Genomic DNA, 72,089 nt, shown 5'->3' with positions numbered 1-72,089 from the left:
CAAAGAAGCCCACAGCACGCAGGCTTGAAAATGCAGTCCAAAGGCACAACCTGTAGGCCCGACTTGTGGGTGCCCAGGCTCGCTAGCACCCACAACCCAATGCGCACAACCCAAGGGTGGAGCGCAGTCCAGGGCACGCCCACACCAAGGCATGCGTGCATGCATGGTCCACATGTAGTCCATGGTGTGGAAACACTCCCAGGCATTTCGCATGGTCCATGGGCCATTTCACATGGTCTACACGCGATCCACATGGGGAAGGCATGATCCAATGGCTGAAAGCACTGATCGGATGTTGTTTTGCATGATCGAATAGTCAGAAATGCGAGCGGATGAGATCAGATAGTCAGAAGGGGTTTTTAAGTGCAGACAAGAGTATGGATGCAATTGGTGCTCAATTTGGACTCTTTAAAAGGGGCCTGACAGCCTGTGGAAATAGAAAGCGAGCCTTAGGATCTTGTGAGTGACAGAGGATTTTTTTTAGGATATTTTAAGAGTATTGTAAGGATCAAGAGCTTCTTATTGAGAGACAGAGATTGATGTACGAGAGTTGAGAGGGTGTGATCTCCTCTTGTATTTATTTTTTCTTTCATAGTGAAGCTTGCGTGCCCCATGAAGATAAGCTTTAAGCTGATCCACATATTTGATTGTATCTTTTTTTTTATTTTTCTTCTTTCTTTCTATTGCAGTATCACTAGTGGATTGCCCCTCAATAAGTGAAACTCTCAAATAAGTAGTCATTGATCTTTAAATCAAAACTAACTTGCAACCAAACTCTGATACCACTTATTGCCTAGTTGGACAACCTAAGACAGGGGGGTGAATTGGATTTTCAAAATCTTAGAGTAAGTATGTTTTTTTCAAAATAACTAAGTGAAATGCAATGAATGTATAGTAAATATAGTGAATAGTGACAAAAATAAATCAATAACAAGCTAAATAAGTATGTAAAGCAAGTAAACACAAGCACACCACATAAACATAAGAGATTTAAAGTGGTTCGATGTACTTCAAGCACCTACATCCACTCTCCAAATTTCACTTGGGAATTTTTACTATAATCCATGATTATAGTGCAATTGTTTTAGCTAGACTCACAATCTAACTCAGTTGATTTTTTGGGATCACCAACCATAATTTTTACAAGCCTCTCTCTAGGCTCACAATTCAATATTCAGGCTTGGATTAAGTTTTTTCCATGAGTTTCAATCTCTTGAAACTTATTACAACAGATTTCAGCAATACAAAATCTTTACAACATAAATAATCTCTTGAAGAGCAAATAAAATACTTTGAATGTTGCTTGAAGATTGCTTGGATGCTTGGCATAAGATTGAGAACTCTTCTCTTGATGATTAGTCTCTCAAACATTAAAATTTTTTCTGATGTGGAGGTGCAAAACTCTCTTGAAAGTACTCTTGACTGAAAATAGACTTCTTTTTCTTGAATATACTATTCTTAGTAGTCAATTAGGTTCTCCTTTTATTTGAAATACTCTTCAAACCATTTAAAGTAATTTGAATTTAAAAACTAGCCATTTTAAGATGTTGGAGATGGAATCTGGATGTTTGAAACCACTTTTGGATATTTCTATAATAAATTTTATGAAAACTGTTATTGCTGTCAGAACCAGTGAAGTCGATTCAAATTGAAATGAAGTCAACTCGAGCTGAAATAGAGTCAACTCGAATAGAAATGGAGTTGACTTGAGTCCTATGACTAAAAAATGATCTTTCTATTTTTTTTAAGAGAGTCGGCTCAGATTGAAATGGAGTCGACTCGTCTGTATGCTAGTGTTGTATGTCAAGTCCAAAATATATTAGAGTCGACTTGAAAATTATCGGAGTCGACTCGAACTCCTCCAATCAATCTTTTTCACTTGATTTTCATCCAAATTTAATTTTTCTTGATTTAAAAGCCTTCCAACTGTATCTAAAAGACTTCAAAGCTTATCACAAGGGTTAGCTTCCTACAAAAATATTATTAACCAAACCTGAAAGATATTAGTCCTATTTTATACTTCAATATTATGTAATCATCAAAATCATTTCTTGGGTCAACAATAGACAACAGCAAAGGCACCATCCATGGATTGTCCACGGTCATCCCCACCTCTCCGATGAGGATAGTCGGATGTTTGGCCTACATCTAATGGCAACTCATGCCTGATAGCTGACAACGAACCCTTCATTTAAGAAATAAAAAAAGGGGAGAGAACGGAGGAACTATCAAATCTTCTTCATCGATGCTTTTCCTCTCAATCATCAAGAATCTAATTGTCTCAATGCTGAGAGATAGCCAGTAGACCATCGATTGAAGGTCTCCAACAACCATCGACCTAGATTGCAGAGGAGAGAAGTGCCAGTTTGGGCCCTTTCTTCTCCATCGATTTTCCCATCATACCTCTCAGTTGCTGGTATAAAGGCATGGTGGCTCTTAAGGAGAGGACAGCAATTCGTCAACTGGAGTTTTTTGACAACTATTGGTCGGGATTTAGCCATGAGGAGTGCCAGTTTGGGTAGCCTCCTTCACCGATCTCCCATAAGATTAGCTAGTCACCAGCAAGTCGACAGTCAAAAATTTAATAATTGACTAAACCAGACCAAATTGAGCTAGTTTAATTTGGTTTAGGGGTGTTTTACAATTTAATCCCTCAAATAGCGCTTCATTTTGTAAAGATCCTTCTAAAATTATATTTTGAACCCTACGATAAAGTTTATTATATAAAGACTCCTGGATTGTATTTTAATCTCCATGATAAATTTTATTACTTAAAGGTCCTTTGATAATTATAATAAGATCCTTGTCATATGATTTTAATGCATAAAAGTCTATAAATTTGAACATCACATATTTTTATGTGCTATCTATTTTATTTATAGGTAAATAAAGTATTATAAGCCTATTATCATATTCTTGATGATATATTCATATCTTATTTAGCATGCAAAATTTATTGATATTATTTATAAGGAATTGAAAGTATTTTATTTGATTGTTTCGGTGCAATCACCAAAGTGTCCATAAACTCTTAAAATCAATTTTTTTTTACAATGAATAATTCTAGATAAATATAACTAATCCAATAAAATTTTAATAATATCATAATTACGTCTAAGCTACTAAAGTATTGATTCGCTTCCAAAGAAGTATCTTCACATTCGATATTTAAATGGATGAAATGATAGAATTGTGTGTTAGATCGAATAGCATTTTTATATCTAAAGACACAGTATTTACTTGTACCTAATATACATTTCTTGTTAGATTTACTAGTGATATGATATATCACTAAATAGGTATAGCCACTAGCATATTATGACATTCGTCCAAAAAAAGACATAATGATGTATCTAGTTGTCTGCCAAAGTTAAATATCAAAAAATTTATTTACTTTGGATAAAATTTATTTTTATAATAATTGATAATAGTATGAAAAAAAAAATTTCTTAATGGATCAAATTTTTTGAAATAGAAAAAGAAAATAATACTTACATTAGGATGTGCTGACCTTAATCTGGTGTTTCGAGTGAATGAACCTTCACCACTTAAGAATGAAAGTACATTAGAATAGAAAAGTATTTTTGAAAAATAGAAGTATTTCAATCATCTCAGTTTGTTCCTAATAAAATCTAACATGGTTGGGCATATTAGGGAATCTATCCTTTCATGTGGTAAGACATGCGATTTCTTAAATACTGTGGAGCAGCAATTTATAAGCTCTGATAAAGCAAAAGCCAGCATTTTGATGACAAGATTAATCTCCATAAAATATATACGTAAATCTGTTATATGTGAGCATATTATGGAGATGGGGGATATTACAGTGTAGTTCAATAATATTAAGATTTCTATATCAGATGTATTTCTGATCCACTTTTTTCTCACTTCTCTTCTATCAAATATGATCTCTTAAGAGTCTCCTATAATACACATAATATGGATTAGACAGTTAATAAATTACTAACCAAATATGTGAAAGAGAATGAGAGATTGAGAGGAGGGAAGATAGAGAGTGTGAACTTTACTTCACATCAAGATAGTGAAAAAATAGATAAAGAAAAAAAAATACACCTAAGGCACAAAGGAAGAAAGCATTAGCTATAGCATCAAGTGAAGCCATTAACAAAATTGTTGAATACTTTTTCTACAAGGGATACTTGAAGAAAAACTATATAAAGTATGAAAAATAGCTGCAAAAGATACGTACCCTTTATTCTTTTGTATGTTTCGAATCCAATTGAGTAAATGTTCCTAATTCTATATGATGGATTGATTCTCTTGCATCTATGCATATTGTCAATAACTTGCAAGTCTTCTTATCAAAAAAGCCTCCAACTAAAAGTGAACAATCCATTATCATCGAAAATCAAATACATTTACTTATCAAGATAATTGGATGCTACAGGATAGTTTTGAATTCTAATTCATCTTACGTTTAGATAGAGCTTTTTATATTTCTTCTTTTCTTAAAATTTTACTTTCAATTGTATCATTGGATAAAGTTGGTTTTCATATTTTTTTCGAAAACTCTAAATTTGATGTAATAAAAAATTTCATAATTATTGATTTTGGTTTATTGTGTGATGGTCTTTATAAAATATCTTTTCATCATTCATTTGAGTAATCTTTCTTTTCAAATTCTTCTTCTAATAAAAGAGATAGAATTAATGAAAATTTCTCTATGTTATGACATCGGAGATTTGAGGCATATCTCTAAAAAGATGATCAAAAGCTTAGTGAATGATAAGATCTTAAGATCATTAAACTTCACTAATTCTTAGATCTATATTGGCTGCATAAAGGTAAGCAAACATACACATCTAAAATGGATGCTAGAAAGAATGAAAGAACTTTGTAAATTATTCACACTAATGTATGCAGATCTTTTTCTCCATGTCTAATAGGTGAAAAGTATTTTATCACATTCATTGATAACTATTGATGATTTATGTATCTATACCTTCTATTTGAAAAGATCAATATCTTTGAGACCTATAAGAAATTCAAAATAAAAATAAAGAGATAATAAAAAAATAATTAAAATAATCAAATCCGATAAAAATGGCTAGTACTATGGTAGATATACGGAGATAAAACAAAGAACAGGATCATTAGTGAAAGTTCTAAAGAAATAGAAAATTATTCTCAAGATACAATGTCTAGCACACCAGATCAAAATGGTTAGTTGAAAGAAGGAATCAAATATTTAAAAAATAATTCGAACTATGATAAGTTATTCCACTCTATCTATTTACTTGTGAGGTGAGGCTGTAAAGATAGCTATACATATCTTAAATAAGATCTCTACTAAGGTAATTCAAAATATTTCTTATGACTTATGAATTGATAGAAAATCTAATTTGAGATATATGTGTATGCAGGTTTGTCCAGCTAAAGCCAAAATATTTATAATTTGCAAGAAAAGATATTTGATCTCAGAATGATCAATAATTTTTTCATTGATTATTCGAAGAGGTCAAAAAGATATAGATTCTATTATTTATCTCATACACCATAAATAGCAGAAAGTAATGAAGCTAGATTTTTAGAGAATGGCATGTTTAGTGGGAGTGGAGAACTTTGAGATATTATCTTTAAAAAAATATAAAAAATAAATTATATACGTAAAGAGCAGATCGAAGTGATAATTTTTATAATTTTTTTTTAAATAATATTCAGGAGGGACTACCACTTCATTAAGTTTCACTCTATGAGATTTTTATTATCGATGAAGCAACTACCCAACCATCATCATAAGTAGAATAAGCAATAGCTCTCTGAAGATCTACTAGAATAAGAAAATTTGCTATATCTCCAGATTATATAATATATTTGATTGATATGGATGAAAAAATATGATGACCCAGAGATATTCTTACAAGCCATGAATGGTGAGAACTCGTTACAATGGTTGGATCCCATAACACAAGAGCTGAGCTCTATGGATAAAAATCATTTCTAAAAATTAGTTGATCTATTTGAAGGGATGTGACCAATAGATTACAAATGAATCCATAAGACCAAAAGAAATCCCAAAGTCAGACTTGTGGTAAAAGGGTTTACATAAAAGAAGGATATTGACTTTAAAATGATATATTATCTTATTTCTTCAAAGGACTTTTTTAGAATTGTCATAGCTTTAGTAGCTTAATTTGACTTAAAGCTGTATCAAATGAATATAAGAACGGCCTCCTTGATGATGATCTAGAGGAAGAGGTCTATATAAAATTATCTAAGAATTTTGTTATCAATAGACAAGAGAACAAAGTTTAATTTGTAAATTTAAGAAATCTATTTATGCACTTAAACAGGCTTCTAGATAGTGGTATCTCAAATTTAATGAGATAATTACTTCCTTTGGATTTACAGAAAATACTATTGATCAATATATATACCTAAAGGTCAATGAGAGTAAGTTCATAATTTTAGTATTATATATGGATGATATTCTGCTTGCCAGTAGTGATCTTCATATATTAAAAAAATAAAATAATTTTTATCCTAAATTTTTGAGATAAAAGATATGGATGAAGTCACTTATGTTATCGACATTGAGATTTACAGAGATAGATCCTTAAGATTATTTAGATTATCTCAAAAAACTTATATATCTCTAGAGTATTAAAAAGATTTGAAATAAAAAAATATTCTCCAAATGTGCTCCTATTGTAAAAGGTGATAGACTTAATAAACTTTAATATCCAAAAAATAAGATCAAAAGAGAGGAAATAAGGTCCATACTTTATGCATCTTTTATTGAGAGTTTAAATTATGCAGAGATTTATACACATCCAGACATTATTTTTGTTGTATCGATGCTGGGGTATTATCAACATGATCTAGGAATGAGGCATTAAAAAGCTGTAAAGAAAGTCATACATTACCTGCAGAGTATAAAAAAATATATGCTCACATATAAGTAGTCTAATCATCTTAAAATTACTAGCTATTCAAATTCAAACTTTATCAGATGTATCACAGTAGGAAGTCTATCATCATATATATCTTTCTATTTGCAAGAGGTGCTATATCTTGAATGAGTGCGAAAAAGACCTTTTCACTATATCCATTATGGAAGCAGAGCATATAGACAATTATGAGACTTCCTCATAAGCCATCTAGTTATAGAATTTTATCATAAAACTTAGAGTTATGAATTCTATTAGCAGATTAATCAAGATATATTGTGATAATAATTTTACAGTAAAATTTTTCAATAATATGAAGAGTACAAGTATTTACAAGCATATTGGCATTAAATACTTTGCTCTTTGTAAAAGAATAAAGAAAAATATAGTGCCTATGGACTATATTAGTACGTAGCTGATGATTATATATCCATTGACTAAAAAATTCACTTCTAAAATTTTCAAAGATCATATGGATCATATGAGATTTATTAGCTCATTTTATGATTGATATGTATTGGACACTATATCTAAAATCATCACATTAGGTTTTATAATAAAATTTAGTTTATTTTATGCCAATCAACTATTTAGTATGTAATATAAAAATGATTAAGAAATAGACATAAAGTTTTATCCATTCATAAAGTAAAATTTCAGATAAAGAACTTGATTAAAAGGTGTTAAAAGTATTGTAATGCATGGAAGGTCATGTGTTAATTCATAATATATTTGCAACCATAATTTGCACTAATGATTATTTTCTAAATCAAGTACATAATGTTTATATATCCTATAGAAAAATTAAGTTTCAAATGTGGGCACGTCAATTTTCAATTATTAGATCCAGATAAAATTTCATTAAAGATTTTTGAAATACTTTAAATAATTAAAATGAAGATACTTGTATTAGGTTGAGCCAAGTAGGAGAATGTTAAAATTTATCTGATTAACCCTCTCCAAATATGGCCCATACTAATATGTATCAGGATTTATTTTATATATTTTAGATCGATCTAGACTCTGACTAAAGATAAATCTCCAATATATTGATAAGGATATATTTGATGGTTTGATAAAGTTGAACTCTACATAAGCATCATGGATAACATCCATCTTTCGGTCTTTGTGATTGATTCAGATAATACTTCTGATGGATGAGGCACATTATGAAAAAATACTTCTTACAGATTTAGGCCCCAACTTATCTGAGAGCTTGTGAGTTCTTTCCATCGAGAATACTCAAAGTTGGGATTGAAAAACTAAAGTGCTGCTTGTAGACAAAGAGGAGCGCATCCAGATCGATTTTTTTTATGGTTGTAGACAAGTTGAATTGAAAAATCACAGATGGCATTGATGGCTTCTTCTTCATATAAGTTCTGCTGTCCTATAAGATTTTAATATTATCATCTATTCTTACTATTTTGCTTCTATACATGGGATCTTATTTCCTAATGGCTGAATAGAAAGTAAAAACGACATTATAAATTATAAAAATTTTACATATAAAAAGAATCATCTGACACAATAAATATCTATTTGACACCATATTACAAATATAAATATCAGACCTCTATTTAACATTTTATAGATAATTACATTAGGAAACAAATATTATGTCCACAACCCAAATCACATAGTGCTATTTTACATAGAGAGCAACCATGCTTAATAAAAGATTGCAATTGTCCTGAAACAATCCACCAAAACATGAATAGTTAATGACACCAGTGGCTTCCTCTAGCTTTTGGAGAAGTAGAGCAATGAATGTGAATAGGTGGACATGTACTAACTTCTCCCATACGGATCACCAGATTCAAAAAGTAATGGCATGTGATGAATGCCTCTCACTTTATTGTTTCGCTTTTTGTAGACTGCAATAAGTTTTTGTTTGAATCTTATTTCCTTCCAACATAATAAATATGAATCAAAGTAGGGCTGCTTTTTGTAACAAAAAAAAAAGTGCAGAGTGAGCTTTTTGCTTTTTCCTTCTTATTAGAGAATGGATGAAAGTTATATCGATTATAATATTTATTAATAAAATTATTATCAATTATAATATTTATTTTTATCAAAAAATATAGCAATATATAAATTTATAAACTTATTTATAATTATATAAAAATTATACAAATATTTAATTTTAATTTTAATTTAATAAATATTTTATATATTAACTATATAAATGATTTATTAATTTATAATAAAATATAAATAATTATTAATTTTATATAAATAGTTAACTAAAAGTAGTGAATATACATTGGAAAATGGAAGATAATTTTGATTATTTATTTATAATCATAGAATTTATGTACCAAAATTAAAAAAATTAATAATAAAATTTAATAGTATAGGATTAATAATATAAATAAAATAAAATTATATATAAATAAAATAAATAAAAAGATGAAAAAAATGTTAGGTCCTGTCAACATAAAAAATAATGAAGGATAATTCTATTAATATAAAAAGTCATCCTTTACATACTTCATCCATCCTTTCTTTTAGGTAGATTAGATATTATCTATCTGAATTTATCTTCATATCCAAATCTATCTAGATATAGATGAAAATTTGAGCATCCGACTAATATGCATATCTATATTTATATCTATCAAAAAAGAATAGATATAGATATAGATAGATAATTATTTTGATCTGTATCCAAATATTCAATTTTGTTAACAATCCTATTTAATTTTATAGTACTTGTTGCTGCCAAATCCGACCTGGCTAGGACTATTTGGAGGGTGTTGTTCAATCCACTATGCTAGAATACAATCTACCTTGGAGTCACGGATCTACACATAAAAAGAAGAAAAAAGTTCTTCGAATTAGCTTCGACCAAATCCTCCAGTATCCAAGTCAAGTCAGACTTGGAATAACAATAAAAAAAAATAATAGATGATTAGAGTGGTGTTATCCTATTTTGATTGGTGTTTGACAAAACTAGAAATTGTTAGATCTAGCTAGTGTTTGGCCTGGATTAGATCTGGCCAATGCTTGGCCAATCTAATGATGGTAAGCTTAAAACAAATTTGGTCAGTGTCTAGCCAATTTAGAGATGATCATATTTGGCCAACATCTAGCCAATCTAGAACTGATTGGATCTGATCTAAAGATGGTGAAATCTAGCCAGTGTCTGATCGATCTGGAGATGATCGAATCTAATCAATGTCTGACCGATCTAGAGCTAGTCGGCTTCGAGTTCCAACCTAATCGATATTTGGCTAATGTGGAGATGGTCGGCCTCAGGTCGACTTGGTCGGATGAAGACCGACCTAATGAATATGTGAGCTCTAACTCAAATTTATTCGACTTGGTCAGACGAACACTAACCTCAAGGATATGTCCCGACTCTCGTTGGGAGCATCGATCAAACATTTGGTTAATCCGACCACAATAACTTTGAATTTGGTCAAAACTCTATCAAGATTCAAGAACAAAAATCAAAAGCTAGTTTTGCTAGATTTTCTAAGTGTCGACTTCAGATTAAATATGATATCCCAATAGTTTGACATCGACTTAATAATGGACAACTACGTTATTGACTATTGACATCGATTTAGAGGCGATCTCTGAACATAGCAAAATTTTAATCAAAATAAGTTCATCAAAGAAATAATGGTATTGGGTTATTCCGACCATGATCAGGTATCAAGCATTAAGATTCAACCTTAGATAAGCTACAAGCTCATGATTTAGACAAATTTTGATGAAAGAATATTTAATTATGAAACAAAAGGGAGTGTTTCATTAAAAAAACATTCTTACAAAAGCTTGGGATCAGGCTAAGTACAAGAAGAAAAGAAAAAGCCACACAAAGAAAAGGAAAGGAGCTTTACTACTAGGCTTGGGAGCGGCTTTGGTGGTATGCTCAAAATCAGCTTCGACGACAATGGCAATGGCTTCGGCAGCAACCACTCTCCATCAAATTCATCACTGCCACCCTCGATCAAAAGCAAACTAGTGTTGACTTTAGGAAATGGTAGTTCCACTAAAGCCTTACAGTCCTCGAACACGAGGCCATAGGCAATAGGTGATCCTTCAATGATTTCGACTTCGAAGGCCTTAGAAGCCTTTTATTCCTCCACTGCTTGGGCCCCAACTTCTCGAGCAGCCACCTCCTTTATGGCTGCCTTCTTCTCAATAACAATCTTTTCATCCTTAGCCTTCTATATGGCTGCCGTATTGAATTTAAGCTCTAGCTGGAGCTCAGTGACTGCTGACGAACACATCGGCCACCACCTTCTCCATCATCGCCTAAGCTTCAATTGCTTCAATGATCTCCCAAAAGGTGCAAAGCTTGGACTCATTTCAAGTAGACACCTCCTTGGTGGCTTACAATTTCTCCTCGATAGCCTTCACTCACTCCTCGGCAGCTTTGATTGCTTCATCGATGGCCCTGACCCAAGCCTATACTACCCGGGCCTTCTCCTCATTCAAGCAGCTAAGTCAACTGAAGTTGACTAGCCCCTCATGTAGGATGGTTATGTCATTCACCAGTTGTTAAAAAAAAAAAAAATCAGAAAGTCAATTTGAAATCATAGAAAAGAATTTATAGATAAGAAGTCTTATCCCAAGGAGAGTTGCAAAGCTGGTGCTCAAAATCTCATCCAGCAAATGAGATTTCTTCTCCAACCAGTTGGTTGGTAGGATGACCATCTTCATTAGTTCCCTCATAAGTTGATGGTTGTGGAGCCAGGGGTCATTAACTCGAACCCTAATTCTCAAAGTAAATATCTCCTCTTTGGCTCGGGATGAGGGTTTGGGGATGTTGGATGCAACAGGATTCGAGGCTGCTTCCAGCATGGCAGGCACGGCTAGTGTCAGCTCCGGTGTTGGCTGGCACTGTGGTTAGGGGGTGGACTATGTGCTTGACTTAGACCCTTCAAGGATGGTGGTGTTTCTTGCAGAGGAACCACCTCGATGATGTTTGGCTTATCATTGATCTCTATGGGCTTCAAGCTTAGAAGTAGCAAGAGGAGGAGGGGTGGTCCTCAACATCTCAATCCTCGACCTCTTGCAGGTTGAGGCCCCCCGAGAAGACTCTCCTCGGGATGATCCTGATCTCTTCCAGAAGGCATTGTGGATGGAGTGGCTGTGGGTCTCATAGCTCCATCAAGAAAGAAAAGAGTTAGTAAAAAAAAGAGGCGGCAAAGGAGCTAACTCATACCTGAAGAATTCATTGGCTTCAAACCGACGTCCTACAATATCTACTCGATTATTAATTCATGCTGAGGTGGCACCTCAATGTCGAGCAAAGTATGGTAGTCTTCCTTGTCCTCGAGTTTGATACGAGTGTTCTTATTTGGAGATAATCGAGGCTCACACCATATATGGCTGAAGTCCTGAGGGTGGTTGGTAGAAATAAAGAAGAATCTTTTTTTCCACTAGTGTACTGAAGAGGGCAACCTCTTGATGAATTGGACACTACTCTAATGAGGAAAATACCACCAGTCCCATTCTCAAAGACACCTCTTCAGCATCAAAAAGATGCAGAAAAGAAAATATCTTGAGCCAACCCTGAGAAGATCACACATTATTATCAAAGAACAAATGATATGAATGGAATTAGGAGCAAGGTGTGTAGAGACAATCTAATAATAGTCAAGAATGTTGTAAATAAAGGGATGCAAAGAGAAGCGAAGATCCATGAAGAGACTCCTCATAAATGCCAAGGTGCCCTTCGGTAGCTTGGGTCATCCAGTCATCTCAACCAAGAACCTCCAAGCAGTATCGACTTGGAATGAAGAACTAAGTCTGAACTCTCTCCAGTTCAGACTCAATGATGGTAGACATCTCAGTCCCTTGTCCGAGGAGCCTTATAAGCTCATATTCTGGGCTCTTCAATCACTAGAAGTCTTGGGGTGTAGGTTGAGATGAAGAACCCACCTCGATAGAGTCCTAATGTCTATTCTTGGGCATAGTCTGGGGCTTAGATAGTTAAGAGCTCCGATCACCCAACCGATTTCTATCCTTGACCTCACTACCATAACCTGACATTGCAAATTCAAAAAGGAGAAAGAAAAAACAAAGAAGAAGGAAAGAGACAAAGAACAGAAAGAAGGGCACTACATACAATAGGACCTGGGAAGAAGAAGATACCGGCATCGGAGAAGACGATAGTGAAGATGATGGTGGACTGCGATGGTGCTACAATAGAAGAAAGTTTGCAGAGAGAAAGAAACTGAGCAAATGAAAAAGAAATACTAAAAGAATGATGCCCTATTTATACTATTCACCAATAGCCGAGATTAGCACATCGATTATGGCGCCTACACGAGATTTTGATGTGTGGTGTGCATCCATAGCATTAGAACGCACGACTCTTCGGTGCACCCACCTTCTGATCGTGCCATGTAACCCTATCCACATAGTAATAATTAAGGGCAACAACTTGTGCCATATGGCAGTAGGGGATCAGCCAAAGCACAATCTTTTGAATCTCTATTTTCAGCCTGAGTGACATGCCGCCCTAGTTATCATACCTCCACGTTGCAATCCTATCTCTAAAGCGATACATTAAATATTAGCCAAGTCCAAAGTAATACATTAAATGGTCGATAACTTTTTATTCTCTGAAGTAACATCATTTTAAGCTATCATTTCGATTTTGTACGAACGATCGAGGTTGAAGAAGATAAAAAATCAACTACTCCCATAATCCAAAATGATAATATCTCTTTAGGCTTGAAAGTTGGGGGTAAATCTTATGAAGATAACTAAATTTTTCGACCTTACTATTTATCAACCTGACTCCTCAGACATGCATAGAAAATATCCTTCCCCAGACTCAAATGTTTACCAATCTCGTCCTCAGACACATACCAACCACACATAGAGAAATGATCCTGATACAACCTTCCAAGCCATTTCTTTTATTTGCATAGTTGTAGAGCGATAAATCTGATATCGTTGGCATAATAACTGCTTACGACGATCAATCATGAGCAAAATAACTACCAATAATTTTGATTCATAAATACCTTAACTGTGTCCCTAATATTCGTGATAATGGCTTGTGGATCCCCCTTATATCAAGAGGACCAGAGGGACTCTTGCGTAAGTCTTTTTAGACACAAGGTATCTTTCATTTTCTTTCTTTTTCTATTGTTCTCTAGATTCTGGTTAACTTAAGCATTAGCGGATCCGTCGCTTGACTAATTTCGGCTAGTAGACATTTGATTATGGATTGTAGGAGTCATTCTCCTTGGTCTTCCACCGAACTTCTAGCTCATCCTTGAGCCAATCTCGAGTTCGATCTTCTACCGACTTCTCCGGAGTTTAACAACGACCGTACACTTGAACTTTTAAGAAAAAACTGGCAACATTAATATGTTATTAACTATATTTATTATCGACACAATATCTTTAATTTTATAATCATAAAATTTAATTATCTGATTTATATTTATATTTATATTCATATTTTTGATATCTAATTTATATTCATATCTATTTAAAATAATAAATATAAATATAAATTTTTAAATCTATCCATATTCTTATCGGTATTTGCCAAACAAAACAAATCTGGATTTCAACTTTACCTTTTGTTGCACCTTTTTAATTTAAGATGATATAAATTGATGAATCTAGATGAATGGACGATCATTTCTTTGTACCGATTATTTTTAAAATTTTTTAAATCAAATGATTCATCCTCCCAACTTCGTTCTTCCATCATCCCGTGATCTCAAACAAACACGAGATAAAGGCCAAAAATCTCACGCATGAACGGCTCTTTTGCTGGCTAATAAATGACACGGACCGTGCCTTCTTCTCGACATCATGACGGATCTCAGCCGTCCAACTGATGATATCACGATTTGCGGCAGGCTCGGGAAGCCATCTACACATTTGTTCCACAGTGTAGAGGAGCTACACCTTACATTAAGGCCGAAGCATGGGAAGAACTTAAGAAGAGCAGGCACCTTTCCGGGTTGTTCCACGGTGTAGAGGAGCTACACCTTACATTGAGGCTGAAGGGTGGCAAGAAGAGGAGGCACCGTTCCGGCACGTGCCCTTCACACATGGCGGTGCCAGGCGACACGCGTTTTAAAGAAGGAAAGAAAAATTCCCAAAAGAAAGCCTTTCCTCGCGGGCCCCACCTCGCGACTCCCACGCTCTCCTCAAAAGATCCGTTACACTCCCATCCCACCGAGGTCAAAATATACTACAAATAATAATAATAATAATACCAACAATATTTGCAGCACATAAAAAACCCAATTCGCACCCCTCCAACGTGGCATAATATCATTCGTATATGGGTTTGTTTCTACGACTCTTGGGTTGCCACGTCGTCTCTACTACGGTTGCAGTACTTTCGAAAGCGAGCAAACTAAATAGAGAGATATACACGGCAGGGCAAGATATGCCCGATCTCAGTATCGTATTCCGCCAGACTATCTTAAATTCCGCTCACTCGGGCCACAGGCGCCTGCCACGATTCAGAAAGAGAGGAGGAAAGGGTTCGCGGTTTCGGCTGGTTGATTCTATGGTCCCGCCGGACCATCTTACCGCAGCAATATTCTTCATAAGTAAATCCCAACGATTCCCTGCCGCTCGCTTCTCGCTTTCTCGGTGGGTCTCTCTGGATCAGAGGAAAGGTAAAGGGAAGGGAAGGGAAAGCACTAAGGAGTGAGCGATCGCTGGCGGCAATGGAGACGGCGGCGATGGTTTGGACGGCGGCGGTGGCGGCGGTGGGGCTGATCTACTGGTTCGTCTGGGTGATGGGGGCGGCGGAGGTGAAGGGGAAGCGGGCGGTGGATCTGAAGATGGGATCCATCACGCGGGACAAGGTCGAGGACAAGTACCGGCAGTACTGGTCCTTCTTCCGGCGACCCAAGGAGACCGCCGAGGCGTCGTCGGAGAACGTCCCCGTCTTCGTCGACACCTTCTATAATCTCGTGACGGATATCTACGAGTGGGGCTGGGGCCAGAGCTTCCACTTCTCGCCCTCCATCCCCGGCCGCTCCCACCGCGACGCCACCCGCCTCCACGAGGAGCGCGTGGTCGACCTCGTCGGCGCCCGTCCTGGCCACCGCGTCCTCGACGTCGGGTGCGGCGTCGGTGGGCCCATGCGCGCCATCGCCGCCCGCTCCGGCGCCCACGTCGTCGGCATCACCATCAACGAGTACCAGGTCGGCCGCGCCCGCGCCCACAACAAGAAGTCGGGCCTGGACGCCCTCTGCGAGGTCGTCTGCGGCAACTTCCTCGAGATGCCCTTCCCGGACTCGTCCTTCGACGGCGCCTACTCCATCGAGGCTACCTGCCACGCCCCGCGCCTTGAGGACGTCTACGCCGAGATCTTCCGCGTCCTCAAGCCGGGGGCCCTCTACGTCTCCTACGAGTGGGTCACCACGGCGCTGTACCGCGCCGACGACCCCGACCACGTCGAGACCATCCACGGGATCGAGAGGGGGGACGCGCTCCCGGGGCTGCGTGCCCACGACGAGATCGCGTCGATTGCGCGGAAGGTGGGCTTCGAGGTGCTTGACGAAAGGGATCTGGCGAGGCCTCCGGCGGGGCCGTGGTGGACGCGGCTCAAGATGGGGAGGATCGCCTACTGGCGGAACCACATCCTGGTCTCGGTGCTTACCCTCCTCCGGATCGCGCCCAAAGGCGTCGTCGAGGTCCATGAGATGCTCTACGAGACGGCGCGCCACCTCACGCGCGGCGGCGAGACCGGCATCTTCACCCCTATGGACATGATCCTCTGCCGGAAGCCTCCATTCGCCGCCGGCCACCAAGAATCTTCTTCTTCTTAGTCCTACTCCACCTCACCCAGGGAGGTAGACCTTGTACCTTAGTTTCATCCTTTCTTCTTGTGTTATTCCTTTTTCTTTTTTTTTTTTTTAAAAAACTTTCTGGGTTATCTATCTTATGCTATTAGAAGAAGAAGAATGTAGTAATGGAGAAGGAAATCAAGAATTGGACTTCAATTAAGTATGTTAAATTTATTTTTGGCTGAGGTTAGAATGTCTGTTAGACTGTTAATCTCTCCTTTAGCTGGAGCCAGGCTTTTTCTTTCTTTTCTCTGCCCCCAAAAAAAATTAATTAGGGTTTCGGGTGAACTGGCCGCCACTTCAAGTGTCGTACTTTTTTTTAGTTTGGTTTGAATGAGAGAAACGTCCTATTCTTTTCTGAGTTATAATTAATTATTGCTGAGATCTTTTGTTATGATCCGATGGTGGTGGTTTATGATCTTCTTTGTTCTCCTAATCGGATGGTGGAGGATGAGGGGGATGTGTATATTATAAAATGAGAAAGATTGTGTGGGTGTCAGGGCCGGTGGGTTGGCGTGTGTGTCGAGTTGTGTTGGATTCGAGTGGGGGAGGTGGTGGTGGCACGTGAAAGGCACGACGACAAAAAGCCAAAAGTCATGGTCCCGCTCTGTCACTGTGTGCGCCATGGAGAGCTGGAGTCGCTGTCGCGGAGTCTATAAAACAAAGAAACATAGCAGCATGGTACCACTCAACGTGAGAGAATACGAAAACATTATCTTATGCATTGAAGGAGCTTGAACTTATTGCCTGATGCCCCTTCTTTTTTTTATTGGGTAAAGATCATGCCTTTGAAAGCTGTAACGTTTTCCGGCGTGGTAAATTCTTCCTTCCTGCCACAAACGACGACTTGGTTGGAGTTGCTTGTGTCAATTGTGGTATATAGTCTAGAGGTGGCAATTTGTGGTCCAATTGAATTTGCAACTGATCTGTTCTAAATAAGTTCGAATTTGATATAAAAAATAAAAAAATTTGAGGTCATATCAATTTATTTTATTAAATACATTGGATCTAGATTTAGAATTTTAATCCATTTAATCTATTTTGATTCGTTAAATAATTGGATTCGATTATAATTCAATCTATTCAACCTGGCTAAATTTTTTTTTGTTTGTTCTGTTTGATTCGATTTATTTTTAATCTATTTAAATTTATTTAATTTGATTTGATCTATTTAATAAATAAATTATTTGAATCGGATTATCTCTTCAATAACAAGTTGGATTTAGTTCTGAAATTTTTTATTTATTTAATCAATAAATTGAATTTGGGTTTATGAATTTTTGAGTAGATGGCACCGGTCTTGGTCCCTGTGATAAAGAATAATGTTGAGCGATGAGGACATATGTTGACTCGCTCATAAACAAAGGACAACTATTTAATTGTTTACCTGTATGATGTAGATGCGCTTGGTAGACAGCTGATCTTGACTGCTGTTTGATTCAAATTATTATCAGTGGTGGAACTTTGCTGTATCCATTTTCATGACTTTCATCTAGACCTGCATAAATACCTATGGATTTGGATCTAATTTTTCAACCTGGCAGATTGAATCAAGAGAGAAATTTGAGGCCACATTTTAGATGGGTGGAGCTTGAATTTTCATTGACCTAGCATAAGTCTAGGTATGTGAGTATGTATGTGATATCATTTAAATAATTTTAGGGGTGTTTGGTTGGGTGGAGTTGGGGGTTAGAATGAGAATAGGAATGGATGATTTTTATTTCAAGGGTGTTTGGTTGGAAGGACTTCAATTTCGATCCAGAATGAAAATGATCCAATCTATAAAGCCCAATCTGGCCTTTTCTCTAAAGATTCAAATCCTCATTTCGATTTTGATTTTGATTGCGAATCAAATATTTTTTTAGGATTTTATAATATTACATGGTTAATCTAATCCTTAAATTCCTAATCCTATTGCTGATTCAGCAAAGGAGGTGGCTGTGGCACGTTGCATCCTAGTCTAAAACTCACCCATCACTATGCCACCTTCTCACCTCTTGCCACATTACTCGATGGCTTCAAACCTTTCTATCTTCTCCCCCATCAAATCCCAAGTTTTTCTCCCACCCCCTCTTATTGGCTATCAATATCTTTCTGAACCCAAAAATGCAAGATCTTGACTGTTTGAGCCTTAATCGTAGCGTGGCTAATCGCGGGGGCACCTAACAAACTCATGGCTTCTATTCTCTCCAAGGTTCAGATTCTCGAGCTTGCTTGTAGCCTTGTATTATTGAAAAAAAAAAGGAGCCACTGGCACCACTGTTTACCAAAAAAAGGAAAAATGAAATTATAGTATTTGATTCTAAAATCTCAGTTGCTGGATTTTGTTTGCTAGATGCCGGACTTGTGTAAGTTGAGATCAGTTGGCATGGGTGCTTTTTTATGAATGTACGAAGGCAATGAATTTTTTCTTTTTTTTTTTGATAGGACAATCATTCATACAATACAAGTACGAATATAGTTTAAGAAGTGAGAAAAAAAAAAATATCATGAAAGAATATCGACAAAATAAATTCATCAGATCAAGTGTCCGCTCTAAAATAGTCAGCTACATAGCTCACCAATCAATCGACGGTGTTATTCACCTTTCGATAGATGTGTCTAACATCAACGAAGACACACCCTACCAATATACGCCAAATGTTACAAAAAAGCAAGTTGGAGGTTGTGCTCCCCTTCCTCCCCTCTCCTTCGAATCTGACCGACCACCGTAGCTAAGTCCCCATCCATCACCAATCGATTAGCTCGAAGATGCAACCTCATGTAAGATATGCTCTCCCAGGCGGGCCGCAACTTAGCTCCAGAAACAGTGGTCTCAAAAAGCCGACTCTTGCCAATCACTATAAATCTAGAGTCTAGGCTCCTAATCACAAAGCCAGCACCACTATATACAATGGTCATACTGTCATCAAAGTTAACCTTGAGGAAGGTCAAAGGTGGAGACTTCCAAATAATGAACATCTTGCGGAGCGCCGCAAGAGCCTGGAGGGAGTCCCAGATGTCCCGACTCCTTAGGATCGGCCCGAATGGCGACAACTCTAAAATCTCGTTAGTCTGGGATGAGGCCCTCTCAAGCACAAATCTCGCCGACAACGGTCTAGCCTCAAATTAACCAATGTTCCAAGCCAATCAAATTTGATAAGCCACATAAGCTATCTTGATGCCCTCTAACCTTATAGCCTGAACTTGAGTACTCCATCGTGCGACTTTTAGGAAGGCACGGCTGAACCGCTCTGCAAGAGTAACCGAAGAAAGAAGCCTAGCAAGCTGCCACACCCAGATCATTCATACACAACGGAAAAGGATATGATCCATCAACTCATCCTCTAGCCCATAATCCGGATAAATGGATGAGGTATCCATCCCTCGGGCCTACAACAGAGATTTAGTAGGGAGTTAACTCTACGCAAACTTCCAAATGAACAGGTGAACACCAAGCCTCCAAATCTATGCACCATCAGACCATCTGACCGACTCCCCCCTATAGATGCCATACAAGTCTCTGGTCATCACCTTAGGTATACACAACGACAGCCAAAACTTAACATTTGGATCCTTGACTAAAGGTATGCCTAGGCCATAATCCTCTCGACCAGTTAGCTGCCAAAGAGCGAGTCACCAGTTGCTCATTCCGACCCCTTCTCTTTAACTAAAGCAGATCGCAGACCATAACGTTTTCACCCACCTTTGAGCTGATGAAGGTCGACCATCGAGAAAGTGAAATGTCGGCCACCCACTAATCCCGAACCATATCAATTATCCAGTTATCGATAACAACCAAGCTAGTCTGGGCCATCATATCCGGAAAGCAAGAACATATCTCCTTCCACAAAATAGAGTTCTTCCGGCCAACGCAAGCAATTCCCTCCAAGGACACCTACCCGTATCTAGCCCGCACCATCGAGCTCCATAATCCATTTGGCTGAATCAAGGATCTCACTGAATGCGTAACAATCAAAGCCTCCTGCCAACCAACAAAGATTGTATACCAAGCCCTCTTTCACTGATAGACCACATCTCAAGCTAGAAGATGCACCCCTCCCCCTTTGCGGTGAGATCGCCACAAAAACTCTCTAAAAAGCTGCTCGAGCTTTAGGAGAAAAGATCTCAACAAGATGGTATGAGATAATATGTAAACAAGGATAGCATTGAGAACCGATCTTACCTAAATAACCCTAGCCATCATCAATAGTGCTCTAGACTACCAGCCTTCGAGGTGCTCTCTGATCGAGACCTCCATCTCTCTACATTCAGTCCTTCACAATTTTCACCCAGTAATAGGCACCTCGAGGTAGCGAAGGGCCCCAACCTACTCAGAAATACCTAGAAGTCTTCGGGTCACCTACCTATGTTGAGCCCTGATCTTCAGATTGAATAGACCATGAACTTGAGGAGATTCACCTTCCGATGTGAAGCCACAGTAATTCTCTAAGATCCTCCTAAAGACTACTGTATTTCGGATAGTAGCCTAGCCCAACAGAAGATAATTATCTGCAAAGAGCAAATCCGATGTCGGCTAGGCCCCTAGGGCTGGCACATGGAGCTCTAAGGCCCACCCAAGGGATGCCACTTACAAGGTCTGAAAAAATGCATCAACACAAATAATGAACAAATAGTATGAAAGAGGACAATCTTGACAGAGACCGACCGTCGAGTGGAAGAAATCCATCGAAGTGCTATTGATCAAGATAAAGGAGGGGGCAAGCACGCACTCTCTGATCTAGCAGCCATGGAACTCAAAGTTCTCTAGAGCTTGAAGGAAAAAGCCCCAGCGTATTCAATTATAAACTTACTCCATATCGAGCTTGATGGCTATGAGACATCGACGGGCTAAAGCTCTATGAAGATTATACATGAACTCCTGCATGATGAGCACAATGTTGAAGATGCTATAGTCCCTAATAAAAACATCCTACTCGAGACTGATTAGCCTAAGAAGAATGGGCTTCATCTTGCCGACCAGGATCTTAGGACAAATCTTATACATGATAGTGTACAAACTGATGGGCCTAAAGTGACTCGACTCCGAAGCATCCTATCTCTTCAGAAGAAGAGTGATGTAGGTCCTTTTCTAGGCCTCTAGCATGCAGCCAGTGGCAAAAAATAATTGAATGGCTCTTGTCACCTCATCACAAATAATGGCCCAATATCGTCTGAAGAGCAAGGGAGGAGATCCATCAAGATCAGGGGCTTTATCTTCCGCCATGGTCGGGAACGTCTTTTGAATCTTCTCTCTAGATATTGGACTAATCAGACCTGAGTTTTTCTCATTCAAGACCAAGCTAGCAGGGGGAGGGCAAGGAAAAGAACCTCCACCCTCGAAGTCAACAGACCATTTGGACTGAAGAAGGTGAAGATCTATTGCCTGACCTCCTCGTCACTCTCCATCCACTAACCTCCAGCACATCTCAACATCTGAATCTGACTCTTCTATTTTCTGACGACTATTACTTAATGAAAGAATTTGATGTTCTTGTCCCCCTCTCTCAACCACTAGATCCTGGACTTCTACCGCCACATCATCTCCTACTGCCTTAGTGATAAGTAGAAAGGTTAGCCTAAAGGTTATTCAAGTCATCCACAGAGGGACTCCCATCCCTATTCTCTCTCATCTGTAGATCAGCAATTGAAGTCTCAACCTCCTCCACCTTTTTGAAGATATCCCCAACCTCCACCTGATTTCACCTTAGCAACCTGCACCTCATGAGCTCGAGTCTGTGGGTGACCAATACATGGCATCATCCTGCACCAGCATCCTCCAAACCTCTCGAATGATATCCCATGAGCAAGGGTAGGATAGCTTGAATTTCTCAAATTAAAATGGGCTTTGATAAGAGAAATTTGGGTCGGTAAAAATCAACATAGGATAATGATCAGAGGTGATCCTCGGGAGATGGTATACTTGTTAGCTAAAAAATCGCTGAATCCAACTACTGATGGCAAGGGCTCTGTCGATGTACTTTCAAACCCTATCTCTGTCCTGATGAATGTTGCACCAGAATATCTAGGCCCACGAAGGCAAGATCAATCAACCATTTCCTCAAAATGAACTCTCGGAACTCTTTGGTTTCAAACATAGTCCGTAAAGATTCTACTCCCCTCTTCTCCTGAGATACTCAATACAATTGAAATCACCAATAACAAAAAAAGGCAAACCTAATCAATCAATCTAGACACTTCCTTCCATAGCACTCATCGCTATCTATAATCAGTGCTAGTATAGACAGTCGATAACATCCAAGGAGATTCATTGATTCTAGAAATGATCACTACAACTTATTGGTTACTATTATGCATCATATCCACACTAGTCATCTCAGGCCTCTAAAGGATAATAATCCTCATGGAGGGGCCGCAAGACTCAATAGCATAAAAATTCTAAGATATTGAAAAACTGTGCCATGCTCTTTCAAGACTCCTACCTACCAATCGAGTCTCAAAAAGGACTCACAAGTTAGGCTGTTGCTGAGATATTAACCTCCTAAAGGTGGAGGCAAATGAGGGCTTCCTAATCTCCCTCACATTCCAAGCAAGGATCTTCATTGGTAAGGGTTACCATAAGTAGGTCCCACCTCCTTCCCTCTATCACAGCCTCGAGGGATAGCCTTGCTTCTTGTAGGCCCATCTGCCGAAGGCCCTTCAGAAGACTCCTCCAAGACCGTCCTAATTTGAGCCACCACATCATAATGACTTCTCCTCTGAATTGGGTTCGCCCAACATCCCTTTCCTAACCCCATTACTGAGAGACAACTCCCTCTTCCCAACCAAGCCTAAAGGCATGATAGAGTGCCCCAGACCCTCCAAAAGAACCAATCCTTCGATCTCCCCACCATCGGATGCCAGCAAGGTCGCCGCCATATCCATTTCCACTGCTGAAGGAGTTGGATCATGGAGCCTAACCCTAGCTTCACTATTTCCAATGTCTCCATCAGAGTCCTTATATCGAACTGGAGCCACCTGCTTGCTCATCGTCAGGTCCTCCTCCTATCCATCGAATCCCACCACCGCCACCTTCGATCCTCCATCAGTTACCATGTCTAACTCCTTTCGGTCATGCTGTAGAGAAGGGAAGCCCGATTTCACGGGCCGCAAAGATGTGGAAGGGTCGAGACCATAATTTGGCACTGACTGGGCCGCAAGGTAGCAATTTGAGTTTAGGCCAAGCCCGCTATCACAACCAAGCTTCATTCCTTTATCTAGGCTCTGAGCCTGTTTAAGATGGGTCGAGTCGAAGCCTGCTTCCATCATTAGTAGGTCAGAACTCATTGGGCTTTCGCCTGAGCCTAAGTCCATAGCCTCCTAAGCCGACTTCAAGTCAATCAACACTACAAACGATGACCCGACTTGAGTTGGTGAGTTGTTGCTCGTCAAAGTCATTGAGTCATGCCGGTCAAACCATTAATTCGAGGACCGCCAGCGAGCCAATTTGGAGGGCTTTTGCCACCCCTCCAAATCAAGGGGGAATCAAGAGGATTCGGTTGTTGAGCCGGAGAGTCTACTTGACTCGGCCTTGAAACCAAAGCAATGTGCCATGACTCACTGTCCTTCTTCTCTTTCACATCACCAGCTAAAATCCTAGGTGGCTGGAGCCTAGATGTCTCCACCCAAGGTCCCAGCTGGGGATGACTGATGGTTGCTGGACCCTCTTCACCACCCATTGACGGCGGCAGCACAGTCTCTGGCTCAACGAAGACCTCCATCGGCAAGAGATTGACTTCAACTATGTTCTCTAGTTGGAGAGAACTGTTGGCCAATGGAAGACTGCAAGCATCATCCATGTTCTCGATCCATCCGCATGAGAAGCACACTATCGAGAGGTTCTCATAGACAAAAGGTTACCAAAATATATGACCCTCTCCCTTGATCGACACTTTAGGCTTCGGTAGCATCGAGAAGTCGATTTTCACCTTAACTCTGGCAAAACCAATTTTTTGAAGCTGGTCGGTAAAGTTGTCGATGACCACCGGCTTGCTGGCCCAAAATTAACGATGCCCAAAATCCTCTACGTGCTCCAAAATTCAATTAGGAGGGAAGAAATGTGTAGCCAGACCGTAATCACATTCACTAATCCGTCCTCAATATAAAATCCAGCACCCATCGCTCAACATTGAGGAGTTGACCGACCACAATCCACGGTCCTTCGTTCAAGATGGCATCCCGCTCCTCTTTGGATTTGAATTGGAAGAGTAAGTGATCCTCAGCCAAGGAGAATGCCTTGACATCACCCTATAGCCTCCCGTTCTCCTTAAAATCCTTATCGACCAAATCGATTGGAACCCATCAACCGAGGCTCCGAGCCAAAGCCGGCATCTTCTCCCATTTCTCTCGAGCTTCCTCCATTTCATCTTTCGAAAATTTCAAGAACTTAGTGAAGAAGCATTGAAGCTGCTCGACCTCGACCACCGAGATTTTGTGTGAAGTCCATCGAGCTTGCCGTGATGGATCAGCACAATTTTTGCCCATGAACAACCACCTTCACTGATAGCCATCGATATCCTGTGCCCCTCACTTCTGGACCACTTTTGGCTCTCCATGACCGCCCAAGCACCTAACTACCACCCTTTTGATGAAATGCCACAATGAACCTTAGAACCGGACTAAGTAATAGATACGAAGGTGGATAATGCTAACTTTTTAAGAAAATGCTGGCAATTGTATGCTCAATCCTTGGAGCATTGACTAGAAAGGGAATTGCTTCCCAACATAGGTCTAGCCATGTCTGTGGGGTGAGGTAGATGATGAGAGTGATGCCATGTGATGAGCTCAAAGGAGAGAGGTCAATGCTGATATAGAGCGGTCACCAATTCTAAGTTGGGTTTGGGTTGTATCCTTCGTGAAAGAGAATGGTTGATTTTCTTTCACAACGTTAATCATTGGATCACGTTTTATATAGTTTTTAAAGTCTTCCAACCTCTCCCTTCCATACATCAGCACAAATCATGAAACAAATATTGCACTTTGAAAACTGTGCAAAGAACGATTCGACGGTTCACACCGTGAAAAAAAATCAATCATTTTTCTAGCGAAAGATACAACCCACACCCTTCCAAGCCATGGGCAACCACCTGATCATCCCCTTCACCATCATCACATTTCCAACTTGGAGGAAGAGTAAGGGAGGTGTGTCCAGCTTGGAAGAGCAAGGGAGGTGTGAAGTGGTGGGGAAGAGGAAGTGCAGTTTTTATTTTGATCCTGGGACTCGGGCCAGAAGGTTGAAGCTCAATAAGTCATGGGCTCGGGCCTTAACAGTAAGCCCAAAAGTCTGGTCATGTTGTGTCCGATCCTAACAATGCTGTGATATCTTAGGCTGAGTCTGGCTTCTACCCAGCTTGGCATGCCCAAACAGGTCTACTTTCATCCAACTTTTTCCTCTCGATTTTTTTTTTTTAAAAAAAAAAAAAGACATTGTGGATGGTGTATCCTTTCACATGAGGAACCATGTTTAAGTTTGTGGAGTATTTGTGATTAGTGGCCAATAGCATTTCATGTCCAATTAGCAATAGGGTAGATGATAGATTAACAAATCTGTTTAGATCACCCCAGATATTTGCCTTTGAGCACAATGAGTACATGAAGGCAGGTTTCAATACAGGAGGTAAGCTTCTGAAATCTCTCTGTATTAATTTTAGAATTTCTTTTTTTATACTTATGTTTTAATCTTTAAAATCTTTCAAATATGTTGGTTATACATTGTCACGTTCATTTTACTTTGGTTCTTCTAATGGTTAATTTCATAATCTTCTAGATATTTGCTCTTAGTTCTGAAACTTAACTGATCATTATTCCTTGTCCTTCCATCGTTAATCCCCCTGATATCCAAGTCCCAGGGGTGAACAGGGTGAATATGAGAAAGAAGAGGCTAAAGCACAGAGCCTCATTTGATGTTAAGACAAGGGTATTTTTGTTCTTTTACAATCCTGGTTAATATTAACCAAGGTTTAATCAATAAAACCTGTAGAGTTACCGATTTTGTACCATATGATAACTTTATAAGAACTATGTAAATATGAAAAAGATAGGTTTAAAGCACAAATATGAAAGATTTTAGGATCCTGCCCCATCTCATTAGCCTTTGAGCACAGTATTAGCATTAGGACAGATAAAATATGATCCGATCCACCAATTCGATCCATGTTCGACCCACCATAAACAGGTTTGAATTTAGGCTAAACGGATTTGGATCATAAATGGATCGATCCGTTTAACCCATTTCATAATTGGGTCGGATTTGGATTTTAGATATCTGACCTGTTTAACCTGTTTAATCTATTTAACATTCAGATCGGCTTGAGTCAGATAACATGTTTAACCTATTTCTGACCCATTTAACCTGATCTGTTTAACTTGTTTAATCTATTAAAAATCCGTTTAACTTGTTTAAAATCTGTTTAACCTGTTTCTGACCCATTTAACCCGATCTGTTTAACTGTTTAACTCGTTTAACCTAATTTGACCTATTTAATAAACGGGTTAAATGGATTGGATCAGATTATCTGTTTAATAAATAGGTTGGGTTCATGTTTGAATTTTTGATCCGTTTAATAAATAGATCAAATTTGGGTTGATGATTTTTTGATCCGATCCATATTGATCCAATCCATTTATGATCCGATCCGATCTGATTGCCACCCCTAATTAGCATATAGAGCTGGAGGCTCCAATGGCTCTTTCAACAAGCCCAAATTAAATTTACAAAATAGCTTAATATTATATTGGCAGACTAGAAGAAAAGGAATGGATAATTAAAGGAAAAAGAAATAAGTAGATTTATATTAAAACATTCAGTGTGAGAGTAATTAAGCAAAAGATCGGTAGACTCCCATGATTGAACTTTTTTCAATTGGATTTATGACTTTGCCAAATAACAAACATTCAATGAGGGATGGCAGGCCTCTACCCTTTCCTTGATGGGTAGGATGACCCTTATAAGGTCAATGTTGAGTTCTCTTCTAATTTATCTCCTGACAAACACGATTGTGCCAATCTCTTGCCTCAGAGAGCTAGAGCATTGATTTCAAAACTTTTTTTGGAGCTCGGGTCATGATCATCATGGGATTCACCTCCTGGCCTAGGAGGTGGTTTGCCAGCCGATGAGGGATGGGATTTTTGGGATCCAATTCCTCTTAGTCAGAAGGGAGGCCTTGATCACCAGACATGCAACCAAAATTCTTATTCAGTCAGATTGCCTTTGGAATAGGGTGATGAGGGCCCGATATGGAGAATGGAGCTAGGGATCCCTGATCCAAGCAGCTCGCGATTGCTCCTTCATTTAGAAGGTGATCTGTGCTTGGGGGTCCAGTGTGATGGATGAGATCAGTTGGTTGATTGGAGATGGCCGTTCAATTGACATGACTCTCGATGCCTGGATCTCGAGATTGCCTCTTTTCCGTTGGCCAACCTTTGTGAGTAGTGAGGCAACTATCGAGGGCGAGCCTGCAACCTGATGTCTGAGGATGGCAAGAGTTGACGAGTCCAGAAGGTCAACCACTTGTTCGATGATTCACTTGCTGATCGGATTCTTGCCACTCCGATCCATGCTCATCCCTGCGGAGATGTGAGGGTTTGGGGTCAGTCTTATTGCCTGAAGATCCCATTGCATGACCTGACCCAGATTTGCAGACCGATGGCAGTTAGGAGGATTGACGTAGCCTGGATCTAGAGAGTGGCGGCCCATCCCAAAGTGAGGCTCTTCCCTTGGAAGCTTATATAAGATAGTCTACCGACGTGCACTCCTCTCAGAGGGAGGGACAGAGACATTCTGATCTTCTTTCTGGTGTGCGGGGTTGAGGAGGAGACGACCGAGTATGCCAGCCTATGCTGTTCATAGACGAGGATGATTTAGAGACAGACCGGCATCTACCTCTGGAAGTCGAGCAGGGACATGTGGCTGGAGTCCTTCCTGAGCATGATCCCTCAGAGTGTGATGGATGGAGAGCACTCCTATGGTAGACAGTGATTTATATAGCTTATCAGATATGGTTGTTCAGGAACTATCTTATCTTCAAGGATGAGGTGGCTTCTTCGCATAGGGTGCTTGAGAGAGCCTAGTGCCTCGCTACGAAGTACCTTCGGGTTCGATACTGCCATTGGTCCCCTTGATACCCCCATCCACTGAGATTCTCATGCTGCTCCCGCAGCGCCCCGGCAGGTCTTACTTATCTCCTGGGAGCCCTTTCCCTCAGGGTGTGTCAAGATGAACTTTAGTGGCAGTGTCAGGGGGAGTAGAGGTGGAGCTGATTTCGTCATCCCCGATCCTAATGCTCGACTGCTTGCAGTTGAAGTATTCCATCTCTTTGAGCCCTCAATCCTGAGAGCGGAGTTTCATGCTGCTTGGGTTGGCATCATCTTTCGATACAGGAGCTTCATACGGAGAGGATATTCATCGAGGATGACTCGGCTATTATCATTGTCTGAATTCAAGGTAGCTCGGAGCAGCAGGAGGCTCATCTATTGATCCATGACATTTGGCATTTCCTTCATCTTTCCGCTGAGTCGTTTATCCAGTACGTCTATCGGGAGGCGAACAGTGCAACAGATTGGGTTGCAGCCTTTGTGGCGGAATATTTGAGAGATTGGATTTGAAAGTCAGGGGATATCTGTCCGTCTGACCTGCGAAATATTTTGTATCTTGATCATTTGAGTCGCTCTCGTACCAGAATGGTGTGGTCGTCCGCTTGTACCAAAAAAAAAACATACACCGATTGAAAAGATCTTAAAAATCAATATAAAATCTAAAAAATATTTAAAAATTATTAAATAATTATTTTTTTTGAACATTCCCCACAAAAGTTCAAATATTGAAGCTTAGAAGACCTTGTAAAATTATCATTTTGGGCAACTTATGTTATGCAGTATGTGAGGTGTCATATAGACTCGAAAATTAGTATTGATTGTTCCATGTACATTGTATATATTCGTCGTTCGTTTATCCTTCCCTTTAGAGGGTTGATAGAGGGATGATGAGTTCCTATGGTGATCATACAGGTGTGCCACTTTCGGTGAAGGCTGTGATTCGGATAAGACCAGTTAATGCTTTTAGTGACACTGGTAGAGGTGCCTAGGTGAAAGGTGTCAGCTAGTTGGATTAGAAGCAGAGAGAGAGAGAGAGACAATGCACTTGGGAGAAGGACCCCTTCTATTTGAATTTTGAATACAGATTTGCTCAGTTCCTTTCAGTTGGGTGGGTCTTCTTAGATTGGGCCGGCGTGGGGCTTTGGTTTCCCTGCCTCCCTTCTTTCTTGTATATTTCTCTCGTCTCATTTTATTTATCCATGAACTCGGAGTGACCTGTAAAGAACAAAAATTGGACTACTCGTCCATAGGATGTGAGTAATGGAGGTGGTCATAACTAAGAATTAAAGTAGACACCCATTTTGCTTCTTCTTTAACTAGTTCAAACCCAATCTTGTATTTGGACGTAGCCCATATTGTAAAATACTTTTTAATCCAACTTCCTCACGTCATTCCCTTCTCTTTTACCTTCTATTTTATTATCTAATGTTAATCTCAAACTTATATTTAGGATTTTGATGTCCTCGTTATTACGACATATATACGTCGCCTATCAATTTAATGTATTCGATAAAATAGAACCGATCTGGCATGCTACACATCCTAATCAAAGCTGCATCACAAATCATTCCATGCTAGGATTAAATTTATTTGATTAGATATTGCAGCAATTCCCTTAAATTTGGCAACAAAAAGCCATAGCTCACCAAACTCGGCTTAGATGATATTGAGCTAAATTTGATCTAGTTCACCGACCTCGAGCCGATGTAGGCTTCTTTGTAGTAAGAAAAATTGACAAAAATCTTCTTAGATGTATTTTATAAGTCAGTGCTACCACAACTTTTTTAGTGACCTCGACTTCTGTTTGTGAATTGTGAGTTTGCTAAGAAACTAGCAAGATCAGGGATAATACTAGACAGTTTTTATCACCTAACCAGGTAGCCAGGAAAAGCAAGTAATACAAAGCTTCTTCTATTGTATATTGGATGACATGAACAAATTTTGAAGTGATATGTAGTTTTATCAGAACTTGTGGTACAAACTAGCCTTAATTTCTTTTATCCTTTTAAGTGGGATTAATCTATAGTTTTGATCACACATACTTTTCTAACTAATTAGAATCTCTGTCTCCTAATTACAATAGAAAGAACAAGGTCTCACCTTCGTATATAGTCACACATTTGCAATTCGGGTACAAGTCTTAGTGGATAATTCGCAAACATCTGAAAAACTCAAAAATCCGTAAAAATTAAGTGGGATGGATCTCAACACCTTCAAAAACTTTCAGCATAGTTAGCATCCAAGCATGCATGCATGTAAATTTTGCATCAATCATATGACCATACCCTATGGGTTCTTTATATATTGAGAGTTCTTCTCAAAGTATCCAATGGGATTAATTTGTCACCTATGATCTAGCTAAAGAGTTGGGAGTATCCAAAGTTGAAATAATTAATATATATGTCACATGTGATGCAGCCTAAAGAGTTGGAGTGCATTGCAGGAGAATTGTCCTCTTATCCCAACGTGCAAGCTAAGGCTATTTCTCCATCAGACCATCACCATCCCTCCCATTTATTGGTGAGTGAGCTCAGTACAAATAGAAACTTGGCTAGGACGCACCATCATTCAACCCAGCTCACTGCCGGTCGAATCCATTCCCCCAAGCAAAGGCAACCCTTCCTTTCTTATCTCCCTGTGCCCTTCACTACCTTTCTTTTTCCTATTTATTAGCAGCACCTCCTCAGTCTCTCTCCCAGTCTCACCTTCCAAAGCTAAGCTCAAGTTGTATAGTGACAAACTCACACAAACACACACACACACACACACAGATAGAAGAGAGAGAGAGAGAGAGAGAGAGATGAAGGAGCTGAGAGAGTTGGTTCACTTGTTTGCATGCGCCTTCCTCTTCTACTTCGCTGCTTTCATGGTGATTCCGTCGATAACCGACATAACGATGGAGGCGTTGTGCCCCGGTAGGGTTCAATGCTCGCTGGCGGTCTATCTCAGTGGCTTACAACAAGTGGTAAACTTCACTTTCTTGGCTCTCTTCTTCCTCCAGGATGAGTTTTTTTTTTTTTTTTTCTTTTTTTTTTTTTTCCTTGCATGCTTTTCTTTGATGCAATTCAAGAAGGAAAAAGGCTTGCTCCCAAGCCATTGCAGTATGGCGGGTATCACAGGTGGGGTAGCACTTTCTGAAAATACTAAAAAATTGGTTCCTCAGATTAAAATACAATAATGATGTAGCAGCTTATATATTAGGTACAGTGACAATATATAGAACAGCTTATGATGGAGATTAATTCTTATGATATATATATATATATGAGTATTTTAACTTCGTATAATACGGTTTAGTATGTAGTGATATTTAGTCTCATGGCTTTCTCTATAAACTTGATATTTGATTACCTCAGGAACTATTTTAATATTCTTTTTTTTTTTTTTGAGAAACCGATATTAAAAGTTTAAGATGAATATCTGCATGAAAATTACTATATACATACATACATACATATACATACATATATATATATATATATATAGAGAGAGAGAGAGAGAGAGAGAGAGAGAGAGAGAGAGGCCATGGTTGTCCTAAACATGGTACATGAAGTATAATTAGATTTATATGTGCATTAAATATTTAATTCAAAGCAAGCGTCGAAGTTCCTGCAAACTCAGAGGAATCTATAGACAGTAATTAATAGAAGATTAAACGCAATAAATTTTGGCTGGATTCTCTTTTTTTTTTCTAATTAAAATAAAAAAAAATAAAAATGAGAAAATAACTTTACCTTGGATGCCTGCGTTATAAACCAACGAGTAATCCATCTCTCAACCTAACGCAATAGTTGCATTAGATACTAATATATCTATATTTATATTTATTTTATTTATTAAATATAAATATAAATATAAATATCAATCAGATATAAAAATTTATATTTATTTTAAATAAATATAAATATAAATTAAATATCAAAAATATTGATAAAAATATATAAATTAATTAAATATTTAAATATTTTAATTATAAATCAGTTTGATAGTATGATAAGATAAATTTTTATTTTTTTAAAATTTATAAATATTATATAAAATTAAATAATATTATAAATAGAATCAAATATTTGAATATGTGCTGAATAATTATTTATTCATATTTATATTTTTATTTTATAAATATTAATATTAGATGATATTTAAATTTTAATATATATCTAAATAGATTTAGATATGAGATCGGACGCACGTTCTTCTCCGGATATCTCAAACCAGAGACGTCTTTTCGAAGGTGGATGTCCTTCGGATATGTCGCATTAATGGAGACTGCGAACGGAATGTTCCTGTTTGGGACCAGATCTTTCGGAAGAATGGTAGGACAGAACGGCAGCCGGCCACCTAACTTTCTTTGAGATATTTTTTTTTTTTAAAAAGTGTCCACAAGTTCAACTGCTGTTTTGGTGCACCCTTAGCTTTAGCTCCCCAGCATCAAAGTGATGACCTGCCCCCTTGAAAACGATTGTATGAATATGGCCAAGTTATGAAATTGACGTATAGTCATCAAGATCACTTTTGGTTCATCTTCAGCAACAAATTAAGGGCTCTGATGAGTCTCGATATTTTCTATTATATATTTACATAATAGAATGGTAAATAATGTCATAACAATCACCATAGAATCGGAATAAGTGGTGGGAATTTATATTTCAGATGCTGATTTTAAGAAGGTAATATATTTCAAAATCAATTTGACATGCCGGCCCATTGCAACATAAATTTCTGTCAAAAAAATAAATAGTATGAAAAAAAATATAATTTTTTTATTATCCATTATTTGCTACTATCACGACTACTAATAGCCATTCAAATTAACAATCAATATTTTTTTGTGCCGTCCACGATTGATCTAACAATTTCTGATGCATGGTGCAATAGTAATTTTTTATGCATTAAATCAGTCCCACATCATACGTAGAAAGTATGCTATCAAATATGAAGAACCTACTGTGTCATGTATTGCACGAATCACAAAGCTCATGACTTAAGATCGGACTTCTACAATCCAACCACAGAGATGAGAAGATCCTGATTTTTACACTTCATCAACACATATTGCATGGAATCTAGCCCACCACCCAAGCATATTAGAACCAAGTATATGGTGGATGATTAATTTGATCATTCAACATAGCTTTGGTTACATACACATTTGAGATGAACAAGAAGTATGGCATGCTTTGCCCAAAAAAAAAAAAAACAAGAAGTATGGCATGCACCATGATCTACTATTGCATATACATCCATGGTGAATGGCCAGTACTACATTGGACCAACAAACTTCCAACAAAAACCTAATCCTGACCCTCTCTATTCAAGTGTAATTGCTAGAGGACAAAGTGGCCTGTGCAGTGAGGATGTTAGAGGAGTATGGGCATATTCCTACCAAGTATAATAGTGCAACCGTCCAAGTTGAAAATGAAAAAAAGAAATGTTCATTGGACCAATGATACCATGGAATGGTTTGCACATGAAGTCACATGGTTAAAAGTGCACCAAGCATTTCATAGTCAAAAAGAAATTTAGACTTCTAGGAGTGCAAATATAAATATAGTTATTATTATTATTTTTAATTTATGTAGAACCTTGGCTTGATATATGCAATACATATGGTGTCGAATCAAACTACATTCAAAGCAAAGCCTGATTGAGATGTTTAGAAGTTTGATGAGTTCAATAGTAGATGGATTAAATGCCGGTCATTTATATGTTAGCATGATAGATAAACAATGAACTCATTCCTACCTAGTGGACCACTCACAATCTTTATGTCACTCTCATCTCACGTATGAAATCCTAAGTGAAAACAACTATCCATTGGGAATCTTGCATAGTATTTTCATATCTTTGTCAACTTATTTAGAATTGATAGCGTACATCCTCAAATACTCAAATTCGGTTGAATATAATGCAAATAAAATACGATAAGATATGATGTAGCATAATGTAACATAAGTCAATAAAAACACTACATGATGGATATAATTAGTGAGACTATAAGACTTTTTGATGAAGTTTTTTTTTTTTTTTCTAAAATAATATATTAAGCAGAGCATTGCTTCAACAAGTTGTGAAATAAAACCTTAACAAGAGATGCATTTAATGTAATATTAGTGAATCATCACATTAAAACCTATTTGAGAAGACTAGTTACACAAATAGTTTCATATAACTGTCTCAATATATATCTAAATTGGTATTTTTTTTAAAAAGCGAGAGATTGGCCACCATATAAAGACATGTTTTCTTGTCACAATTATTGGACATACAAAGGAATTGTTGCGAATCTACCCTTCTCCAATTTTGGTCCATCACCTTGGCAAGTGGCCCCTCATTTCTAATATTTATTTCTTGGGACCTAATAATGTTCCATGAAAATAATTCTTTAACTTGTTAGTAATTTTTATAGAACAAAACTATAAAATAACATGCCATAAGTAGTTTATGAATGATATGAAATGACTAATTTACCTAATTAACATCCAACAATCCATTTCTTGCAGATAACAGGGTTGGGAACTCTCATAGTAACTCCTTTGATTGGCAATCTATCTGACAGATATGGCAGGAAAGCCTTGCTGACCCTTCCTATGATAATTGCTATTATTCCCTTAGGTATGTATCATACTCCATATGCTTTGAATAAAGGCTGATATAACTATGAAAGAATTTTCTGAAAATACTCAAGGAATATTACTTTGGTTGGAAAATAGATTGAATAATTCAAACATTTTACTAATATAAAGTTTGACTTGGAAACCACTGAAGCACAGAGATTTGTTATACTGGTGACATGCAGTTGTTTCTAGGTTTTCTTTTATGATGAAAAAAGAAAGAACATGATGCTCTATTAAGAGGTGGCATATCTACTATATCTTTCTTTCATTAAAGTTTTAGATTATTGTTGATGGGTTACATAGTATTTGCATCCACCAAGTCTCATTCCGTATCAAGAGACTTGAACTTTAAATCTTACTTTCATCAGTGTTTGGGGATTTTGGAGCATTTTTTGAGGAAGGCTTATCCTTTATATTGTAGCCCTAAGCCCATTGACAATGAGCCTTTCCCTTAAGCAAAAAATAAAAAAAATAAAAAAGATTAAAAAAAAACTATTAGATGGATCATAGTACATTAGGAGTTAGTAAATAAATCGAAAAGAGAAAGTCTTTTTGCACCGCATACAGTGCAGCAAAAATATACCGTCCCTTCTTATTGGACCACGTAGCCACCACTTTCTAACGCACATTTAATATATACAGTTATATTTTTTTTATTTGAAATTTTAAATGATGAAAATATCTCTATATTTTAAAAAAATTATGGTATCTTGTAGTATATTATAACATCTTATGGTCAAATTATGACTTTCTGCATAACAGCAAGTTATAATTTGGCTACAGAATATCATAAGGATAGAAGGAATATTTTCGTCATTTAAAATTTTCATAAATTTTTAATGATGAAAATATTCTATTTTTTTATGATTTTAAAAAAAAATTATGATTTTATATTATACAGAAAATCATAATTTGATTGCAGAATATCATAATTTTTTCAAAAAAAAATATTTTCATCATTAAAAATTTTAAATAAAAAAAATTATATGTATTAAATTTGTGTTGAAAAATGATGACGACGTAATCCAATAAGATCGAATAATATGTTTTTACTGTATTGCATATGATGTTCAAAAAAATTATTTAATTGGAAAAGTTAAGTTAAGATTACACTAAATCCTGGACATCTCTTTTGGAATTCTCCGGAAGGATTGTACACATAGCTTTTAAATTTTAATAAACACATTGTTATAAATCTATGCAGTGCTCAATTTTTAAGTGCAAATAGAAATTGGTAATGTATATTACTTATTATTGTCACGTCCCAATGACATGAGGCACTGTACAGCAATTTTAAAATGAAAAAGATAAGATTCTTGAAGTAGTAATGAAGTAAATGTACAGAACCCGCCAACTGCACCAGGGTTCAGATAGAAGTGCTTGTACGATCATAAAATATTAAAGTATTAGATGCATCCTTCAAAAAAAAAAAAAAAAGTAAGAAAAGATGCTACAACCGCCCCATTATACTTAGTGGTTAAGATTGTAGGGGCATGACATCATCATATATTAATAATACTCTTTAGACACCTAAAACCAATTTAGATGGAAATCATTTAAAAAAAAAAAAAAAACTTTGTTAGAGATGGATAGCTTTTTTTTTTTTTTTTTTTTTTTTTTTGAGTTGGTGCAGGGAGGAGGGTTAAGAATAGATTTGTAGGCAATAAATATAAATTAATGACAATTCAAATAATTTATCTACTAAAAAAATAATGACAATCTAGAAGAATGCTATGAAGTAATGTTTTAGAAATTTCTACTTAAAGGGAGCTCACTATGTATCTCGGATAAGTGTGCTAACCCTAATTTTTTATACTATTTTTGAAATTATTAGTTTATAATTTTTAATTTTAAATGCTATGCAATGTCATGGTGATTCTGTATCTTGTTATGTGAATCTTAATCTTCATGACGACATGAAAGCTAATGAAAGAGGGCAGGTGGTGGTGGTGCCCCAAATGGACCTTTTGGTTTTTTTTTTGACTTTGCTTACACCACACAACTTGGAAAAATGGTGGTTGTACGACCTATTCTTTGTTTTGTTGTTTAATGGGGTAAGCTATGCACCACTTTTTTTGGATGCCCGTAGTGCAAAGCAACATGAGGTTTGCAAAGACTTGAGATAGGCAACAAGATGTTCCACTTGTCTCCTTCCCTTTATTTTCTTTGACCTAGTGACAAGCAAGGATGGAAACTAAAAAAATCAAAAGAAGTGAAATTGATTCCATTTATAGTTTATTCTTCTCTGCTGAGCTACGAAGATCTTCAAGATCGTATCCACAGGCGATTTGAGCCACCCTTTTCTCCCTTTATACATCTTTATCTTTATTTCCTTTAACTTTGCTTGTTCCCTCTGTCGGTGAGAATCCGATAAATATGTTATTTAGTTTGACAAAGTAAGATTCAAAGAAAAGTGACGAGAGATGTGGATAATGTGTTATGGAAGCAAGGGCTGAGCAAATAACTGGAATTCAAAAAAATCCATCCAGTCCGATCCATATGAAACTGAATCCATATGAAACCAAACTTAAATCGAATTGAATCGGATTGTGATTTGTAAAAACTTTGGTTAATTATGATTAGGTTTGGGTTCTACATTTTTAACCCTTATGAAATTGAATCCGACTGACCGATATAGTATTTTCAATATTTAGACTATTTAAAAAATTAAATATTAGTAATTATGACATATTATGTACTAACTTATGGATGTTATGAAATTATTATATTCTATTTTCTATATGAATTAAATAATATATTGATTTGTGATGTTAAAAATTAATATTGGATCAATATTAAAGTTCAAACCGACACAACCCATCCAAATCCGGTACAAATTGTTAACTTTAGTTTCAAACGATTTATATATGATAAATGGTCAGCAATGGATTAGATTTTCTTCAATTCGATTAGATTTAGTCGGATTAAATTTTTTTCTCAACCTGACTCAATCCGACCCATGCTCAGCCCAGTAGAAGTACAAAATTAAAGGCTTAATGATGTACCTATATTGTTGAGTAAAGTTCCACTAAAGCCCATATCTGCATTCCAATATTGCAACTTAATTATCATTGTAAATGAAACAATAGTCATTGTTTGTTCTGATTTCACCTAGACTAGGCATATTTAGCAAAAAAAAAATGATGACTGGTGTGACAAAAAACTAGCCTCTTTGATCCAACCTAACCCACTAGTCAAATTTTAGAACCTGCTTCCTTAATCCCTCAATCCAACTAATACATTCTCAAGTGCAATTATGGTTTAGTTTAGGGTGAATTCAAAAGAAGCTGGGACTTGTGCTATTATTGCCTCAACCAATTGATGTAGTCATGTGCATAGTAATGCCTCCATTAAAAAGCAGCTACATGCAATAGAATTTATAAATGAACAGTGTTCGATGATATCTTGGAGTCAGCTAAACAACCAACATTTTCTAGCTCCTTTGATAAGTAAATGAGATCCGAAGTTAAGATTGAATTTTTCTTTTTTTTTTTTCCCCCAAGTTTTGCATTATGATGGTAATGTATTGTTAAGGTTTGAAACCTCTACTAAGGATGAATCCTTGGGCAAATGAGGCCCACTAGTAGAGCTAGCAGCTATTGGCAGACCAAAACTTGAGATGCTTCTCAAAACTTGGCTTAGCTGAGCTTGGACATTAACTAGCTGAAGAAATTACTTGTCATCAAGCTTGCTCAAATGCCCCAGTTATAGGCCTGTTTAGTTGTTCATAATTGGGCCCGCAAGAGCCCACTTTAGGAAAAAAAAGCTCAAAGTAAAGTGGGCTCTCATTCAGCCCACTTGCACCAAACATAGACTGGGCTGAGATCTCAAGCCCAAGCAGCCACTGCCTGGCTTGGCCCATTTTTTTTTTAATTGAAACCAACCAGTGAACAGGGGTGGTCTAACTAGTTTTGCAGCCACAATTGATGCCTCCAAAGAACAATTCAACTGTATTCTCACTCATGCTAATCACCGAACCAATGGAGGCAAATACATTTTGTCGTGACATCAGGTCATAATATTAATCCCAGCAGTTGTGAATTTCACAAAATTATAATTTCTTACATAATTTTGATTTCATGGTCATGGATTCGCATTTATCTTTGCCGAATACATAAAACAGGGCCTTTCATCTTTTTAAAATATGAGTATCTTCTTTGAGAATTCATATAGTTGATAAGTAGTGGCTTTGATCAATCTCTATGGCTTTTGCTTATATTGTCACAAAGTTTTTGAAAATGTAAAAATTAAAATATGTTCTTTTTATTTTTTAAAATAAAAGGAGAGAGCTCTTATTCTATTTACCAAGTCTAGATTTTTGAAGTTGCATCATCTATGGATTGGATCCAAAATCTCGGTTGCTAAGTAGAAAGCCTAACTATAGGAGAAAACTCCAATTCACTAAAAGTTAAAATTTATATTACGAAGAATTATTGTTCACTATCTCATTATTTTTGCAGCTATATTGGCTTATGATCGTTCGAGAGCTTATTTCTATGCTTACTACGTCATCAAGATGTTTACTGGAATGTTTTGCGAAGGCAGCATGCAATGTCTTTCACTTGCATACGTGGTAACTACTCATAACACCATTCCATTACTTTGACAATATATTAATAATCGAATAAGTTAGTTTCAATATATTATTATATTTTAATAATAATGCATGTACAACAATATATTATTATTAACAATACATTTACACAAACTACAACTCAACTAATAAAGAAGCTAGTTTTAATTATATTTGCTTTATTGTCTCAAGTTTTAGAGAACTTAACATGAGAATCAAAACTAATCATTGTTGACGGCTCAAGAATGTATATCCTCGAAATCAAGAGATCATCTCTAACTCTAATGCCCACCAACCGAAGATGGCCTAGGACATTATGAGAATGTAACCATTACCTATAGTGAAAAAGAGATCAAATTGATATGCGATGATAAACGAGTTGCATTATTTAAATCATGTGTAAGTTAGCCTCCCAACTATTTCCATTCAATGTTAAAAAAGTGAAAACTAAGACTGCAAGTCTCTAACAATTTACTCTTCCAATCAAACTTTTAAAGGATTCAGAATAAGGAATTAGATCAAGAAAGCATATGAATGCCTGGTTTGGAGCAAGAATAGCGGACTTGTGTCCAAATCTCTAATGAACCGAGACACATCATGGATTATTTATTGGCTTCATGTCGTCCGCTTGGACCGCCGTAAAATTTTAAATTCGGCCGGGACCGGGCAAGGCCATGTGATATACACATCGGATTACCTGCACCAATCTCAAAGTCATTGGTTCACTGTTCTTGATTTCGAACGCGAATTCGAAAGCCATCGGTACGTTACCCTTCGTCTGTCTCTGGCGCAGGCGGACAAGGTCGGCGAGCGGCGGCGAGCGGCGGCGTTCGGCGTGTTCTCCGGCGTCTCTTGCGCCGGATTTGTCTCCGGCACCGTCGCCGCCCGCTTCCTCTCCACCTCCTCCACCTTCCAGGTCTCTCTCGTTCTCTTCTCTTCTTCCTCTCCCCGTTCTTCTCTCCCTTTTTCTTCCTTACCCTCTCTCTTTCTCCTCCTCCTCTGCCTTCAGGTTTCTGCCACCGTCGCCGTCATCGCGGCGGCCTATATGAGGCTTTTCCTGGTCGAGACGGACCGTGGAGCGGCCGGCGGCGGCGAGGAGGAGGAGGAGGCCTCCCTGCCCCTCTGTTCCTCTTCGTCTTCGGACAGCGGCTCGTCTCCAAAACTGCCGGCCCTGCGGAAGTTTCCGTCTCTGGAGGACATGATCGGCCTTCTGCGGAGCAGGTATTTGGGTTCTTCTTTTATTTGATTTCGTTTTTGCTTTGTTTGCTGTTAGTTAAGATCGATCCTCGGTCCCACATATTTTTGATTCTTGATTCCATTTGGTTTGATTGATTTTATTTTCTTGGATGGGTTGGAATTGGGAACGGCATGGAGAAAACGTTAAGCTGTTCGCTAATCTCAATTTTGACTTAAATGGTTCCGGTCAACTGCTTTCTTTTAATAGAATTGTCTCGCTCGAGTGCATGGTGATCGGTTAGCAACAGAAGGGATAGCAGAAAAAGTTCTCATTATTATGTCTGCAAGATATTTGTGTTTTTTCTTTTGATATGCTATGAGAAAGGCATCATTCTTAAATTAATAAAATGCTGTCTAGTGATATTTAGGTGCAGACAGAAAATTTATCTTCCCATCATGAGCTTTTGTCTCCATAAACTTGCTGTAGCTCATGGAAAAGTTGAAACTTCTGGTGTATATTCTTACATTTGGGATTATTTGCTTTCACTTGATCTTGTTTACAAACTCCTCTTTACCTATGTCCTGTAGGCATTACGCACATGTTGTTGTTTTCTTTTTTGGGTACCTTGCTTTCCATAATTTTGGAGGAAAAGAATTTATGGGAGATTGTCCTTGCAAATCTTATCTGTGCAGAGTTGACTTTATGCATGAAACTATGACACGTTCAAGTTTGTTTACTTGAATTATCTTACTTTCGGTCCACCATTGACTCCTGCATTAAATTTCTTACCAAGGCAATTGAGAAGCATACATGAAACAGATAAGACTGGTTGGAGGCAAGGGAACCTACCGGTTTCCTTACATGGTCTTGATGAATAGAGAAGAGGGCAAGGTTTGATATGGTGAGTGTATCAGCTTGAGGCACAAAGTATATGATAAAGAGAATTTACAACATGATCCCCATTATGGTAAGGAAAAAAATGGACAGGAAAATAGTTTTTCTTTTCTTTTTTTTTTTGAAATGTATTTTATTTTTAAATAAAAAGATCCCTTTTTAGTCTTTTTCTTAGGAAATTTAGCTTTGACTTTGACAATAATGAGACCTCAAATTGTGATGACTAAGCATACAAGATGAAGTAAAGAAAGGTGTCCTTACATACATCTTCTTTTCTTGTTGTTTTTTTTCACTCTTGTACAGTTACGAGTAAGTGATTTTTCTTATAGACTGATAGAAAGGGGAACCCTAGTATGCCAATTCTCTGTAAGCTTATTAATAGAAAGGACATGGAGCATCATTGTGTTTTAATACATAAGTCCTTCTATTGAAATACATATATTGATTCATTGTTTCACAAGCTGAAACATGTGTGCATTTCCATACCAAATTGACTCAACTTCTGACTGATGTTTTTACTGGATAATTCTCGAATTTGCTGCCTTATCATGCAGCTTGACCTTGTCAAGAGCAGCAGTTGTTGTATTTTTCAACAGTTTTGCTGAAAGCGGCGTTCAGTGTGCATTATTGGTACCTTTCACCCTCTACTAATTTGAGATTGTTTTCCTATTTGCTTTGCCTGCAATAAATTGTTGTTACCTAGAAATCTGCAATTGTCTTATTCTTTTGTTAAACTTGTCTTATTCTTTTGTTAATTAAAAGTACGTAGATGGAAAGAAATAAAATGATCAAAGTTTAAAAAAGATCCAAGGAAGCTGGAAGCAAGTATCTATAGAGCAGAGTTTGATATAAAACTCCTTTTTGTTAACTATGTTGATTTCTGAATTTACCTCTCATGCAATTAAAGTGTATATTTCATAGTTATTGAATGGCCTACACAACTTTAGCGATAGACCTAGCCTATTGCTTGGGAGGTTTCGCAGCTCACCAACATGCCTTTCCTAGGTGACCTATCCAGCTGCACAACATTTATGTGATGTTTGAAGATAATGTCTTGGTGTTCATGTGTTCCTGCCTCTTGTTAGCTAGAAACTCATATATAGGATGCTGTGCCCAACTGCATGCTTTGGTATCTCTTATGAAACTAGTTCCCACACCAGCTTCTTATTGAAAATTTATATTTGAGTGATCCGCTTGCGCTCGGTTGTGTCTAAATTTGTATTTGGCAAATGTATAATAATTTACCCTGTTGTGCTGAATAGCTATTCTGCTCGAAATTTTTTGAATTGCATAGCACAAGAACCAAGAAGTCAGCAGTTTCTGATCACTGGATATAACTCTTAGCCTCTATTAAAGCAGATGAATGTCAAACAATTTGGTTCCTCCTTGGGAGCCCGCTGAAGTCATGAGAAAATTCAGTTGCCTTTAACAATCACGTGGTTGGCATGATAACTTCACATTAAAAATGAAGACGATGGTGTGGAACTATGAAAAGTTACACTTTTTCTTGGTTAGGCTTATTACAACCAAAATCAAGCAAAACTAGTGCCTCTTAGGTCATCGAAGGTTTCTTAGATTTTAGATGTTCGATAATGAGATATTTGTGATTTGAAGCTTTAATTTAATGATGCAACTGCTTTACATACTTCCTGAATAAGGCATTTTTAATGCTTATGTCAATGAGGACTCATTTTAAGGTTAAAGGGTGTTGTTCAAACATATGCATCCCCTCCAATGTTTCTGTTCCCTCTATCTTTCCCTCCTTTCCTCTCTCTCACAAAAGTTATCTTCATCACCACCCTGTAAGCTTCAGTTGGAATACACAATATGTCCAAGGTGGTTCCATGATTTCCTTGACCATAAATTTGTCAACAGTATATCTGTGCTTATATACCCTCTTATAAATAATTGGTAACCACCTCTCCAAAAGGAAAGTAGTTGGATATTGTTGCTTCCAAGTTCAATATTCTACTGTTCTGCTAATTATTCTCCAAATCATTCACTGCACCTCTTCCCAATTATGCAAAGTTACTTTACTGTGAAAGTCTTTGGTGCTTTAGTTCCCAATCCAATTAACTTGATACCATGAGAAAATCCTTGGGTTGTTTTCTGTGGAAGAAGCTTTTTTTTTATTATTAAATAATCTCTGTTATCCGAGTAGTGTCCCAGCAGGACCTCCAACATCTTAAGGAGACCCAGAATAAAATGATAGTATGATGGCTATTTTCCTGTGATAAATTTAGTCAAATAAATCCTGTAATATGTAAGAGGACAGCTCTTCCGAATAGGCAACGTGTACCATCTAAGATTTTGCTAGTTAACAAGACCCAACTAAGAAAAATTAGATACTAGAACTTGCGAATTTATGATAAATTGAATGCCCCACCCTATCTCCTAGTGACCATTTTTTTGGCAAGCTAGCTGTTATTTGGTGGTTCGGCAAGCTTTGCTTGATAACCATAATCTAAGCCTTGAGAAGAGTTTAAGACAGCAACTTCCAGAGTTAATTCAAAATTGCACCTCAAGATAGCCATATTGCATTTATGGGCAATTTATTATAAGCAGGTTTACCATCCTTAAATGTCACCTTTTTCCTATGATATAATTGCAAGAGTAAATTGAGACTGAGCTTTGCTATACTTTCAGCTCTTTAATTTTTTTGTATGCTGATGGGGGTGAAACCAAGCTTCTCAAATGTATTTCACTAATTACTGTTTTAACTGTATGCCAACCAACTCATCAACTTGAGCAACTGAAGTGAAAGCCTAATGGACGTGCTTGTGGGCCTTCTGCAAATTAATCTTATGATCTATACACCCTACAGATAAAAAGCCAATTTCTGATATTCTAACAAAAATGTTGAACCATCACTTAAACCATATTTATGTAACTGATTTATAAAAGAATAGGTAGTCTGCTTTTCAACTTGATGGAAACTAAGTCTAAGCTTTTGGACAGCTCAATGTTCGATAATTAAAATGAATGTATATTTGTATCTGCTGTTTTTTCCCATATATTTTCAACTCTATTATGAGAAACAAATCAGGGACTTATGCATTTGCAGATTCCTTCATGTATAAACTTTAATTTCTGCGTGCCTGTCTTATGAAGGTTCTGATTACTTATCAGTTTTTACTTGATATCGACACAGTACTTCCTAAAAGCACAGTTTCAGTTCAGCAAAGATCAATTTGCTGATCTGTTGCTGATCGGCGGGATTGCAGGAGCTTTCTCACAGGTATGATTTTTCTGTGATAATGCTTGATGCAGTTTGCTTGTATCACTTTTGTAAGCTTTCACAGTTACTCATGTGCATGTGCATGTACAAGCATGTAGCTAGAAATCATCTAAGAATACTGGTCTTGCAGCTAGTCCTGATGCACTTATTAATTCCTACTTTGGATGAGGAGAAACTCCTTAACATCGGGCTCCTAGCAAGCTGTGCACATGTAACTTCCTTTTATTTTCATATTTGATTTTTTTTTACTAATCAGCCTCTTATTACTTAATTCTGACTTGCTGAAATTTTATCAAAAATCTGCAGATATTTCTTTACAGCATTGCATGGTCATATTGGGTAAGTTTTTCTCTGAGCCCGTTAATTTGCATGGGCATCTTTCTCTAAGACTGTTTGTCTAATCTTGATGGTTATCTATATTTAACTATCCATTTCTTCTAAAGTCTGTTAATGTATTGTCGGACCTGTGCATTCATTTGTGCACACACACACATAGATATGTGTATGTGTGTGGATTTAACTGTCCATATCTTCTAAAGTGTGTTAATGTATGTTCAGACCTATGTGTTCATTTGCGCATGCATGCACACACACGTGTGCAGACACACACAGACGCACATATTATATATGGATACATAAATACATAAAAATGGCCATACAAATTTGTAACTTGTGTTTTTTCTTCTAATTTTGGATGTCCATCTGTCAGTATCTTTGCTATAACTAATATTTATTTTTTCATATCATTTTTATATGATAAACTCACCCAAGAAAGTTAGTTCTCTAATATGCTGTGCTTAGAGATAATTCATCCCATCTTTACTCTGCTTCAACATATGACTTTGAAACGACTTCATTCAGAGTACATAGAGCTGATCATGGGCCTGACAGCCTGTCACCCTGCTGAGCCGAACCCAAAATTCGGAAGGCTTGGACACTAAAAGTAGGCCTGTGGGATGGGCTTGCGCAAAAAAAAAAAAAAAGGTCCAATTTGAAAATCGGGCCAGGCTAGGGAAAATTAAAAATTGGCCCAGTCTGAGATAATTATATATATTTAATATATTTTATATGTTAATTATATTAACTAATTGTAAATTATAATAATAAAATGTTATGCTATTCGTTAATGAATATATCAATATCAGGTTTGTTGGGTGGGCCTAGTATTAAAAAATAAAGACTAGATGTCCAGGCCGGGTCAGGCCTGGGCATAAACATTGGGCCTATTTTCTACTATGGAGACTGGCCTAGCTTGACATTTGATCAGCTCTAATAGTACATTTCATTTAAGGCAGTGCTGATTTTTATCTGTAATACTTGCTATGGGACACATGCAAGTGGTGCAATGCACATTTGAGGGAAAAGAGGAGAGTTAGGGCCTGGGAGGAATAGATATGTTTTTAGAGAGAGTCCAATTTTGTTTGGAAGTTTCAGGAGAGGGGCCGATCTGATTGGAAATGAGGCATACAAATTTGATCGTTAACATAGGCTAGAGAGTGAGTTGGATAATTAATGTATTACTTAAGATAAGTGGGAGTGTGATCTTTATATGAAAAAGATAGACAGAACCAGAAAGAAATGTTTCCTCATTCTAAAAGCCATCATTTTCGTATATAGTATAGATAACATTGAGTCAAATTTACCTAGGGTAAACGCTAACAAGGGCTAAGATCCATATGAACTTTTTCATCATTCAAAACTCAAGTATCAATTCTAGCATTTTTAAAATTGTGTCTTGACTGGCTAGGGTCGCTTTTATCCTAGAGTCATTCAATCTCCAATGTACACATTAGGTGAATTCCAGCAGTGAATTAGATAAACATAGACTAGTATCAGTGCTTCAAAGTTGACCAGGTATATTAAAATCTAGGAAGCATAGATACTTCAAATCATTTTCTATGTCCGTATTATATCTATATCAAATACCGATAATCATTGGATACTTCTCGGATATATGTTCAATACTTGTGCTAAATATCCCTTTTTTAAAAAATTTCAATTTGCTTCGGATACTTTTGGGATACACTTTAGATACATATATATATTTTTGTGCACGTATCTATATATTTCTTGACGTGTTGTAGTTGCACCATATCCTACATTTGTAAGATTTGCTATGTCGACATGTCTATATCCTATATTTGTGTCTATGCTTCATAGGCTAAAATGCTATGCATTTTTGTCTGGCCTTAATATCCATTCATTACTTATCCAAAATTGTCATCTTTTCATCTAAATGATCTCAAGCTTCATGTAGTTTTTTAAAATTATTTAATAATATAATGGTAAAAATAGATACATTGATCCTCCCTATCCCCCTATCTTCTTACACCCTTCTCTCTCTCTCTCTCTCTCGCCCTCCTCCCCCCTCCCCTCTCACTTCCTTTTCTATGGGGGAGTGCCTCCTCCCCCTCCGATCTTTCAAGTGATTTTTAATTGCTTAATAGATCCTTTATGAGTATGCAATGGCTTATTTTCATAATCTATCTTTAAACCTACAGTGCATGTATTGTGTTTTAGAGTAAATTACAAAAATCTCTCTGAGAATAAGTTGAAAATCTACAGCTACATCCTTAACATTTTAGTCAACCCTACAGTCTGACTCATGCCGTTAGACAGTCCGTTAATATTAACTTGGATCTATTTGGCACGTCCTTATAAATTTTTGAAATGACCAAAGTAGCCTCAGACAAAAGATAAGAAATAATTCTCTAAAATTAGGTCAGAGATGTCCATCCATAGGGAGTTGTTGTGCTTGGTAGTGGGCAAGATCGATGGAGGTGGGCTTTCATCATCATCTAGACCACTGAAGAAGGGTCCGTGAGGAGCGCGGAGTGCTTCATGGCACATGGGGGTCAATGGGGCTGGTGCTGTAGTCGAAGGAGGTGGCGGCAAAGCCCAGGAGGCTCTCATCTGTCACGACAGAGCCGATGGCGATGGTGGAGGTATGGATCCTATGGCCATCGATGTCTCACGGAGACCGTGACTCCCTGCCCTCATTGATGGGCCCATGCTGGCCTCATAGCTCTTGGAGAGAATCGCACTCCAATCAGTTTTTGGTTGGAGGACGTCGCCTTGAAGTCCTTCCCCTCCTCACACGCGCCCTTCCACCGGGCCGGCATACGGTCGAAGCCCATGTCGTTGAAGCTTTTCCTCTCTAGCCAGACGCTGGTATCGAGAACTCCCACCACGACATTGCTGGTGGTGTTGGCCTGGGGGACAAGGCCTTCGCTCTTGTCGAGGCCTAGGAACTCTAGTGTCCGAGTGGTATGGAGCTTGTACTAGACCTCTGGGAGAACAGAGAGGACACCATTAGGGGATTTCAAGTCTTGGGCCTCAGTTGGGGTGAGGTGAGCGGAGAAGTCATGGGCGACGGTGTCATAGGAGTAGAGGATCTCAGCAGAGTCAGAGGTGGAGTAGAGGGAGGCGTCGTACCCATTGCCGTGCTCGGTGAAGGTGGCTGGCATCTTGGAATTGGCCATGTGGACGATGTATGTCACCCACTTCTCTTTTGCTGTCGCCATGAGGAAGGATAAGGAGGAGCACTGCCGTGGATGTGGCCACCAATGCCATCATTAGTCTCTTTATTGCAGCAGCATTGGGGTGATATTTATATAGTTAAAGGGGGTTGGGTGGGTGAGGGAGGGTCGGAAAGGGGTTTCGTTTCATCTGAAGGAATGATTGTTTGGTGAAACGAGAACAAAGGAGAGGGTAAGGACAGCAACAGGCAAGAAAAGAGGAGAGTGGGGAGGAAGAGATCATAAGGGAGGAAGAGATAAGGAAGATAGAAGGAAAGAGTGATGGGACGGTCACATGGGTTTTGTCTTTTTTTAGTATTTGTCTTCTAGCGATTATTATTCTGTTTTGAATATACATGATGAAGAATCTCGAAAATAGTTTGTTCCATGCCACTCTCCTCTTCTCTGTCCGCTTTAATTGCCGTCACAACAAAGTTGATAGAGTACAAGAGCGAATAGGAAAAGAGTGACAATAGCTAGGAGAGAACTTGGGCGGCCTAGCGATGCTGGATGACATCATGAAGCAGCTCAAGAGCCCGAAGGCCTCCCTAGGGCCGCCCCTCCCCAAGCCCCAAGCTGACGATGCCCTCTCCCTCTTTGCCGATTGGCTCCTTAACTCCCTTCCCGTCATCTCTTGCTTTGCCCTCGTCCACCCAAGATTTTGATCTCGCCTTTTCCTCCTGAATGGCGGCAATTTTGAAGTCCCAAACCATCCACTACGTTGCGGCATGCGCATGAGCTCAAGGAGGAAGGGACTCGACTGTGAGCCCTTGTTAAAAAATATGGAGGACAATTTGGTCATTTTATAATTTATAATCTTTTAAGTAAGGCCATTATATTTTCAGGCTGTAAGTGTAGGTTTTTCAAATTATTGGATGAAAGTGTAATAAACATAAACTTCAGGGGGTTTTTGTAATTTACATTATGTTTTATGTTCCATATGTTGCAGAACATGCTCAAAATAGTCATTTAACTTATATCATTGAGCCATTTCATGGTTCGTGTTAACTAACTATTAGACCCAAAAGCTCAAGCTATCAGGAAAGGGTAAACAATGTATGATATATCAAGTAAGGTTTGCCATCTCAGTATTAAACCTTGTACTGGTACCAGCCTAATATAGTTTGGTATGCTCGGTTTGGTAATCAGTCCGGCATACTAAGCATCGGTATAGCTCTTGTATTGTATATCAACTTGGTACCAATATGATACGGTATGGTTGGCATGCAACTAAATAAAATTTGAACTCGTGACCTTTAGTTCTGATACCATGTTAACTAGCCATTAGACTAGACCCCAAATGCTTAAGCTTGTGGCAGAGGGGTCAATGATGTGTAGAAGGCCTTAACAATTAGAGAATAATATATTCCTAATATAGTTCAATGATATTTGATGTGTATGCCTGATAATGTTTTAGTAACATTACAAGGCTGTAAGAAGTGTGAATTCAAAAATTGGTAGAACAGAATGGTACCGTCAGTATTGTACCCAAGGTTTTAAATCTCTGTAAAACGGAGGACATCTTGGCCATCCCATCTTGTTTCTATGAGAAAATAGGATCAGAATAAGGTTGGGACTCTGAACTCATCCATGCGGGAGGAAAAGGAAACACAGAAAAAAAAATGAAGGCAAGTTAAAGAAAAGAAAAAAGTGAAAGGAAAGAATAAAAAGAAAAAGTAAAGAAAGGAAGGGAGAAGCAAAAGAAAGAAAGGAAGAAAAAAAGGAAAAAGGAAAGAAAAAGTAGAAGAAAGAGGAAAAAAATAAATAAAGAAAGGGATTAGAAAAAGAAAGAAAAAGAAAAGGAAAGAAAGGAAGGTAGAAGAAAAAAAAAGAATGAAAGAAAGAAGAAAAAAAAGAAGAAAAGAAAGGAGAGAGAGATGAAGGATATCTACTAGGATATAAGATCAGAACCACCATCAGGACAAGGTGGGACAGTAGGGCATCTCATTTCATGGAGAAATTGGGACACCATTATGTCCCATGAGATTTAAAATCTTAATTGTATCCTTCTAACATGAAATTGACACTTATATAGATGCTAGGGTGTTGAATCAATATAAGATTAAGATGTATTGGCCATCTAGATCTATATCAAATAATATCAAGATTGGTATGCCAATATAAAGCCTATCCCAATCAAGAAGGCAAACTTCTTTTTTTTTTTTCCAAAATCACAAGAGTGGGGGCAAAATGGCCACCTCAATATATTCCGACTAGTATGAGCCAGACAACAAATTTTTTTTAAAAAAAAAGATGGAGAGCCATGTTGGTTGATGTAGCATGAAATGTGAGACAAATTAATCGAACATTCAGCCTAGTTCAAAATCTTACTAGGAACAGAGTTGCTGACTCAATAATACAAGGAAACATGCTAAATCATTCAACCATATAAATATAAAAATTAAATGAATAGTAATGCCGACTGTAAAGAAATGAAATCTATTAGACTTTTGACCAAAAATGTTTAAACTTTGCATCCATCTATCAAAATACTTATAAGCATTGACTATGAGTGGTAGGGACTATGAAGCAAAATTTATTCGTTATGTTAAAGGCTATTTAATCATATAGTCAATTTGGCTATAAGACAACAATGTCAATTAGATCAATAAAATAGGCAGTCAATAAACTTCAATTTAATTCATATCCATATTGCTTATTGAAGAAAACAAAAGAAGTTAGACTTAGTCTCTGTATTACTTATCAAAATCTCCCACCAAAAAAAAATGAAGAGCAAAAGAAAAGCAAAACTAAGGTTTGTGGACTTGGTATGAGAACCCGTGCCAGGTAGCTGATGGTATGAATCGGTACGGATCCATACCAGACTGAACCGGCGCGAACTGCAAAGAGGAAAAGAAGCGAACCGGGAGGAGAAAAAGAGAAAGAGGAGAGGGGGAGGGAAGGAGAGGGAGAAGGGGGAGGGAGGGAGAGTGCGGCCAGAGGAGACGCCGGCGGTGGCCACAGGCGAGCCACCAGCACGCTTGGAGGGCCGCTAAGGCTCCACTTCATTCGTCGATCCTCGATCGAGAGAGATAGAGAGGGGGGAAAGAAAGAAAAGAAAGGAGGGAAAGTTGTCGGACCGGCCGTCGGAGGGCTTCCGATTGGCCGTTATGGTAGTCAGACGGTGCAATTGTGGCCTCCGGTGCCATGAGCGTGAAACAGGGGCGATTGCTCTTGTTTCACGAGATTTTTTTGAAAAATTTCGATTATAGTGAAACCAGCAAATCCATCATCAGTTTCACTATTTTTTAGTTTTTTTTAAAAAAAAATTTGCTAATATTGCCGGTTTCACTATTCATCTTCCTTTTAAAAAAAATCCAACAAGTGAATAGGGGTGGTTGCCCCTGTTCCATGGCCGCAGCTCCATCCGTGCATTTTCTGCTATTCGATGGCCACGGTGGCCACCCAGCGCCCTCCGACAGCCCCTCCGCTGGTTGCTCTTCCCTTTAATACGGTCGCTCCCCCCTTTTCTCTCTCTTTCTCTTTCAATTAAATGTCCTATCGAGCGATGCTGAGCCATAGAGGCCTCCGCGGCCCTTTGGCGGCCTCAGTAGGCCGTTGCCAGCCTCCAACAACATCGTGCTGTCTCTCCCTCCCCTCTCTCTCTTCCTCTCTTTCCCTCTCTTTTTCTCTCCCTCCTTCGATGTGCCATTTTCCTTGGTCGAGCCATTCCAGTTTGCCACCATGACGGCTCGGAACGCCTTGAACCATCCGGTTCGGGATGGTTCGGCATTCCATGAGCAAAACAAACCCTTCAAATTTGCATACAGGTGTGGTGCTAGTTTGCACCACCATCGTGAGAGTTGGTAAGGTATGGGTCAATACCATATTGATGCTGGAAAAGACTGGTATTGTCCTCATGCTGATATTTCAGTCCTTGGTAAGAATGAATGTGATTGAAATTTTTTTGTCAAAACTATTGCAGTTTTGTTGTAGCAATAATTTGCTGGCAAAATATGCCTTGTGGGCATGATGTAGGAGAAGTTGGCACTTGGCAGTTTAATCGTTATTCTATTCAAAATCTTTTCAATCACACACCAAATTTAATGGCTCTGCACTATCCTACCAAAGGCATGAATGAATAATTATAGCTTTTAGCTAACATATAAGAATCTAGGATAATGAATCATCCAAGATATATGTGTAAATTGCTATTTAAGATATGCATGCATAGTCTCAAGTACCTTGATAGACAAGATTCATGTACCTAAGATTCATATATTCAAGATCTGTATGGTATATGAACATACGATAAAATAGAAATTTGGCAGCTAAGAAAAGGGAGGGAAAAAAGTCAAAAGACAATTGAAAACTCACAAGAGGAGAACGATACAACATTCACTATAATCTCTCTCTCTCTCTCTCTCTCTATATATATATATATATATATATATATATCTGTCTATCTATCTATCTATCTATCTATCTATCTATCTCTCATGTTGGTGAGCATAAAAGAATTGCAGTTCATAGTACGAGATGGAAGCATATCGATGGGCCTGTTAATCGGAGGAATTAGCTTACTAGTAAAAGAGAAAAACAGGATCCTACCGAAAAAAGAAAAAAAAAAAAAGGAGGGCTTTACTTGGATTATGTGCTGACTGCTGACCAACGTATACAGTGTGGCATGAAGCGATTGCACTAAATTTCAGGAAAGGTTGGCAGGAAAGAGAAGGGGAGGGGGGGAGAATGTGTTGCAACATAATGTCTCCCTACTGACACTACTCATCTGAGAGTTTATTAGCATCAGTATTTCTCAATATATGAATATTGGTGTATGTTTGATTCCTGGAAGAGGTGAGGAAAACAAAAGAATTCTGACAAATCTAGTTCTCTAGGTGTTTGGATGTTGGGAAAACTAAAATAAAATAGAAATAGATTTCCACACTTGACTAGATTTTTTCTTTTTCCTGGAAAAGATTTTCCTTTTCCTTTTCCTTAGTTTTCCTGAAAACAAACATACCTTAAGGAAAAAACTAAATCTCAATGTTGCCTCGCTTCAAACTTAATATTCTTTCATTCTGTTGGAAAATTAGCAAGCGTTTGACCTAAATTTTCTATTATATTAGTAGTTATTACTTAGTTTTATTAAAGTAGCTTTTGCAACTTTTCAATCTACATTAAAGCTTCTTGTTTACCGCTTGTAGAAGACTATTGTGTCATCTATCGCAAGGATTTAACTATCGAATTAAGAACCTATAGTTGTCACCCATCAGCAGGTATGTACCTCAATATGGGGATGAAGAGGGTCGGTGAGCCTCCATACAAATAAGCAAAACGAAAAAAAAGCCTACCAAGCATTTTTTGTGTTGATATGCCTTGGTATAGTGCAGCATGGGGTTATATACATTGACGTGGTGCAATATGGGATGTTTTGAGGCTGGCTTCCTAAAATTACTTTATATCATGGTCCCCTGACCAGTCAGCTAAAAGCTATGAGCAGCATTTACTTGTTCTGCTAATACCTTGAAAAAGTTCTGCAAATATCTTCGCTAGAATTTCTTGCGGCATTTTCTTATCTACCAGTTTAGGATGGTGTCAGCAATTAATTGCCAGTATTTTTTACAAATGTGGATAAAAATCTATTTATTGATGGCATCTATAAGTGCTGTTAAAGTCTCAATTCCAGGACTTTTTTCATGTTTTTTGGTAGCACTTATGTTTGCCAATAATGAACCATTTGCGACATGTGAGGAAATGTTGGTAGTAGCTGCATTTATAGGTGCCTAAAATATATATTTCAATAGCTCTTATTTGTTGGCTTTTCAATGAAGTGCCACTAATATCATTTAAATTGCAGGTTCCTTATCTAGCTGCTATATTTATACTTCTGAGTGTTTTCATCCAACCATGTGTGAGTGCTTTCTATTGATTGCTCTAGATTTCTTTCCTTCTTTGCCTTTTTTTATTTTTTTGTGGAGCATAAATTCTTCGTCGTTGAATGCCCACTCTTTGAGCAGATAAGGAGCATTATATCCAAAAAAGTTGGACCAAGTGAGCAGGTACTAACTCGTCGTGTTGGAAGTTTGTTTTGGTTTAGACACCAATGAACTTTGTTATAATCTAAGAATGCCACATTCAGATCGCTGATTTATCTGTTTGAGACATTTTACTATTCTAGTTGCATAATTTTTTTTCACATATTTCTTGTTCTCTATTTACATTTATGGCCTGCTAATTTATGTAGTTCACCTGTCATCTTGCCTGTTTGTCTAGGCAATCTCCAACAGAAGAACTTAGGTGTTTGTTCCTTAGTCATATGTGCTTAACCCACAAGGTAGATCTCCCTATCCACCAACTATGTTTCCAGATCCCGTGGCAGGCCTTTTTTATGCTGAAATATTCTTCGGCAAGTATTTGACAAATCAAAAACTGTGCAGACGTCCATAGCCTTCTTCACTTAGATTTATACTTTATAATCGAAACCATTTTGATGGAAAAAAACTTCAATGATTATCATGGCAAATTATGAATATTTATTTTCTTAGATTTGTGTATGTTATTCTTGAAGCACTGCTAGAGAAACCAGGTTTAGAACTTCTATAAAGTACCTACATGAATTGAAACTCTGATTATCGCATTTGTTAGGGTGCAATTAATTATAAGTGAATTTACTGGTTATCACCAAATTACTAATCTTGGTTCCAATCAGACTCATACCAATATTTAACTATTTTTTTTCTGCATCGATTGCTTATCCTCACCAAAAGAGGGCTTTTTTAAGTTTCTACAGTGGTTTCAATTTTCAAAAGCTGCCTGTATCAGCCCCCTTACCAGTCTGTACATGTGTTGGGTGTGAGCCAGTATGGAAGGATAGTTGAACTAGCCCCATATAGGAACGAACCAAGCTGCTGCCTGTTACCACTGTGTATAAGTGTTTAAAGGCCTTTTCAGCAAGGTGGGTACGAGTTTACTGAGATTCCAGGAGCTACTAAGCCCATTTCTGAAATTCAAATGATGATCATCCAATTTTTTAGACTAGAAAAATTTTCTATCTTAGTAGATAATCTCTCCCCTTTCCAATTTCTTGAACAATTTGAGGATAAATTAGTGTTTAATTTGAAAAAACTTAGGCTGATATGTTATTCTTGGACTTGGTGGTCTTCATTCGCTGGATTCATGTAAATCCAAAATAATCTGAGCAAATGGTGTTTGTTTGATGCTTTTACCATATTTTGCACTAAATAAGGATTACAAAATCTTCAGCATATGTTGAAAGCCATGACTTGGGATCACATTGTTTTCCAAAAACATAGAACTAAGACAATAATGCACAAGAAAAATGCAAAAAGGAGGCCGAACAGGCCATACTAGCAAATGTTGCTGTGACATGTGACAGGTGTGAATCGTCCAAAAGAATCTGCCGTGAGGACACATTTTTATGTACATATAGATATGTACCACTGTATGCTTATAGTAAATAAAAAGCTAGATCTATGCTATTGAACTTCATAAAATCTGGTAAAATGTTTACTAATTACTCTGTTAGGCTTAAAAAACTTTAATATGGAAGTTGACAAAAAAAGATCTATCATAATTTGACAATACAAGTGTCAAGAATTATCATGAAGTGTGATCCAAATGTCCAAGTGCCAACATGTTCAAAAACCCAAAATTTGGAGCATCCAAGTAACACTATTGCCAAAGGTGTACCACCCTATCAAAGCATATTTATGTATAATATATCCATCCCCTTTTATTGACATGGCTCACATGACCTGTGGTCCATACAAGTTTAGTACATGATTTTTGAACCTCAAAACCAACCGTGACCAAAAACTAAGTTGGGTTTATGATTCTGAAAAATTCTTGAGTCTTGCATCTTGTTCCTTATGGAGAAAGAGATCTAGTTGATGGAGAGGAGATACGAAAAAAACAAAAAAGGTGATACAGGGTAGAAGAGATATTATAAAACCCACCAAAGTAAAAGTGACAACAAAAAGGAGAGGGCACTACTTAAATTTATTCATGGCAAAAAATAAAATTGTTTGTCCAACATAAGCATAGCATGGCAAAGGCACACATTCCCTATTCCTGAACATCAACTCAATTTAGCTTGAGCCTACAACTACTGAAAAATTGTTTTGTGCAACCTGTTAACCTGTTGATCAACCTAAATTTCATTACAGAAAAGGTTTGAAACCCTACCATACACATGACCCTAAATGACTTTGTATACAACTGTATATTTTTCCTAATTACATCAAAGAAATGGTGGCCCAGTTCATGAGGCTCTTGCCACTGTCGGGTTTGGGAAGGATCAAATATATGCAGCCTTACCCCCACATATGGAGAGGCTGTTTTCATGTTTTGAACCTATGACAATTAGGTCATAGTGGAGCAACCTTGATGTAGTTCCAAGACTCGCCCTCTTTTCCTGGTCACATCATACACCTTACTAATTCCTGCATGCATATTCGGAAGTTATACATCTGCATATTTATATTACTTTGCCCTAATTAATATATAACACTGCCTAAAATTGGCAAGGATGCACTTTTGCATTATTTAGTTCTAAATCTAACATAAGATCGATGGCCTCAAGACTATATGAACTGTTATAATCAGGCGGCGGTTACTTTGCATTAACATCAATCTTAGAAGACTGATTTAATTTTAGCACAACATCTTTTATGTTGTACCTGTCTTTTATGTTATACCTGTCAATATTATCTGCAGTTCTACCTTTTGGTGCCCATTCTGGAGCTTCATTGTAATTAAATATTTAACCTGGTATCCATTTTCACAAGATTCTGGTTTCTCACTGCTTGAACTACTGTTATAAATCCGAGAGATCTTTGCTCTATCTCAATGCATTCTTGGTTGGCTAGTAAATCTTGCTTGTTTCAGGGAATGGCCCAAGGATGTATAACTGGCATCGGTTCATTTGCTACAATTATGTCTCCATTACTTTTCACTCCTCTAACAGGTAGTTGATTAATTGGTTATTCTTTAAAACACTGTGGTTGTATAAAAAGTTCAAAAACTGAAGGACTGCCTTCTTTTCCCTTCAGCTTGGTTCCTGTCAGAGGATGCACCATTTAAGTTCAAAGGCTTCAGTATCATGTGTGCTGGATTTGCATCAGTAAGCACTGAGTCACAATCACATTTCTACAAATTCTTGTAGAGCTTCTGGTATCAATAATCAAATGTTTGTGCAGTTGATAGCCTTCATGCTCAGTATTATGATGAGGGCTGCACCTCCAACTACAAGCCAGAAACTTGTGAATGCCGTTTATGTACAGGCCTGATGCTCAAGAATGTGAATTAAACTCAGCATCTCGTTCAGTTTTTCATATACTCGCGATTGGTTGAATGTAAGCAAGTGGCATATGAGAAGCAGAGATTTTGCAAACTGCTTATCCTAGACACTTGCAGTATCATTCTTGTGTGGACTTCTCTGCTGCTCTTGAGCATATAATCTGACAAGTTAGAAGGCAGCTTGTCCTTGGTTTGAGGCCTCAGATGGGGAAGGCAAGATGCAGTCATTTCTTGTAATTATGTTAATCTAGATGGCTGTTTTCTTTTTTTTCTCTTTGGGTTTCTAGTCTCCCTGGTGTGCCACTGCTGCTTCTTCTTTGACATATCCCTGTGCTGTTACAGTGATTCAACAGGTATGAAGCACATCTTCTTTGTATTCTGTATAGAGTATAAACCAAGCACTAACCATCAAAAAAATTAGTTTTCTACGATGAAGCTTCTTTGTCATGGTCTGAGCAGAACGCAAGATCATAATAACTAGCAACGCCAACAAGCAAAGTTTGTTAGTAGATCATCAAATAGTCCTTGAGTCATCATTTTGCACTTGCAATATTCTACTTCTGGTTGAAAATGAATAAACACACAATTGAGAAGAATAACGTGAGAATAGATGGTTTGACTGGAAATGAGCATGACGAGTTGGTGATGGCCTCTTCTAGAAGGGAAAATGAGACATTCACATGATTGGACTGCGTAGATTGAACTGTGTAGATTGTTGAAAATTAGACCTTTGATGCTTTAGTTAATGTAGTCCTTGTGAAGTGGCTCTTCATGTTTCTAAGTGATGTCTTTTAAGAGTTCTGTATTTATTTAATGATAGTGTCTTAGTATGTGGTGGTGTATTTTTGTAAGGGCATACAAAAAGTCATATTATATCTACATAAACCACTATAATTAATCATCTTGTAATTGGTAAAGTGAGCAAATAGTGTGTTAGGTGTCCCTAAATCACTCCTATTAGAATTTGAGTGTTTGTTCCTTCTCCAAATTTGTTCTTGCTGTTTTATTTTGGTCCTACTACAATCCTGGGCGTGGAGTCTAGAGTATCTAGTTATATATTTGAGAGTGATCATAGTTTCCACATGATATCAGAACCTCATTAGAAGGCTTGGTGGTACTTGTGACTTTGCAAAGAGAAGGGTCAGAAGGTTGGTGGATTGGTTCTTGTTGCCAAGGATGAACTTCCATGGTAGTGGTTTAAACCAGCATGGAGTAGACAAGAGAAACAGCACCAACTATATGTATTGGATGCTTTGCATGGAGACATGCATACGAGGACAAGACTTTTAGGATATTATTCAGGAGCCAGAAAGTTGCTTGTCAAATATGATCCGCAAAGGAATACAATTCTTTGAGAATATTGTAAATTGCAGTGCGCTAAGAAGTTTGGAAGCATATTGAAAATATAAAGTCTCCTAAAAGATTATGAGGAAATCTTGAATTTATTTCTTTTTGTTTCAAGAATAAAATGTTTCCAATATAATATTGGATTGAAATTCTGATAAAGATAAGTTTTTGAGAAAACAACTTGCATAATGCTGAAATAAAGAAAAATGTTGACAAATTTGAAACTGGAATGATGGACGTGAAAGAAGAAAGGAGAATCAAGTTGTGGAAGAAGTTGAAATTGCTAAAGATGGAGAAGTTGAAGAGCCGAAAGGTTTACAAGTTAAAGATTTGGTTGATGTAAGTGTGTGTGTGTGTGTATATATATATGGTACAACAAGATGTGTGGATTTACGGAACATGATCAATACAAAAAAAAAAAAAAAAAAAAAAAAAAGGAAAAGAAGGGATGGCGGTGCATGTGTCTGGGCACTTACCAAGTTGACACTTTTAAGGATGTTATTTTTGATACGGTATCTTTTTGTTATATGCATCCTTCACTAACTCCTTTGCAGCCCCCTGAGTGATGAAAGTGGTGACATGCACAAAGTCAAAATAATTGAAAATATTGGAGTTCCACTGCTATATTTTTTATTAGTTGTTGCACTAATTATTCATTGGAAAATCCATAATGTAGTTATTAAACTTGGACAAAGATTCACTTGACCAAAGAGTTGATCATTAAGTCACCAGTGCAACCTCCAAGTCAATTATTGAATTGGATCAAAATTAAAATATATTCTAAGTATTATATCATAGAGGTTAGATATAATTAAAAATATATAATTATCTAAAACTGACATGCACATACCATTTACACTACTATTTAGTTGCATCATAAAACAGTCTTGAATAATCTATTTATTTTAAAAATATTATACAACAGAAAATATTGAATTTATAATTATTTTTGATATTTTAAATAATAAAGTTTAAAATATCCAAAGGACAAACAAAGTTTACATTAATATATTTTATTTTCCTATATTTTATCAAATGGCACACATATACAATTTGTAAAATTAAAATCCATAGTTGAACCTAAAAAAGTTTGATCACTTTTAATAATAAAAGATGCTACAGTAAGTATGATTGTATTATTCATTATGCATATCTATAAGTACTTTTACAATCTAATAGATTGGGTTTTGCAATGTAGAAGATGAATTAGGACACTTTAGAGCCAAGAATATATGTTTTTCAAAGGTAATTCTAACAAAATTGTTATAGAAACTTTTGGAATAAGTAAATTTTATTACATTAATTCTACAATTTAATAATTCATCTTAGTATTTTAATGACCCAATAAAAGAGAAGAAAGAATTTTTTTATTTTGCTTGATTCAAATATACTAGAATAAAATATAGTGAATATTAAAAATTTTTGATTGTGGTGTTCTAAGTTCTTTATTTTCATAAAGGATGAAAAAAATATTATATAATTTTTCTATTATATTAATGAGGTCCAATCTTGCAAAATCCGAGTCCATCATTTCCTTTTTTGGTTCAAAGAGGTTATAATCTTTCCTAAATTGTTATAACCAATTAAATAATCACAAAAAGAAACTAAAATCTTTTTTAAACTAGATCTCGACTTATATTAACTTTGTATGGGGTCATGTTACCTACTTTCTCCCTGATTGAGAAATATGATTGATTAAATTTTTAGCAAGAAGAAAATTTTTACTTTGAACGGACAGTTTTGAGGCTCAAATATTAACATAGGTTCACATTCATTATGTTCAATAAATCGCTTAAGGTGTTCGCACCCTCATGTTACTCATCGAAAGATATAATTGGCACCTCCTATGCTAAAACATGCCATGTGGGAAGGTTGTGGCATCCATTTTCAAAATTGTAACTCATATATTATTCTATAGATCATAGAACTTTGCATTATAAGCTGTTTTACTATTTAGCAAAAATCAAATTTAATGAATTTGTATGAATTTAAATCCTTAGCACGATAAGATGTTAGAATTTAAAAGAGATTCGAGTTTGTATTTAATTTTATATTGATAATATATCGAATAGATCTAAGATATTTATATAAGATCAAAAAATCTCAATAATATCTTGTGATTAATTTTTTTTGGATAAAATCCTATATTGTTACACACTTGGTGGATAGAATAGCCGGACATTCTCCGAAAGCACCCATTTGTTACAGAGGTCTACATCAATGGCTAAGTCGAAGATGTAAAAGGGTTCTTTGAGGTCGGGATTGGAGGTGATGTTTGAGATGGTGACCTCTTATTCCTCAGAAAGATCTTCAGATAAGATGGTTGCGGCTTGAATGGAGCCTAGCGCAAGGTTTGGGCATTTGTCTCAGGTAGGATATTTGATAGGAACTTTCAGAGCAAGGTTCCATCAAATTTCATCACCCCGTCTTTAACTCCCTCATCACCCAACTCCTGCATTTTTCCATCGTATTTTATCTGTATTGTATTTTCTCAATGAAGCTGACAGGTGACCATCTTTATTTAACGAATAAAAGTTAAAAAAAAAAAAGAAAACTATACAGCAATTATTTGTCCAGCATTGGTTTGTTTACTGGGCCTTGGATGCCATTCATTAGTGATGTTCTTTGCAATTTTCATCTTGGTTGATGGTTAATTAGGAAATTGAGGTATGTTTGGTCGGGAGGAGTTGCATTCTTGGAATAGAATTGAGAATGACTTTCATTCTAACTATTTAGTTGGAGAGAGTTTTATTTTTTTTTTTCAATTCTAAAAAGGAAATGAAAATGCCATATTTTTCAAAAATTCAATCTCCACTTTCACTTAATATTCAAATTTCATTCTAATTCTGATTGCAATCATAAATTAAATGTGTCAGAAACTAAGATCATTCCGATTTTCATTTCAATCAAGAACCAAATGCATCAGAAAATATAATCATTCCGTTTCTCGTTCTAACCCATTCCAATCCCGATGCTCATTTCAATTCTAGTCATAAACCAAATGCATCTTGGAGTACTGATTCCTACCTGAGTTCAATATGTTGGTGCTTTTTGATTCCAGGGGTTCTAGGAGACAGAATATATGTCCATGTATGAGAAATGATTTGAAATTGTAGTGGGTAGAGAAAGCAGCAATCTAAAGGTCAAAACTTGAGCCTTAAAACAAGTTCCTTTTTCCTGCAAACAGTATATCTCCTCTTTCCCTCAATCTGGAAACCATGAGAATACGCCCCCCCCCACCCCCCCCCCCCAAAGCATACAAGTTTTGAAGTTTTCATATAAAATTTTTATAGATATAAACTGCAGGGATTAAGGCTACATATAACAATCTTTGTCTTGACTCGAATTCTATCAGGCCCTTGGGTGGCCACACCTACAACTATAATCCTCAACCATCTCTTTTACTTGTTCTGGATCTCCAGGACACTTTCTGTAAACTGTTGCACCATGATCAAGGACCCTCTGAGCAAATTAATTTATTGATTCTTATCCTCCAAGTCCAAGAGCTCTTATATGAGCTGTAGCATGTCAAAATAACACACCAAGAGGAAAGACAATTTAACATGGTTCAGCAAAACCCTGTCAGCGTCCTCGCGGGAGGAAATTAGAGCTGGAAAAAGGAAACAACAAACTTTATAACACCAAAATCTGAGCCCAAAAACAAATTCTGTTTTCCAGATATGCCCCCTCCCACCTTCACCACCATAGATCCTGTGAAAATACCCTTCAAATCCATCTAATCTACAGGCTTTCACTATAGACTTGGACACATTCACAAGGCTCCTACACTATTTCTTCTCGAACAAAATATTCACACCCAAAAAAAAAAAAAAGAAATCTTTATAAATTCTAAAAATATTTAAACAGTATCAATTGAGGCAATATGTAACCCATCATTCACAAGAACATTTTGGATTTTGGATTTTGGGTAGGATTTTCAGCCAAGTTCAAGAACATTTGGAAGTTGGTCAGACCTAATTAGGGCCTTGCACAAAATTTTGCTTTGGGTCTGACATCGAGCAGTGATATATAATGCCAAACAGTACTGAACTTTGCTTTCTCGCATGCCAAGCTTGAACCACATGTATAGCTTTCAGACTCAACCTACGACAGTGGTGTCTTGATAACCTGGCATCACTTCTCCCTCCAAAATCAGGTCCAATAACCTGGCTTTCAGACTCGACGACCTCAAATGCATGTCCAATCCTTCAAATTTTCATAAGACCCATGTCGTCCTCCAGTCCTCTGGGAAGCAGTGAGAATCCTCTCGAGTCTCGAGCTCCAAATTGAGCTAAAGAGGTACGTAGTATGAAACATTTGCCGCTCAAAGCCTCTCATGACTTTGTTCTTGCTGCTCTCTTCTTCTAACCGCCATGGCCCCCGTCCGCTGGGTCACCGACTCTGTCGCTCACCCTTCTTGTCTTCTTTGCGACGTATGTGAGGCGGAGGCAGAAGGCGTTATCTCTTCTCCGTTCCGGCTTCTGATTTTGATGGGGACGGGAAGGCGTATTCTTTTATCCGTTCCGGCGGCTGATCGAAGAAAGCGTCATCATCCCTACTCCGGCGACTTTGATCGGAGGCGAGGATTCCATTCTTGGCCAGCCAATCCTCTAATCCCTCTTCCTTCGGAATGGAAACCGATTCTGGTAAGAGATATACGGTTTCGTTCTAGCTTATTTCTTTCTATCCTCCCAATGTTTTCTTTCATTCATCCCGATCCTGATGTGATTGGGGATTATGGTCTTCTTGATGTGAATGGGGATTGGTAAGACCCATGGCGTCCTCCAATCCCCTAGGTAGCAGTGAGAATCCTCTCGAGCTCCGGAGACAGTCCTAAGTCACATCGACGAAAATGAAACCCGGCCGTGAAGTGTGGGCCGAAGGTCCACGGAGCACTCCGCCAGGGACACATGACGTGTTGGAAAATTATTTTATAATTTTATGATATAAAATTTTATTTTTAATATTTATTTATTATTTTATTATTATTATATAGATAATCAAAATATTTATAAATTTTATAGTTATTATATTATTTATTATAATATTTAAATCAAAATAAAATATATAAATTAAATATAACAATATATGCAAACAATATTATAATATAATATCATTATGATATTATACTATAATAATTATATCACATTCATATATTATAATAATATTATAATATATAATAATATATAAAATATAATTATAATAATTATAATATAGCATACAATCGTATATTATGATAATATAAACCAAGTTAGAATCAGATCGACAAAATTTGGATTCAGATCGGATCGGATTAAAACTCTATAATAGAGATCTTACATCGATGGTCCAAATTGTTGGATGTGATCTATTATCTCAAAATTACTTGTATAAAAAAAAAAAATCATATGATTTGAAAATCTCTAACTTACACATCAAGTAGCCAAAAATTGATAGTCTAAATAAAATTAAATTAGATATATTTTTTGATCGCTTGCTGCATATAATTTTTGATGTATAAATACTTTTAAGATAGTAGAATACATCTAATGATTTAGATTATCAATATAGAACCCTCATTATTCAATTTTGATCTGACTGAATTTGAATCAAAATTCGATCGACCTTATACGAATCTATCCCATGATAATAATATAACAATACTATGCTACTATCCATTTTTATATTATAAGTCCTTTATTATCATTTTCTTATAAAGACAGTAACATTCAAAAGAAAAATTAGAAATGTACTCCCTTCGTAATTCAAAAGTTCTACTACCACAGCAATGGCAATGGGGCTCAAGCCTGATCGAATGTAGATGAGCCTCAACCAGTGAAAACCATCAGAGAAACAGAACCGACCGCGGACGATTAAAAAAACAAACGAGAAATGATAGACGGCCCATAGGATGGGAAAACGGATTCTGAAATGCGTTGTCTCTTGGGCGCTGCACTTTTCAATCGCCAACCTGAACAACTTTACTCCAGAAAACATTTGACTGAAACTGTGTAAAAACTTAGTAATGTATGTTCCAGTTGGTGTCACATCCCACATGCACCATGCAGAGGCATTAACCTGCCCTCCATTTGCTAATTAAATTGTCCTCCATAACAAAATAGATAAATGACAACCATACGAGCTGCCACCATGACAAGGTATAACTGGCCTGCGGGCCAACTCTATATCTAACAAAAAACATCATCCAACAAATATATGAGGTTAATGCCCACCATTTTCTAATTAAATTGTCCTCCATGACAAAATAGATAAATGACGACAATACGAGCCGCCACCATGATAAGATATAACTGGCCTGTGGGAATGCTAACTCTGTATCTATAGCATCATCCAACAAATAAATGAGAATAAAGATACATTAAATCAGCAAGCTATATTGTCAACTCTAAATAGAATATTAGAATTTATTCATATGTACAAGATTTTCAGGTTACATAAATTGTTAATGCATGCTTTGCTTATTGCGATGCTAACTCCAGAAGTATAGACCCATTTGATAGATGTAGGGATAGAAATAACTATTAAATAAAGAAAAGTTAAAATAGTCTCAAAGCAAAAAAGTATAAGTTATTCATATGTACAATTTTCTAGAGTTTCTGTTCATGGTAAATGCGTCATTCAGTTGACTATACAATCCCCTGGATTCCCAGACGAATCTCCATTCTCATCAGAAGAACTATTTCCATCTGTCAACTGCATTATAAGATCCACCAGGTCAGCATTACCTGGCCAGTCTTCACCACGGTGCCCCGAGTTGGAACGTCGCCGCTGCATTGCCAACACCTGCGCTATCATGTCTTCCGGGAATGAGAATCGGTAAAATCTGCTTCTTCTCTTATGCCGCTTTAACTGGTAATATCGCAGGAGCCGTATCGTCAAGGCCATCATCACAAATGTCACCAACATTTCCATCATGATGATCATCAAGATCATAATGAACAGGACCAACATCATCATCATTATCACCATGAACATAGAAATCATCATCACCATCAATGTCATAGTTGATTAGTCATCGCCATAGTAATAGTCATAGTCATCAAGTTTAGAGCAATCAATTTGAACAGCCATCGGTACCTTCATTACTCATGGAGCAGCAGAGAAATTAGCACTTTCTCTGCTGTCCACTCTATGTAAAGCCTTGAAAACTCAAATCAATTTTTCCAGTTGGCAGGGGGAGAATTTCAGCTAGAAAATCTAGTGTAGGGCTCAAAATGCTTACGTTTTATTTTGACAAAAGTAGGATACGAGATGCACTAAATAGTACATGGTCACGGATGGCTAGTCAGATGAAGATGCGGAAAAACAAGTTTGCTCATTAATAGACATTGCCAAATCCAGAAACAGAGATTGCAAAATGAAAATATAAACCATCGGACATGATCTACAAGATCTGAAATTTCTACAAACAGAAAAGCACATTTTCTGGAGACAATATGAAAAGCACCTAAATAGAGTGATTATATACAATTAATTATTCTAAAAACACAATCGGTTTTTAGCCATGTATATCCTTTAAAAAGTGTTCATTTGATCATTTACCTCTCAAAGGAGCAACACAAATACACCCCTTCAAAAAGTCAAACTTGTATACGTGCTGCTCCAAAAATATGAAACTTGCATGTGCCCGTCTAAAAGTTTACAACTCACATGACCCTTCTAAAAATTTGAAACTTGCATACAAGGTCCTGCAGTTTGCTTAAACGCTCCAAATGATAAGTAACAACATTATTTTCCTTTATTTAAAAAAAAAGAAGAAGAAACAACATGATTACTTTTCTTTTGGTTTACAAGGATTTTTGGGAATAAAACCTTTGAAAAGTACTCGACTGTTTACATGTCCTCAGAAGTATGAAAGGTACAAATGAATTATCGGTTTAAATTTCATATATTCTCCACAAAAACTTTTCAAAATTTAAGAATAACTAAGGGAAAACAGTTAATCTCCAAGTTAACTTTAACCTAGACAAACTAAGATAAGAATGAAGTGACTGCAACATTATAATAAGACTTCACATTCAAATTTTGTACTTTTAGAAGGCGCATATGTGCACTATTCATAGTTTGAAGGGTAAATAAGAAACTGTGGACAAAAATCCTGAAAATACAAACATCAAATGAAGACAATTGATACCAATTGTGCTAAAAAAGAACCAATAGTGCAATAGCAAAAAGCAATTGAAATGCAAGTGGAAAGCAGCAGAATTCATACCTCATCCATATTTACTGGTGGGGCTGGTTCCAGGGCATTGGGAGTCCAAATCTTAACATCATTCTCAATGCCGCTACTTGCAATCACGGTGCCATATGGATGAGGTTCAATACAATTTACCACATACTTGTCTCCTTCCATGGCACGCAACAATTCCCCATCTCTCTTCCTCCAAATGAAGATTCGGCCACAGTCTGACCCACTAGTGACATACTCACAGTTGGGACCAAAAAAGCTCACACCCTTCACAGTCTCACGGTTATGGTGTCCCTTGTATACTTGAGGTTCAGGCAGATTTGCATCAGCAGGGGATGATGATGAAAATGATTTGGACCCATCTCCAGTCTCAATGTCCTTGGCTGCAGGTTTTGGGGATTTATGGACTGGGTTGGGTCCCAAACCTTGATCTTTAGTGAAAAGATAAATCAGCTCATTACTGTATGAGGTCAGCAGCTCACTCTGGTCTGAGAATGCCAAACCTGTTATTCCAACATGTCCATCACCAATAAGATGTGGTGGGCAGAAACAGTTGGTTGGATAATCACAATCAGTTGATCCATCCCATTTGTACTTGCGGATGTCATAAACTCGAGCATATTCATCAGTTCCTGCAATTGCAAAAAAATTGGGGTTCCTTTGATCTATTGCAATAGCATTTAGCTGAACGGTTTCCTGATACTCCAATCTATCAGGAAAAGATTTGCATGTAAATAGCTTTGTAGCAGATTTTGTTCTCAAATCAAACTGCATAAATGGTGACTTTGTTAGCCTTATGTAAAAGCGACTCATGCTTACAAAGGAACTGGAGAAAATGTAAATCTTATAAAGAACTCACATGTTGAACTAGGCCATCTTCACCACAGGTATAAAATATGTAAGGGCTTCCAGGCTCAATGGCTAACTTATGAGCCCGTCCTTCATGTTGGGCTAGCAATGAAGTCAACACCTTTCCACCTTCACGTATCTCAGCATGTCTCACCTGGTGATATAAAGGAAATATATGCATTCCTTTCATGTCCACAATACATAACAGCTGAGGTTTAAAGGGAGGGAGGGAGAATGGGAACAGCACATACCTCCCCATCTGCAGCACAGGTAACAATGATCCGATCCTCCATGTATGGCATGAATTTTGCTTGAAAAACATTGTTTGAATGACCTGAGTGGAAGCACAATTTAACAAGACCAGCATCCCAATTCCACAAAATTACCATTCTGTCATCAGAACCAGACACAAGAATATCGCCATCTGCATTGAAGCTAACAGTATTCACACAGCCTCGATGCTTCTCCAGTTTTTTATGGATTCCCAAGCGCAGAACAAGGTCCTGTTAAAAAAAAATATAAGATAAAATATGTATAGAACACAAAATTCAAGGAGAATATCCTATGTAGCTCCAATTAAGCAAGTTAGCAAGGTAGTCATTCAAACAAGGGAAACATCAAGTCATGATACATAGTACCTTAGGTTGCGTTTGGTGTATTGCCAAGCAATCTTTGAAGGTAATGTGGATTGCCTTCAGTAAAGATTGCCACCATTAAATTGTCAATAATGTTGATTATTGTGTTTGGTACACACAGGTAATGTTATAGTAAAATTATTGAAAATTTTGATTGATATGCTTGGTATGACAATCAGAATACCGATAATGTGAAATCAAATCCCCAAAATACCCTCAATAAATTTGCCCGGTGCTCTATGTAGGTGTGGTGGTGGTGCGGAGAAGTGGCGGCCGAGGATTCTGGGAAACCGCGGGCACTGGGGAGTTGGGGAAGGGCGGGCGCGTGTAGAGCCATGGGGGTGGTAGGAACGGGCGTGGAGGAGCCGCGGGCCGAGAGTGCACACGGAGGGGGGGTGAGGGGGAGGGGGGAGGGTTGGATAATAAGTTGTATGATTTCTTTAAAGGATAATTTTGTTCAAAATTTTTATTGCAACATTGGCACAGAAGTGGTAATCTGGATAGCCACCCCTCCCCAAGACAATCCAGATTACCTTCTATGTGACAATCTGGATTGCCAAGGTAATCTGGATTACCATCTAAAAAGTATACTAAACACAGTAATCCAGATTATCACATTAAATTGCTAGCAATCTGGATAGATTGCCAGCTACCAAATGCAACCTACACATAAAACCAAATTAGAAAAATGACTATTCATAGAAATATTTTAGATTCATTAAGGATTTAGAAAAGAAATTTGGGGAAAGCTGCATATCATGCAAAATTTTCGGACCCTCGGTGATAAAGAAATCAATAAAACCATCCAAGAATATTCCTAAATGTGATAAATGCACGAATTAAAAGAAAAAAGAAAATTAATTGGTTTTTTAGGCCTTTAGAAGTTTCCAAAAGACATAAACCTGTTCTTTCCCTACACCTGATGTGATGAAGGCCGCATTCTTCTTAGCTTCTTAATCAAAGCGAGAAGTTGAACAGAAGTTGAGGCTCCCAGATTGTCTCTCGGCACAATAAAATTAATTTGGTTTTTCAATATGGAAAGTTTTATCAATAATTTTAGATAATAGCTTTGAGCGTGGAACTGATTCCTTGAGATAGTATCCAGGTGCAGTATCAACACATGGTCCACCCTTCCCCCTACTCGCACTCTCAGCCCACACATGCCCGTATATATTGTGCCAACAGAAAATGAATTTCATATGGTACAGTGGTAAACTACTCCTTTGTTGACTAGTCAGTAGTTGCATCCTGGCTGCCAATCCAATCAATGACAGAGTACTTAATTGCCAGACTCTAGAGTAGGTAGTAAGTGCGCACGTGGATCCGGGTAAGTCGATATTTTACAAAAACTTGAAGCATTTGGGAAGCAGGTGAAGGTTCAAGATTCTGGGAGATTCCAAGGTGGAAATGTCATCCTAGTTAAAAGATTTCAGCTGCAAAGAAAGATTATATAGGAAAATCTGGCCCTATGTAATCCAGCAATTCATCCAACTATGAACTGCTTGCCCTCATAAATCACTTAAAGGGCGAGTGGAGTTTCCCCATGGATTTTAGAGAGAAGATTCCTTATTTTCAAGTTAGCAAGTGCTACTGAATAAGCATATGTAATCACAAAAAAAAAAAAGAGAGGTGGTTTTCATCAATATATCTTTATTATAGCCCAAACTTTGACTTCGTGTTTGCCTTTTTTCTACTCACTTGTTGATTGAAGTCAATAGAATCAAAACATCCACTTTCTTTACCCTCATTAGAACTCATCATACTTACTTACCTTCAAGGAACTTCATAAAGTCAAAGTATTCAAGATTATCTAGCCAATCAATTAACTATTTAAATGAGGATCCAAATGATCCTAAGGATCATTTGCATCTTCCCTAATCATACTCATGCAACATCATCACTGACATCACAAACTCCTCCATATCATAGCAGTCATGTGCACCCTAAGTACCATGATGGCCTCGGCAGCTCCAGCAGGTAAAGGCAGATCCCTACGTTGTAATTTGTAAAAGAGCCATGACAACTCAAACATAGACAACCAAAATTATCTGACAATACCCAATTCATCTGCCGCAGCATTTCTAGCACAGACAGAGTTAGACAGCTTGTTGCCAAGAATGCCTATTGTTGGTGCAAAAATCCGCTTGCGCCGGAGAAGCTGGAGTCGAGGAAGTCGCGGTCGCCGCCGGGACCTGCAAAGGAAGTCTAAACCGGAGGTAGGGTTGCTCCGGCAAGACCCTCCGACGCTCAAGTCAGTTCTCTGCCTCAACAAGAATGGAGTGCTCGAACGGAGAAATTACCAGAGTTTTTAGATGAAAGATGAGAGCTTATCGAATAACGTATCTGGGATTTCCCTTTTATAGACGGAGAGGGCAACAGATTGATAGCGACGCCTGTAACCGTCTGGTAGTGGGTCGCCCAGAGTCAGGAGGAATTTATTGCGGAGAGTAGTGGAGCGGGGTCGTGGCTATTGCCGTGGCTTGCCACGCGGGATCAGTTACGGAGAGTGGAGCGGCATCCGCTGTCGTGACTCATCTGGGGGTGGTGGAATCGCACAGGATCCGCCGCAGGGAGTGGAGCAGAATCATGGCCGTTAATACAGCCTGTCAGGGAGTAATGGGGTCGCGTAGGGTCCGCCGCAGGGAGTGGAGCAGTGTTGTCCGTTATTGTGGCCCGCCAGGGGGTCCAGACTTGTCGGTCGGAGCTTGGTTGGAGTCGGTAGCGAGGTCCGGCACCCGTAGAAGCCCGGACGAAGTCTACTTGCAGTTGGGGTCGTGGGCAGGGTCCGGCTCCCGCAGGAGTTCGGACGAAGTCTGTCTGCAGCCGTTGGTGTAGAGGACGGAACTCGGCTCCCGTAGGAGACCGGGCGGAGTCCTCTCAGAGTTGATGTGGCGGACGGAGTCCGGCTCCCATAGAAGTTCGGGCGGAGTCCTTCTGCAGTTGAAGTTGGCGATGGAGCCCGGCTCCCGTAGGAGTCCGGGCGGAGTCCTCCTACAATTGAAGTTAGGTGCG

At 37.6% G+C, this 72,089-nt stretch overlaps 3 protein-coding genes across 6 annotated transcripts in view; 2 read left to right on the top strand and 1 right to left on the bottom strand.

Annotated features, from left to right (window-relative positions):
- Positions 1-15,472: 15,472 nt before the first annotated feature.
- LOC105061201 (24-methylenesterol C-methyltransferase 2) lies at positions 15,473-16,893 on the top strand. Its single transcript, XM_073256825.1, has one exon. The coding sequence runs from the start codon at positions 15,581-15,583 to the stop codon at positions 16,688-16,690; it is 1,110 nt and encodes a 369-aa protein (XP_073112926.1). The 5' UTR covers positions 15,473-15,580; the 3' UTR covers positions 16,691-16,893.
- A 14,580-nt stretch (positions 16,894-31,473) lies between these two features.
- Positions 31,474-58,489, top strand: LOC105042569 (uncharacterized). 4 transcript variants are annotated; one of them, XR_012141054.1, is made up of 14 exons: positions 31,474-31,745; positions 35,284-35,395; positions 39,858-39,970; positions 40,764-40,886; positions 40,980-41,191; positions 42,596-42,671; positions 45,193-45,279; positions 45,410-45,490; positions 45,586-45,618; positions 54,598-54,651; positions 54,758-54,799; positions 55,602-55,695; positions 57,648-57,726; positions 57,812-57,829. XR_012141054.1 is itself a non-coding variant. In XM_010919850.4 (14 exons), exons 1-14 carry the CDS (start codon positions 31,581-31,583, stop codon positions 58,046-58,048), a joined length of 1,338 nt encoding a protein of 445 aa, XP_010918152.1. In that variant the 5' UTR covers positions 31,475-31,580; the 3' UTR covers positions 58,049-58,489. The 4 variants fall into 4 exon arrangements, 3 of the variants coding, with proteins under 3 accessions (XP_010918153.1, XP_073112924.1, XP_010918152.1); XM_010919850.4 differs by lacking the exon at positions 55,602-55,695 and adding an exon at positions 57,959-58,489 and having other exon boundaries at positions 31,475-31,745; positions 57,812-57,882; XM_010919851.4 differs by lacking the exons at positions 40,764-40,886; positions 55,602-55,695 and adding an exon at positions 57,959-58,489 and having other exon boundaries at positions 57,812-57,882.
- Positions 58,490-65,781: 7,292 nt separating this feature from the next.
- Positions 65,782-72,089, bottom strand: part of LOC105042570 (uncharacterized) — a 21,427-nt gene continuing 15,119 nt past the window's right edge. Inside the window, exons 2-5 of the mRNA XM_010919853.3 lie at positions 68,694-68,945; positions 68,453-68,596; positions 67,618-68,361; positions 65,782-66,254 (exon numbers count right to left, since the gene is read on the bottom strand). Coding sequence (XP_010918155.1) covers positions 66,024-66,254; positions 67,618-68,361; positions 68,453-68,596; positions 68,694-68,945 — 1,371 coding nt within the window. The 3' untranslated portion in view covers positions 65,782-66,023. The remainder of the gene's footprint in view (positions 66,255-67,617; positions 68,362-68,452; positions 68,597-68,693; positions 68,946-72,089) is intronic.

Source organism: Elaeis guineensis, chromosome 4 (assembly GCF_000442705.2).
Source record: "Elaeis guineensis isolate ETL-2024a chromosome 4, EG11, whole genome shotgun sequence".
Lineage (NCBI taxonomy): Eukaryota > Viridiplantae > Streptophyta > Magnoliopsida > Arecales > Arecaceae > Elaeis > Elaeis guineensis.
Note: the sequence above shows the minus strand (reverse complement) of the source record. Positions and strands in the feature narration are given on the sequence as shown.

Bases quoted from the DNA above. Each gene is read 5' to 3' on its own strand.
- LOC105042569 (XM_010919850.4), top strand. From the start codon at position 31,581: ATGAAGGAGCTGAGAGAGTTGGTTCACTTGTTTGCATGCGCCTTCCTC. The intron at 39,971-40,763 runs GTAACTACTCAT...TCTCTGGCGCAG, and splicing joins GTCTTTCACTTGCATACGTG to GCGGACAAGGTCGGCGAGCG. The intron at 57,883-57,958 runs GTAAGCACTGAG...ATGTTTGTGCAG, and splicing joins TGTGTGCTGGATTTGCATCA to TTGATAGCCTTCATGCTCAG.
- LOC105061201 (XM_073256825.1), top strand. From the start codon at position 15,581: ATGGAGACGGCGGCGATGGTTTGGACGGCGGCGGTGGCGGCGGTGGGG.